General features: G+C 45.5%; 5 protein-coding genes and 1 long non-coding RNA gene across 6 annotated transcripts; 3 read left to right on the top strand and 3 right to left on the bottom strand.

The window, feature by feature from the left end:
* Window positions 1-8,967: 8,967 nt before the first annotated feature.
* Window positions 8,968-11,067, bottom strand: LOC125543651 (scarecrow-like protein 23). The gene has a single exon (XM_048707093.2). The coding sequence runs from the start codon at window positions 10,674-10,676 to the stop codon at window positions 9,201-9,203; it is 1,476 nt and encodes a 491-aa protein (XP_048563050.2). The 5' UTR covers window positions 10,677-11,067; the 3' UTR covers window positions 8,968-9,200.
* A 7,101-nt stretch (window positions 11,068-18,168) lies between these two features.
* Window positions 18,169-20,123, top strand: LOC147991936 (uncharacterized). Its single transcript, XR_015614780.1, has 4 exons — window positions 18,169-18,355; window positions 18,557-18,920; window positions 19,003-19,096; window positions 19,179-20,123. It is a non-coding gene; the product is annotated as an uncharacterized LOC147991936 (long non-coding RNA).
* Window positions 20,124-22,464: 2,341 nt separating this feature from the next.
* Window positions 22,465-25,888, bottom strand: LOC147991935 (uncharacterized). Its single transcript, XM_087538876.1, has 6 exons — window positions 25,022-25,888; window positions 24,758-24,937; window positions 23,392-23,908; window positions 23,126-23,184; window positions 22,838-23,065; window positions 22,465-22,482 (listed from the first exon to the last, which is right to left on the bottom strand). The coding sequence occupies exons 1-6, from the start codon at window positions 25,886-25,888 to the stop codon at window positions 22,465-22,467; spliced, it is 1,869 nt and encodes a 622-aa protein (XP_087395002.1).
* A 13,124-nt stretch (window positions 25,889-39,012) lies between these two features.
* LOC147991934 (uncharacterized) lies at window positions 39,013-40,143 on the top strand. The gene is made up of 5 exons (XM_087538875.1): window positions 39,013-39,156; window positions 39,238-39,432; window positions 39,511-39,591; window positions 39,694-39,850; window positions 40,139-40,143. Exons 1-5 carry the CDS (start codon window positions 39,013-39,015, stop codon window positions 40,141-40,143), a joined length of 582 nt encoding a protein of 193 aa, XP_087395001.1.
* A 336-nt stretch (window positions 40,144-40,479) lies between these two features.
* LOC147991933 (uncharacterized) lies at window positions 40,480-41,541 on the bottom strand. The gene has a single exon (XM_087538874.1). It carries the CDS (start codon window positions 41,539-41,541, stop codon window positions 40,480-40,482), a length of 1,062 nt encoding a protein of 353 aa, XP_087395000.1.
* Window positions 41,542-48,107: 6,566 nt separating this feature from the next.
* On the top strand, window positions 48,108-51,171 carry LOC125536432 (cation/H(+) antiporter 15). Its single transcript, XM_048699660.2, has 4 exons — window positions 48,108-48,519; window positions 48,598-49,596; window positions 49,693-50,089; window positions 50,185-51,171. The coding sequence occupies exons 1-4, from the start codon at window positions 48,244-48,246 to the stop codon at window positions 51,081-51,083; spliced, it is 2,571 nt and encodes an 856-aa protein (XP_048555617.2). The 5' UTR covers window positions 48,108-48,243; the 3' UTR covers window positions 51,084-51,171.
* Window positions 51,172-71,221: the final 20,050 nt, after the last annotated feature.

The following is a 71,221-nucleotide window of genomic DNA, read 5'->3' as shown; positions in this document are numbered from 1 at the left end:
CATGATTACTTTGTTAGTATGCTTGAAGTATTATTATTTTTATGTCAATATTAAACTTTTGTCTTGAATCTTATGGATCTGGATATTCTTGCCACAATAAAGAGTACTACATGGATAAATATGTTAGGTTGCATTCCACATCAAAAATTCTGTTTTTATCATTTACCTACTCGAGGACGAGCAGGAATTAGGCTTGGGGATGCTGATACGTCTCCAACGTATCTATAATTTTTGATTGTTCCATGCTATTATATTATCAACCTTGGATGTTTTATATGCATTTATATGCTATTTTATATGATTTTTGGGACTAACCTATTAACCTAGAGCCTAGTGCCAGTTTATGTTTTTTTTTCCTTGTTTCGGAGTATCGCAGAAAAGGAAAATCAAACGGAGTCCAATTGATGTGAAACTTCACGGAACTTATTTTTTGACCAGAAGAAGCCCATGGAGTATCGGAGTTTGTGACGCCCCAAAATTTTAACCTTGTTTTATTAATTAAAATTTTGCCTGGAAATTTAAACTTTTATTTTCTGGATTTTCTTTTGATTTCAGAGCCATTCCTTTCCTTATTATTATGGAGTTTTTACCTCAAGTGAAAAACTTTCCAATTATGTTATTGGACTTGTTTGCCCTTTCAAGAAAAACATTTCTATTGTCAGTGGATTTATTTGCATAATTATTTCTCTCTGAGCCTTATTCCTTAAAGTGATTTTTCATTAGCTTTGGAGCTCATTGTGAACTACAACCATTTGATGAATTTATTTAAAATTCCAACCAAAATTTGGAGGTGTCATGTTATGTTTCTAAATCACTTTTATGCAAAAATATCTTCTGTTCATTGGAGATTTTGAGCTCTACACCAAATTTTCAAATCTGGTCCAGTTGGCAATATTGCACTACAACCCATTTAAATATTTCTTTAAAACTTCCACCAAAATTTTGGGGGGTTAATAGGAGTGTATTATTCAACTTTATGCAAAAACCCAGTGTTCTTTGAAAAATTTGAGTGAATCAACTTCCTTTTCATTCCGGTCCAGCATGGTGATTTGTATAGCAACCATCATTTAACTTGCCCTTTTAGCTATGATTCCTTTTCCTACTTATAGCCCATGCTACAAAACCCTTAAGTCCAGAAGAGTGGACCCATTGGAGGATTTTAAGTGCATGCAACAGTGCCTTTTACTTTCTGTCCAGAATCAGTTTTCTCACAAACTTGCACTAACAAGTTTTTGCTTTTGACAGACTAACTTCACCACCCTCTTTTTCATCCAAAGAGACTTTGATCTAGAGATTTGGGCCACCCCAAGAGTTGCCTGGCTTCCATTAGCATTTTGTCAAACACCTGTTGTGCATGGCCAGTTTTGACATGATTTTTGTTTTGCACTGTGATCTTGCCCCTCTGGACATACTGGCATGTCCACTAAGCTCCTAGCTAACCCTAACCCAGGCCAGCTAATCCCCAGCCTCTCCTATGCCCTCTAGCACACCCTGGCATTTCGCCAAACGCTTGGCATGCGCGGGCACCGATCCGCCGCGTCCCGTTGCCGCCACCCCGCGGCCGTTCTGGCCCTTCCCCTCTCCCAGTCGTCGCGCCCGACCCCTCCCGCGTCGCAGAGCTGCCCCTGGAGCTCCACAGCTCCGCCGTCAGGTCGGCCACGGCGGCTAGCGGGCGGCCACAGCAACCTCTGTCGTGGACAGCGCCGCCCGAGCCACTAGCGCTCGCCAGCTGCCCCCTGGAGCAGCTCAGGCTCATCCGCAAGCTTGTCCGCAAGCACTCGTCGCCGCCACGTCCCTCTGACGCTACAGAACGGCGGTCGCCGACGATCTTATCCCCGGTCGCCGCGGAACCGCCATTGCTCGCCTATTTAAGAAGCCCCGAGCCTCTCCTAAACCTCAGGCGACCTCAAGCCACCCCACCTAGCACCCCCATAGCAGTCAATCGACCAGGGAAGGTCTTCTTCCCCATCTCCGGCCAGTACAGCCGCCGCCGCCCTCCGGTCCGTTCAGTCGCAACCGAGCCCCTGCCGTCCATCTAGCGCCACTGTCCGACTCCCCATGACCCTGTGGAGCCGCCCAACACCTCAAACCCGCTCAGGAGCCACCGTAGCCCAGAGCCCCAAACCTCCCGAAGCCACCGGCCGCCGCGAAGCTCACTACCGGCGACTCCCTTTGCCCCCACCAACCCCTCGACCACCGGGAGGACCGTCCTAGCATGGTGGATCCATCCCTGCCCTCCGGAGCCCGTGAGGAGCCGCCGTTCGCCGATGTTGATCGTCGGAGCTCCCGCCTCTGTTCGGCCAGAGGAGGAAGGAGGTGGGGCAACCGGTCAAACCTGACCAGTGGGCCCCCTTGCACCCACTGTTAGCGACCCCGAGCCAGTCCACGCTGGCGTAAGTGGAAGCACAAAACCCCCGAGTACGTCTTCTCTGCTTCGAAAACGTATTCCGCCCGAAGCTTTTTCCTTTTTCTGTTTTATTTTAAAAACAGAATTTGACTAAACTTTGACTGGCTATAACATTTTAAATATAAATCTAAATGACTTGATTCTTTTTATGTTGTTTCCCAAATATTGTCTAGTTTATTTTCATATTTATTTCAAAATTTTCCAAACAACTTTTTTGTACTGTTTTTAAAGTATGTGTTATTTGAATATTTTCAAAAATAGGAGTTTGAAGAAGGAGAAAACTTTCAAAAGTTTTGGAATGCACCCTACCTCTCCACAACTTGAAGGCAAGCATTCTGAACCCTGGCATAATACTTTGTGGGTTGTTTCATACGGTTATAACACCACCTTGACATAAAGCATTAGTTATTTTTATGTGACGATATGATCATACGCTTTGAGTGCATACTGAAAATTCTTGCTGTTGGAAATAGATATGCTTGTGATAGCAATCACCCTCATATGCCTCTCGTGCCTACCGGGAAGGATCCGGGAAAGTCTCTGTCTTGGGTAGACACGAGCTTGTGCCTCGTCGAGACAGTTATGACCGGCGGGGCAGGGGGAGGTATGATGAGTGGTGGTTGTGTCTGATGGATGTGAAATATAATTCTTGAGCTAACCATGCAGGAAATACTTAAACCTCCTGAGTCGACCGTAGATCGAGTCTTGTTCCAGTAACCCCCATACTTGTTTCATGCTACCACTTGTCCCTGTCGTAGGTGGGGTACGGTTCAGTAAGTTGTCAACCCCTATCCTAGCACACACCGTACAGAGAGGCCATGGTGGAAGATACCGGCTACATCCGGTAGGCATGCCACCTGGTCCGGGGGCATGGGTGTTTCCGGTTGGGACCGAGAGGGGGCACCCCTTAGAGCGCGCGATAGAAATTTGATCCCATGCTACGCGAGGTTGTAGCCTCCCCACTTAGAGTTTTGCTTAACAGGTGTCGTGGGTGATTCCAGACACGAGTGAAGTTAATCTGGTGTGTGCAAGTCAGGCGTGTTTTCGACTAAAAGACCGTAGACGGAATTAGTTCCGATGGACTAAAGAAATCCGTTACTCGTGGGTAAAGAGTACACCCTCTACAGAGATATTATACCTATTCGAATAGCCGTGTCCATGGTTAAGGACTACAGTCTGGGATGGGTCAAGTGTCAGTCTTCGGAGGAAAAACTACTAAACCAGAACATTGATTATGACCTGTGACGTATGATGATTATGATTATTATTATTATGGACTAACCATTTATGTTATTTGAATTATTGAGTATCCCTAGGACGGTTCTACCTCCCGGATATTCACTGTGATTATTCTTATATAAGCCCTTTATGTGGTGTCGCTCAGACACCCGACTATGGTAGGCTTGTCATTTCATTTACTTATAAGCCCTTTATGTGGTGTCGCTCAGACGCCCGACTGTGGCAGGCTTGTCATTTCATTTACTTATAAGCCCTTTATGTGGTGTCGCACAGACGCCCGACTGTGGCATGCTTGTCATTTCATTTACTTATAAGCCCTTTATGTGGTGTCGCACAGACGCCCGACTGTGGCATGCTTGTTATTCCTCTCATATATAAGCCCTTTATGTGGTGTCGCTCAGACGCCCGACTGAGGCGTGCTTCATATTATTATCCCTTCGAGGCGTCGCTTCAGACACCCGATCGGTGCTTTTCATTTCTACACCATGATTGTTTACTCATGTTTTATTTGAATGATCTGCTTGCGTTGTCATCAATCACCAAAAGGGGGGAGATTGTAAGTGCATCTAGTGCCACCCCTAGTTGGTTTTGGAGTATTGACGACAAACCTAGTTGAGGGACTAATGTGTTTGTGAGAATTGCAGGATAACACAGGTAGAAGTCCCTCATTGATTCGGTTTTCCTACCAGAGATGACCCCTAAAAATGTATGAAGACATTGAAGTCAAAGGTGGTATGTGAATACATTCACATTGAAGACTATGACAAGAGAAGACATCGCATGAAGACTATGGAGCTCGAAGACTTAAAGCTTTCGTAGTTCTTTTTCTTCTTTGTTGAGTCATAGGAACCACCGTACTGTTAAGTGGGGTCCAAGAAAACCAGTGAGAATGACTGAAGTGATGCTTAACCAAAATCCTATGTCTTCGAGTGAAGACTATGAGAGCGAATCTTGTTCAGAGTTGGACAAGTCAGCTTTGCTTGTAGCCCAAGTAAAGTTGCCGTGTGTGTTTGAAATCTGACCATTGGAACATGTGTCAGTTCTTTAGTGACCCAGGGTCATTTCGAACAAATCAGGTCGGGTTGCCTAGTGGCTATAAATAGCCCACCCCCTACAACCATAAACGGTTGGCTGCTCAGAGTTAAAGTGCGGCTGTTGTCGTTTGAGAGCAACCCACCTCGAAGCCTTTGAGAGAGAATTCCTTGCGAGGATAAAGTCCTAACCACCCAGAGCCAAAGAGTGTTAGGCATCACTTAAGTCATCATGTCTGTGTGATCTGAAGACTTATTACACTTGAGGACTGTGAATCCTCCAGCCGGTTAGGCGTCGCGTTCTGAGCATCCAAGAGTCATTGTGGATCGCCGGTGAACGAAGTCTGTGAAGGTTTGGGAGTCTACCTTGAAGACTTACCAGAGTGATTGGGCGAGGTCTGCGTGACCTTAGCTCAAGGGGAATACAGTGAGGACTAAGGGTTCTGAGCTGCGTGTTCAGGATTGTGTGTCCGGGACTGTGTGTCCTCAGGTTTAAATACCTAGCCGCCCTAACCAGACATACAGTTGTCACACCAACTGGAACTGGTCCAACAAATCATTGTCTTCAACGAGTCACTGGTTTCATCCTTCCTTTCCCTTTACTTACTGTTGGTCCTTGTGAAGTCATTACATGATTGCATTATCTTTTGTCTTCACTGAGTGACTGCTTGATCTGATTGGCTTCACATTATCTTCCTACCTGATCCTTACTGCCTAGCTGCTATTAGTCATTGTGTTTTCACTTCTTTGGTTACTTGACTAAGGTTGCCTAGTGTAGTCTACCTTCCGCTGCGTGGTAATAGGTTTACTTCTATTGTTTGTCTTCGAAACTTCCATGTTTTGAAGACTTTCTTAAAAATCGCCTATTCACCTTCCCCCTCTAGTCGATCACTAGCACTTTCACCTGGGCGCGGGCCCAATATGCCTGGGGCCCGAGAGCTCGTCCCTGCATCGTGACGGCTCGTCGCACGCGCCCCGCCTCCATAGGGATGTGCCACGCCCCCATGTACCGCCGGGTCGCTCGTCGCGATCCGGTCTCGAACTCTGGCGAAGTGACACGGGAAATCCACGATCTGTCTGATATCCACGTGTTCCCCCTCACGGAGATAGCGCGCATCCACCGTGGCTCCCCTCTGGTCGGTCAGGACGAGCCGGAGAGCCCCTCGCTGGAGAAGGATCTCCCCGTCGGCGAGGGTGACGGTGCGAGCCGCGACGATATCTGGTGCGAAGGAGACGTGCCAGCGTACGTCGCACGCCATCTCTCATGAACCAACTAAATGTTTAATCAGTAACTCAACAGACTAGCTAGGAAGAGCTACATGCTCTCCAACACTATGTTTTCCCTTTACTGATTTTGATATGAATCTTAAATCTTTATCAACAATTGGATTTGATCTTACTCACTAAATAATTGCTCATTTTACACAAGTAGAAGAGTCTTGTCTGAGTTTGTTTGTACCAAAAAAAAAACTGAATTTCAGCTCTTGTTTCTAGACTAGTTCTAAATCCCATTTGGTGCCCCTCCTTCATGTAAGACACTGCTAATTAAAGTGTTGACAGCCTGATCTCTCGTTGGCGGATGTTTATCCTGTGATACGAGTATTCATATTTGCATAGCCATAGTATATATTTTTGCGGCATGGTATACATAACAATTGGTAGAGGAACTACGTGAAAAGCTAAGCTTGGACCAACAAAGTAATTTTCTGATGATAGTATCGGCTGAAATTGAGAGAAAAATTCAAATTAGTAATTTAACTAGGCCATGTGGACTCTTGATGCAACTTCCACTCTTTCAACCATGATATTTTATTACCCTAAAAAAACCATGATATTTTATTTTACTAAGAGCATTTCTAACCGATCCCCAATAACCGGTTAGAGGAGTAAAAAATCGGTTTTACTCCTCTGACCAAGGTTTTGGATCCCAAATAGGCAAATTTTCTCGTGGGTGGGTGATATTCCCGGTAACCACGGTTACCGAGAAATACCGAATAAATTTCGGACGAAATTTACAATTAAATTTTGAATTCGAACAATTTTAAGTTAGATATAATAATATCTTGAACCGAAGCCATTCAACAAGGAGGTAGTGGCTCAGTGGTAGCTCAACTGCGTGCGCCCTTTGCTGTGTTCAGATCGCGAGTTCGATTCATTGGCCATCATTTTTTCACCTTTTTGGCTGCCTATTTTGAAAAATAACAAAAAGAACAAACAAAAGTGCGGAAGGAGGACTCGAACAAGCTACCTCTCGAGGCGCATAACAGATGCTTATCACTACGCCAGAGTAAGACAATTTTCTCTTATGAGAAACAAAGTTATTTTATTAGACCTTGAGAATTCAAATTATTCAAAAAATCGGTATTTTTTGCTCGGTATAGGTATTTCTCGTGGGGCGGCGAGAAACGCGGTAACCGCCCGGTATCCGTTTTTCTCGGGCAGTACCCAAAACCATGCCTCTGACCGGCACCTAGCCGACCCCCATTCGGCCTTAGAGGAGTAAAAATTATCCTCAACTGCCGTCGTTCTCCCTATATTTACTACACCGCTCGGCGGCTGAGTAAAAAAGTCTCACTCTCTCTTCCCCACCTCTGCCTCTCCTCCTTCCCTCCTGCCCCGCCGCCGGCGCCTACCCCACCGTTCCCCGCCGCCCCCTCTCCCCCCAATGGTCGGACGAGGTGGTCGGAGGTCCCTGCCGCCGATCCGCAGAACCGCATCGCCACTCCCCCGGTTCGTTGTCTAGCGATGCATCCTCGAGCCGCCGCTGCATGCCCGATCCATTGGTCGACACTCGGTTCACTGACTTCCATACATCCCTTCTTCGCGGCCGCCTCAGAGGACATACATCGGCGTTTGGCAACACATGTGAGGGACAAGGGTGGCAGAGATCACCGGCCGGGAGACCCACACGAGAAAGTGGATTTGGTCGTTGCACACGGCAAAGTCTTGCGATGGAATACGACCGGTAGCAATGTACGGTTCCACGGCTCCGCCGCGAGGCTCAACTTCCCGTTTGGGACGGCGCTAGTCCACCTCGTCCTGCCGGCGCCGGGTGTGGTGAGTCCGATGATGGCTCGGGAGGACCGAGAGGCGAGGGAGCGCCTCGAGGCGGAGACCGCCGACGAGGTGTACATGAAGGACCTCCGACGCCAGCACCCCGTGCTCGTGGAGGCGGAGCGGGTGATATTCCCCGATAATGGCGGGGAGGTCATCGTCATCTTCGACGACGAGGTGCAAGGCGGGCGGCGAGAATGGCGGGAAGGTCATCGTCATCTTCGACGACGAGGTGCAAGGCGCGCGGCGAGAATGGCGGCAAGGAGGACGGCGAGGAGGAGCGGGAGTTCAACGTCGAGGAGTGGTGGCGCATCTTCGCCAGCTGCGACGACGACGACAGCGGGCCGGACCCATGTCTCACCGGTGGTGGCCTGTCGAGGAAAGATTGGCTCGACCTCCGCTATGGCCGTTGAGTAGTCTAGTGTAGTTTAAATTTAAAATTTTGTTTAATATTCGGTTGTCAAGACTGTGCTGAACTTACGTTTAAACGTATACAAATTTCGGTTGAAACTAGGTTAAATTTATGCAAATTTATGTTTTACTCGGCTAAGTTTAGGGGTTCGGCTAGAACCGACCAAAATTTAGTGGAGTATAAATACTCCACTAAGTTTACTCTGCCAGATCCTCCTCTATTTATTTTTTAGGAATCGCTTAGAAATGCCCTAATCTTGCTATAAATCTTAAACCTGTAGTGACTACTTGCTTTTATCTTACCTTATGAAATGACTGTTCTTTCCTTTTATCACGTTAATGAGCACCAAATTTGCTAAAGAATAGTAATGAGTGAGTTTTTCTTTTCTTTTCTTTATGTGCAGTCCTTTTCAGCATGAGTTCCTCCTTAACATCCTCTTTGATTACAATTAGCAGCCTTGAACACATGTGAAGAAATAAAAGACAAATCTTATGTACATCAAAGAAATGAATTGGAGCAATTGCCATGGCACATTTAAGTTAGTTTGCGGTTGATGTGGATTTGTGAAATAATACAGTTAGCTGGCAAAATATGTGCTGATTGAAGTAAATCTCCCTGCTGCATTTTAAACACAATAGAAAATTTCAACCATATCCTCGCATCAACTCCTCCGAATAGAACCAAAGACGGTACACCACAGAGAATGTGTGCTCTTTCAAAGATAATTTTGAACTGATCAGTGTCAGTGTGCAGGTTTAGGAGACCAAGATTTTGCTAGACTACCAACATTTCACTAAAGTTGTGCACTTTCAGAGATAATTTTGAACTCATCGGTGTCAGTGTGCAGGTTTAGGCGACTGGGTTTTTGTGCTAGAAAAAATAGCAAGGAACTGAAAATTAGCATGCAGAAACAACCATTATTAATATTTTCGTTTGTATTTGTACTGCCGCAATGCCAAGTGGAGCTAACTCTGTGAGAGCCCGTCTCGCAATGACCTAGCTAAACCTGGCATGGCGACAGGCGCGCGATCGATAGCTAAGCTTCGCACAAACTTGGTTAAGCTCGTGCGTCGGCCGTGGTGCAGCACGTCCACGTCGAGACGGCGTAGAGTGGGGTGCCCTTCCACCCCAGCCGCACCGTGCCGTCATGGTCATCCGCCACCGTGTAGCCCAGCCCCGCCGGGCACGCACCGGCGAGCACCTGCGCGCGTCCAACGGCGCCGGCGCGCAGGAAACCATTTCGGGCGAGCTCCGCCTGCCAGCTTCCGAACATCTCCCGCCCGCTCCGCGTCGGCCCGGCAACGGCTAGAACGTTCCCGATCTCCCTGCCCAGGACGCCGTTCTCTACCAGGTGCCTGCTGGCGTCACCGTCGGCCGGCCGCGCGGCGCCTAGGGCGTCGAACACCGCCGAGTAGTGGTGCAGCGCGGCGACGAAGCGGTCCAGGAATTGGCCGCCGTCACCGCCGGCCGGCCCCCTCTCCTGCTCCACCAGCGTCACCAGCTTGGGCTCGAGCCACCGCAGCAGACGCATCGTGACCACGTCGTCCCCGGCCGCGTCGTAGAGGGCGTGACGGAGCCAGTGCACGGCGACGACCTCCCCAGGCCTCCTGCTCGGCAGGTCGGCCACGGCGTCGATGACATCTCCGGGCCGCTTCGGGACGGCGTAGAACTCGAACGGCATGCCCAGCTTGGTCGCCAGCCCGGCGAGCTGGGTGCCGGCGTCGTGCAGCGCGGACGCCGACACGCCGAATCCCGTCACGCGGAGCACCGGCGGGCCGCCCGGCCGTGCCGCCAGCGCGGAGAGCAGCGGGAGCCACTGCAGCGCGCCGCCCGGCACGACGTCGAGGTCGACGACGTGGACGAGGCGCTTGCCGCGGAACGCCTCCAGGATGGCCTGGTTGCAGGCCAGGTAGGCGCACCTCGCGAACGGCGCGACGCTGTGGAAGGCCCGGAAGGCGGCGTGGACGCCGGACCAGGAGGAGGCGGAGGACGGGTGCACGGGCGCGCAGACGCCGACCCAGGAGCTCATGAGCCGCGCCGCCATGGCCCTGGCGAAGTAGGCGACGAGGCGCTCGCCGCAGGAGGGCGCGTAGGGGGACGCCATCTGCGACAGCTCGAGGAGCGTCCCGTTGGCGTCGGCGAGGTTCCCCACCGACATGGCCACGGCGCACTCCATGAGCAGCGCGATCATCCGCACGCCGTGGGCCTCCTTCTCCTCCTCGCCCTGCTTCGGCGCGTCCTCCTGCTGCTGCCTCTCTTGACCCACCACCGCGACGTCGCCTCCTCCCTCCTTGCACGCGTCGAACTCCACCTCCTCGGCTACCCCGGCCGCGGCCGGCTCGACCAACCCCGGCACGACCTTGCCGGTGCAGCGATCTTCCTCGGCGTGGATGAAGCCGTGGTGTTGAGGCAAGAAAGGGCCGGTGCTGCTGCCGTACATGTACTGGTGGTGATCGTGGAACTGCATCAAGCCTAAGGAAGAATCATGCATGTCGACCGAGGAGCCTCTTCCTGACATGTGGTGATTGATCATGAGCCAAAACTAATCAATGAGGGTTTTGCCTGCTTTGCATAGCTCAGCTCAGGAGAGAAAAGGGAGAAGAGAGATCTACAGTATATATATAGGAGTCAAGCATGGCCTGATATGATACTAGGAGTCAGAGCATTATTACTAGGTCAACCTGGAAGCTAGCTTAGCTACACGGCAGGATGGAATCTACGAAACCGCAGCCTGAAGATTCTGTGAGCTGCATTGAGATTGGCCAGTTGGCTTGGCCGGCAGTACAATGAAGAACATTCAAATATAGTGTAGGTTTCTCTGGAAAATCAAAGGAGCAATTGATTAGCCAGTTAGGCCAAGGCAAATGTTACCAAGAGGTAAGCCGACGCGGACACTAAAAATTTACGTGAAGATCACTGGAACACATCGCTCTGACGTATAGTTTTTGCTAGGAAAATGTTAAGTTTTTCATTTATATATATTATATAACGTTTAGAGTGTTTTGTACGTGCTCGTGATGTGCACGTACGTTTGTATCTATGTGCTACGGCACAGGGAAAACCGAAACCGACTGTATATTCTACGGGCTAGCCAGAGTCCTGAGCCCCAAGGATGGAACAGCTGAACAAGAGAGGACAGGGCCACCAAATCTCAGTTCAACAATGGAGTGCTGCATGCATCTCTGTGCCATCTTGGTGATTTGATATAGAAAATTGACTCTCTCACACATATTTTGCATCACTTTACCTTTGTTACTGTCATTTCTGTGTGCCAACGTATCGACACCGCTTGGTCAATATGTAGCAAAGCATAGGTAGTAACAATATATAAACCGGAGCACAGCACCGTGCTGAGAAGAAACAAACCACGATCGAGCACACAATGTGGTGTGTTTCTTTAGATGATATTATTACAGTCAGCTCCTGCTTCTTCCAGAAGGAGCTAGACTTGAAATTGCCTCCGAGTTTACGCATAATTAAGCATAAGCAGCAGCCATCTGACTAAGAAAACATACATATTGAACACACCTAAGAAGGATATAGAGGAAAGAGTCATGCATCATGCAATATGCATGCACCGGTACTATATCCATCTCCATCCGATGCTGTAACTTAACTAGTTCACGAACATTACGATGTACTAGCAACTTATCCAATACTAATATGTATGCATGCATGTGATTAAGTAGTTTGGTCTGAAAATGTGAAAACAAAACACTGTAAAAGATCAAGTTTTGCTCTCTAACATTTACGTGCATTCTAGAACACCGAACGATCACTTGTATAAAATGACGGAGGGAGAGCATCAAAGTCGCGGTGGACGTGGACCTCAAACAATAATAAGATAGTTTGGTTGATCTATCGCCGGAGGCAAACTCAAGGATGATGGGTGACTGCAAGCCAGTGACAGGTTTGATTTGGGTGGTCTAATTGGCAGCACCTTCAAGCTGTCGCCCTGGCTAGCTCGTCCTTCCCTGCCTCTGCCTGCCTCCACATGTCGAGCTCATGGTTTTCGGTGCGCTAATTAACTTGACCAGGTACTCGCGACGACGACGTGCATGCGCATGGATGCACTGTATATCTTACTAGCACGTAATTGTCAAGTGCTGGAGATCGATCAGATTGACACGGTTTCGGTACAATCATCGGTGACACGGGTGAAGTTGACGCATAGCTTGTCCGCAAGGGCATGGCCATATGAATGCATGCAAGAGAGGAGATATCGGTACAGTATTCCGGAGACAGAGCTGGCGAGCAGCCAATGATGGACAGGGTACCAATGTTTTTTTTTTTTGAGACAATAATGGTCTGTTTGGTTAACTGTATCAAACTCCAACAAGGCCTGTTTTTGAGCTATTTGGTTGTGTGCAAACACTATTAGGCCTGCATGACACAGTGCTTAAAGAATCTTTGGGCTCTCCTCAAAACAAAAACAAAATATATCTTTGGGCCTGACTCTGAGCGAACGTTCAAATCGACCGTTTTCTAGGATGTAAACCCTCTTGAACACTGGTGAACCTTTTTTCTAAAGTGTCTAGCTATAGTTTGCATGCCTGTGAAATGTATGTGAGTAGCATTAGATATACCATGTTGTGCCAACAAAAAATTTACGCTGCTACAACACAAACACAACTTATTGCAGAAAGTAAACAACTAACCAAATAGTAACATATCCATTTTCCCAAGTAAAACAATATTTTGAACCACCCGAACATGAATAATGAAGCAACTATGAATACTCATAGTTAAGTCTGGTATGATATAACAAGTGAAGATGATAATTGATAGAGCAGACATGAAGCATCACCCGAAGCTTATATTCCAATTAGATGTTTTAAAATTCTCTCCATGCGGCACAACTGAGATCCACTAAAGAATGGTAGAGATACTCTAATTAATGTCTTGGACCTCAAATATAGCATATCTGTGATAAGAAAGTGAGTAGAGCAAATACATAGAAAGCATAAGATTTGTATGGATCATCCTGAGGGGAGAGGCCAAAACCGTTGAGGTCATTGCCATATTCAAAAACTAGGTCGTAATTGCCATATCCATCGATATTAAATTGTAGAACATACTTTTGGGGGTGTCCAGATCATCTAGCATCATCTCTATGAGATGGTAGGTTCACTACATGCACAGATCGCAAACACATTAGATAGTCATTGACCGGATGAGCTTGTTTGTCTTGGAAGAAGAGTTAGAAGATACTTATGAAAGTCTGTGGAGGACTACAAACTACTCCATTAGCAAGATGGTATAATCAAACCATGCTGAATCTTATCCTTCTGTCTAGCAAGAAATCCCTCAACTGTAAAGTTATGCAATGAATATGTAACATGAACCTGGGAAGTGTCTATCCATAACACAAGTAAATATCGAAAGTAATTTTAGTCCCAAAAACTCATAATCAACTAATCCTAAAACAATTACCAATATCTTTTTAGGAAGGAATCAATCTCCGTCAAAAAATCACGCAATCAATTGATGCTTATAAGGTTTACCAATTCACGGATAACAGATGACCCTTTACCATTTTAGGAAAGAAGGGGGTGCATTGGGGTGTTGTGGGGATGGAAGTGGGGGAGTTGTTGGAGGTAGAGTAACTTCTTACTTCAATTGAATACTGGAGTTTGAACTTGATTCCATACCTGATAGTGGCAACCTTCTGAGCTCGTTTGATCCTCCATGTATATGAATAAAAAACTCCCCATTTCGTTCCTTAGGTCGTGCTTGGGAGATTGGTTAGATTTTCCACAAGAAAGCCTAGAGGAATCTTTTCCAATTTTAACATTCTTGACAATTTTAAGTTTTTCTATGGTAGTGTAAGAACAGCCTATACATGCAAGTCTAGAAGAGTAATGCACTGAAAGAAATGAAGTTGCATAAGTAAAGAGTAAGGGTTAGAAGAACACAAGCACGGGTAAAGCTTGACGATGTTCCATGTGGTTTGTATAGTTGGAGCTATCCTACTCCACACTGATGGAGGCATCGAGTCACGAAGGTTCTCTAGATTCAAAAGATCTTGGTTGCTAGATCCATGGGGACTATGTCCATGAAGGGCCCACAAAAGGAGTAATCAATCTATACCAATATGACTACAGCCACGAAGGTGTTGCATATTTTTCATCTTTGGTGCTTAATTTTATATAGTAAACTAGCTCATCACCTATTTTGCATTACTTTAACTTTGTTAATTTCTTTTCTATAGCACAAATGCCTATGTGTTTTTAATTGTGCACCACTGAATTAGCCCACATAGGACATCCTCATCCTTCGCTTATTGATTCCCAAGCCAACTTATTGAATTGACCAACAGAACTCCAAGACGTATATAAATTGGTGGTTTTGGTTCTAAGGAGACAAGATGGAGAATGGTGTTTTGGATCTCGACCTCCATGGAGGCCGAATTTTTGAAAAAAGTAAAATTCAAAATTTTTGGTTTCAGAAAAATCTAAAAACCTTTGTACAAGTAAACAAGGAGTGAGGTGTATGTGTGCAAAATTTCAGAATGAAATACGTTGAAATGCGACCTGTACAAAAAAATCCATGTTCTGGGAGGACGAATAGTGTCATGTGTTTTTTTTTGCACAACCCTTGTTTCAGCGTATTTCGTCCTGAAAATTTACACACTTGTACATTATGCCTTCATTTATGTCTGTATTTTTTCAGCATTTTTTTTGAAATGTAAAAGTATGAATTTTTCATTTTTCATTTAAAGGCATCCATGGAGCTCCGCCTCCAATAGCAATTTTCGGACGAGATGGTACTATTTAATGATAATAGGAAGAGCCGACTTATTGAGTTGATGGTTTTTTTTTTTCAGACCCATCGCGGCCCAATGCAGCAATGCGTTACGTAATTGCAGGCCAAATGACGACGTACGATTTTCTAAAGAAAAAAGATGATGACATATGAAGCTGCATTTCGAACAGTTTTCTTCTTTTTGGTCGTGGACGGATCAAAAAATTTAAAAAAACGCACCTCCCCTTATTAGTAGGCATAAATATAGATATATATGTACCAACCTATTGCGTGCTTGGTCAACATATAGCAAAGCATAGGTGGTACCTTTATATAAACCAAATCAGAGCACCATGTTCAAATTCGATAAAACAACTATCGAGCACACAATGTGGTGCTTTTGAATATATCATATGATTACAGTCAGCTCCTGGTTCTTCCAGAACCAGCTAGACTTGAAATTGCCTCCGAGTTTCCACGTAATTAAGCAACATCCATTTGACTGAGAAAATGTATTGGGCACTTCTAATAGTGGACTTCTTTTTATAGAGAAAGATTACGTAAGAACCCTCGATAAAAGAAAAAGAGGAAATAACATAAGGATAATATAACGACATAACATTTGAAAATGCCTTTTGGAGCTCGGCCTCCATGGAGGCCGGTTTTTGAAAAACACAAAATTCATGAAAATTCATATTTTTACAATTCAAAAAAATCTGAAAAAAAATTACAGATATACATGGAGGCATAACACACATGTGTGTAAATTTTTAGGACGAAATACGTTGAAATGAAGGCTGTGCAAAAAAGACAAATCTGAGGCTTTTTAACACATGTTACTATTCATCCTCAAAGTTCAGAAATTTGTCTTTTTTGTGTAGGTCGCATTTCGAAGTATTTCATCTTGAATTTTTACATGCACATACATTTCATCCGTGTATAGTTGCATATTTATTTTCAGAATTTTTTGAAGTCAAAAAGTTTGAATTTTGAATTTTTCAAAAATAAAGGGCTCCATGGTACTCGGTCACCAAAACGCCCTACTCCATAACATTATGGTTCATGTATGCACTGCCGGTATCCATTCCCATCTGATTCAGTAACTGCTCCACGAAGCATTTGGTGGTAAAGATTGGTCATTACAATGTCACAACGTAGGGGCATCTCCAACTTCCCCCCTTAAACCGGAACCGCATCTGTCCACGCATACGAGGACCAGTCCATAGAAACTGACGCACGAGCCGGTCATTCAAAGCTAACCGCATATGTCCGGTTGCTTTTCGGTCAAAGTTTAATGAAATTGAAAAAACTGATGCATATTTATACAACTCGGACGATATTCATTTATACTTGGATAACTTTTACATAAAACCGGATGATTTTGACATGTTTGAACTAGACCGGACTCTAAACCTAGCCTAATTGACCAGCAGCGTCCGTTCCCCATTTTTGGCAGGCCATGAGCCCAAGAACTGAAGCTCCGCCTCCACAACCTGCTAGCGGCTAATTGGCCAATGATGATGAGCCCGCCAAACATGGCTTTAGTGGGAGCGAAAAGTGAAGGCCCGAGCGTCGGCTACCTCCCATGCTCTACTCTTCCTCGCTACCGGCGGCGTCCTTGGACGTGCCAGCTTCGTGGTCGTGGCGGAGCTGGTAACATCATCCTCGTCCTCGCTCTTATCGTAGACTTCATCCGCCGCCTCGTCAGTCTGCTTGAAGGTGGCTTCTAGCTCTGCCTGATGGAGGCGGTACCACCAGCGGTCACGGTGGATGTCGCGGGCGGTGCAATAGGAATCAACCAGCGCCTCCTGCTCGGACACGTCCATGTCCGGTGCAATCTCCATGGAGGCGGGGAGTTGCTCCTCCGTGCGCCGGTGCTCGTCAAGGAGACGGAGGTTGTACTCCTGGTCATCCTGCGCCTGCCGGAACAAGGCCTCCCGCTCGGCCAACACTATTTCAATGTAGTGAGCACGGGCCTCGCCCATGGTGATGCCGGCATGGACTAATGAGGATGTTGGCGTCGGCTCATCATCGGCTGTGTCCTCCATTGGGACGTTCGCAACACTGACCCTCGTCTGCGTGCCGGCCTACCAGTCGGCAGCAATGGCGGCGATCTCAGTCTTCTACTCAGACAAGAGGCTGTCCAACTGGCTTTGGAGCTCGAGGAGGCCATGACGGACATGGTGTGGAGAGGAGAAAGGGAGCTGAGGTGGATGGATGCGATTATGGCTGGGGCTGGAGTTTAAATAGCTGGCGGATGGCAAGGCAAGCGATGGGGTGGTTAATAGTGGACGGCAGACGGGTGGACTGGTGGTGCCAAAGTAGGTTCATCAGCAACCACCCATGTTTAATGTAGGGAGGCGGAATGACGGACCGTCCTTTGAACGCGGAGGAGTCGCGTGCACCGGAAAGCGGTGCGCGCTCTGGAGTGTCAGTGAGAGGTTGCGTCGATTTGAGCCGGCATAAATGCGGCACTGATGCTTTGGAACGGCGTTGGCTGCTCCAGATGGAACGTGCATGGGCAAGGAAGGGTTTTTTGGGTGGGTCAGGGCAGGCAGAAGCGGGGGTAGCAGCAGTTCAGATCGCGCGGTCCGGAGGGTTGGTGTTGGAGATGCTCTAACCGACAGTATATGCATTTGGTTAATTAGTTAGCACGTCTTGAAATGTAAAGAAAAACGCTGTAGAATATCAAAAACGTTGTAAACATCAAATTTGCTGTCTACACTACAACATGGAACGATCATTTAATAACCAAATAAAATGACGGTGGCGGCTATCAAAGTCGCAGTGGACGTGGACCTCCATTCATAATATAGTTTGACTGATCTATCGCGGGTGGCGAACCCAAGTGACAGCCTTAATTTGGCCGCTGTAGTTGGCAACGCGATCAATCTGTCGCCCCAAGCAGCCTAGCTAGCTCGTCCCCGGGCTCCACATGGCAAACTCATGGTGTTCGATGCACTAATTAACTTGACCAGGTACTCGCGACGACGACCACGACGACCACGACGTGCGCATGCGCTGTACTCCTATGTTAATTGTCATATAAGTGGTGGAGATCGATCAGATTGACACGGTTTCGATACGATCATCGGTGACACGAGTGAAGTTGACGCATAGGTTGTCAGCACGTACATGGCCATATGCATGCATGCATGCAAGGGAGAGGATAAAATCGATCGGTACTGTATTACGGAGACAGAGCTGGCAAAGCCGTCGATGGGTAGTCCACAACCAAGTGTTGAGCTGTTAATGACGGATTAAACATCGCCCCCCTCTCCATCCTGAGTTGTAGGATGCGCGCAGGCGACGCAGCAGGCCAGCGAGTCCGCGTCAACATGTCGTTGACAGCCTATAAATGTATGCTTAGTCTGTTAGTCTGCTGCGTGAAGATCATCCCTTGGCTAGTGTGTTGTTGTCACGGGGCGACGGAGCTGGCAAACAGCCAAACAGCCGATGACCGACCGGGTACGTAGTGCCAAAGTGTGAGCTGATAATGGATCAAGCTTGTGCCGTTCGTGAGTGGCAGCCGGTTGGCCAGGGGTTCAGTAATACAGATGGAGGAGGAGCATCACCTTGCAGCTGCAGGATCTATACCGCCAGCCACCTGCAGGTCTATCTCTAGTTAGGTTCAGCTACGTTTGTTAATCATAATGCTTTCTCTTGCAGGAGAGAAAACAACCCGGTGGCCAGGTCAACTTGATGTAGGTGTGGGCACATGGCCATAGGGGAAAGGGGGCGGGCTAGGATTGCAGTGACAAGGGCACAAGGCCAAGGAGAGGATCAATGCCTACAGAGCTGTGTACCGGGAGAAGCACGGGGCCAAGGCTGATCCCCCGCGACATCCTGTTGTTCCGGAGTTTGTCATGAGGGCAAGAGGTGGGAATAAGAAAGAACGCCACTACCTTTCGACGGCGCAATCTCCACATCCTCGCACCCCAAGCTATCTCAGATCCGGGCACAGAACACGAGCTCAAGTCCTTCTACACGGAGTCGCCCGATGGCTAGTGTGTCTATGATTGCACAACTTCAGGTTTTTACCTTTCATTCGTCCTCCCATGTCTTTACACTCTTGTTTTCCAATCTTTATTTGAGATTATGATGACATACTATAGGTCCAATTGGAGGAATAAAAGGGTCGTGCGGGCGGCACAATAGAAGGAAGAAAGGGCAGAACGGCCGACACAAGAACCTCCCGGGGCAGTTACAGTTTAGTTCTTTCCTATAATACCTTGCCAACAGTATTATCCGATAAAATTCTTTGCTAAAACGCTAATAGAAATAATTGCAGATGCTTTGGCAAAATATCGAGGCTATGAAGCATGCCCTCCTCATCCTCATCCACAACCCTAGAGCTTGTGTCCATGGAGTTGATCCCTATCAGCAATTCATGCAGTGGCAACCACAATACCAATTCCCGTATCCACAACAACAACGACCGATTCCTTCTCAATAGTTGCAATAGTACCCAATGCCTCCTCGGGCGATGGAGTTCAACCAGACAGTTCAGTTTCAACTTTCAACCCATTGGGAAGGGACAAAATAAACAAGCTGGATGACCTAAAAATAAGAAAAGGTAGTACAGCAAAGACTGGAGGCAAGGATCAGGGACTGAAGATCTCTGTGAGTCTGCAAAGAGGACTAGTAGTATTCATGGACTAGGCTCGGCTTTGAGAATACTGGGTTTGTACTTGTGGAGGAGGGTGAAGTATTTTTTTAATGTTGGCAAGAGAGCTGCCAAATCCATTGATTAGAAAGCCGTGACAAATACAAACACCTAGACAGGGAGGAGCGAGATGAAACCTCGAAGAGAAAGAGAAGCAGAAAAGAAAACACAAGAGCTAGCAATCGCTAGGGAGAAAGAAACACAACGGGAAAACCTCATCCAGGATCAAAAGGAATGGAAGCCCCAGCCAGGTTCCACACGGTGATTACGTCACTAAGTATTCTCCTAAACCCAACGGTGGTGAGCTGCTGCCGTTCAAATGTACTTCTGTTGCATTTGCGCCATATTTCCCAAGATGTAAGGAGCAGTAGGGACATAGTTACTTCTTTCCTGCTGGAAGCAGGCCCGTACCAGCAAGTGCGCAGCCATTGGCCATCGTTGCAAGTCCCTTTGCCGCGCCATAGCCATGCCCGGCATCGCTTGATGATACGCTGCTGCATAATCCAAGCCGGCAGATGATGGACCGCAATCAGATATACAACCAACGTTGAAAGCACTGATTTTAGCAGGATCAGGCGTCCCCCTTTGGGCATCAACTGGCCCTTCCAAGTTGCTAGTTTACCATCAAATTTATCTAGCCAGAGGCTCGAGGTCGACTTTGCGCAAGGCGCGCAGGGATAGTGGCATTGCCCAAATACGTATATGATAGGGGATGTCTTAATTAGCATACCGAGCGGTTGTAGAATGGTGGCGAGGTCGCGATCCCCGCAACGAATAGGCAGGGTAGCACTTTTCATCAGGTTGGTAACCACACCAGTGATCAATCCGAACGAAGCTAGCAGCAACTACTGCACCATCTCCGCATCTCTCCGATGGGGGTTGATAAATAGGGCAACATTTGTTAGAAAATTAGGCAAGTTCATGATTAATTCCAGTAAATAATTCATAACAAGAAGAGATACTAGTATGCAAAAATCTAGCAAACTAGAAGAACAGCAAGACATGCATAACAGCAGCAAACACGTAACAGTAGCTGTAGAAACAGACATGAACAGAGGATGTTGGACGTACTGATCGTTAGCTATTAAGGGTGCGACAGTGTTGATGACGATGTTGGCGACGATCTGCTGCTGACGGCGATGAATACGACGATGAGTAGCACCGCCCGACTTGGACGGAAGACGACCCGTGATGACGAATTTGAGCAGTCGCGCACAGCGCTTCCCAAAAACCTAATTCGTCCTCTCCCGATGCAGGATCGCAAAGACGAACGGTTTCGGAGACCTGCTCTCCCACGCGCCGATGCACGCCGGCGTTTGGGATGGAGTAGACTACGATGGCGGCGCAAGTTGTGAGATGAGGCAAAACCCTAGGTGTTTTTCGGTGTATCTCTGGCCGCAGCCGGTAGCTGTATATATATTAGGACCAGAGGCGGTATTGTGTGGCGATCACAATCCCAAACCGACTCTGTTTCTAATTCGTATACTTACCGGACAAGAAATCAAAAACTTGTCTGCCAAGACATAAAAATAAAACGGCAAAAGGAAGCTGCGCTCCTGCAAGGAGACGGACCGGATTTCGGCGGACCATTCACGCGCATGTTGCATGTACGCGCCGCCTCGCCTTGCCTCGCCCCGGCCCGGCCCGGCCAGGCGAGGCGAGGCGAGGCGAGCGAGCGCGCGCGTGTGGTTTTCCCTTTCTCTTCTCACACATCACTTAGAGTGGTAGAGAGAACCCACTATATAAAGAGGTCCAACTCTTCTTCAACTTCCAAGGTGGAACTAAACTTAGCACCACCACTTGCCATTTTACACATGGGCTTTGAGATTTCAGAAATTGCTATGGGCCTAGCCCATTAATTCTAACAATCCCCCACCAGATCTCAAATACCCATTTAGAGATTTGCCTTCTCTCACCACTTGTTTAATATACCAGTGTTTCAGCAGAGACTGTTAAGTTGAACTTCTGCCTAGAACTTTAAGTTACATCCATTCACAACTTGACAATGGACTATGCCTTGAATTGCTAGTTTTGTGTGAACAGGTTTCACTCAAAGTCTTAACCAGTACCTGACCGCCAGTAGGCTACCCCGCGGTTTGGAGCTTATACGTCATACTCCCTGGTCTCTTCGTGAGTTTACTAGAGATCACCCAAATCTCATAGACTGCGACGTTTACAGTCAGAACTCATATAGGTGTGTTCTTTCAAGACTGCTCTGTAGGACAGCATCTTTACTAATTATAGCCAATAGAACCACATTAAGGCATGTTGCCAGCCTGCCTTACAGATCTGAGCCTTACAGCTCTGAGAGTTTTGCATCTTCACTTGGAGACGATCATAAGTTATTACTCTCCTCAGTTAACCAATAGCTTGTTCTTCTCAGATCCTAATTCACGGGATCTCCGATCACAAAGGTTGGGTTACTACTATGGTGTAACATCTATGGGTCTCATACCCATCTCCCTCGATGCAATATCTATCACATTTCGTGATAGCCCCTTTGTAAAGGGATCTGCCAGGTTTTTGTCTGTTTGTATATACGTAACAGTTATTACTCCGGAGTTTCTCAACTTCCTGACAGACTTCAAACGTCTTTTCACGTGTCTTGATGACTTTGCATTATCTTTAGAATTGTTCACTTTAGCGATAACCGTTTGGTTATCACAATTCATAAGAATAGCCGGTACAGGTTTTTCAACAACCGGCAAGTCCATCAAGAGCTCACGCAGCCATTCTGCCTCAACAGTAGCTGTGTCCAAAGCAGTTAATTCTGCTTTCATAGTTGACCTCGTCAATATGGTTTGCTTGCAAGACCTCCATGACACTGCGCCACCACCATGAGTAAATACATACCCACTTGTTGCGTAAAGTACATCAACATCGGAGATCCAATTTGAATCACTATATCCTTCTAGCACAGCAGGATGCCCTGAATAAGTAATTCCGTAACTCATAGTACCTCTCAGATAGCGCAGGACCCTTTCTAGTGCATGCCAATGATCATCACCCGGGTTGGACATGAACCTACTCAGTTTGCTCACAGCAAAAGAGATATCTGGTCTTGTAGCGCTAGCTAAGTACATGAGTGAACCGACAATTTGAGAGTATCTTAATTGATCTCTCGTTTCTTTCTTGTTCTTTCTGAGTGTCACGCTGGGATCATAAGGTGTTGGAGAAGGCTTGCTATCCATAAAACCGAATCGGTTCAAGACCTTCTCAACATAGTGAGATTGCGTTAATGTAATCCCACTCTCATCCTTAATAAGTTTGATGTTTAGAATTACATCGGCTTCTCCCAGATCTTTCATGTCAAAACTTTTTGATAGAAAAGACTTGACCTCATTAATTGCATTAATGTTTGTACCAAAAATCAGTATGTCGTCCACATACAAACATAATATGACACTATTGCCCCCACCATGGCGATAGTAAACACACCTATCAGCCTCGTTAATGACAAATCCTGCAGAAGTCAAAGTTCTTTCAAACTTCTCATGCCATTGCTTAGGTGCCTGTTTCAGACCATACAAAGATTTTAACAACTTGCACACCTTTCTCTCTTCACCCTTTACCACAAACCCGTCAGGCTGATCCATATAGATCTCCTCTTTCAACTCTCCATTGAGAAAAGCTGTCTTTACATCCATTTGATGAATGATAAGACCATAAGAGGCAGCCAAGGAAAGTAACACTCGAATGGTGGTCATTCTAGCAATGGCTGAATAGGTGTCAAAGTAATCTTCGCCTTCTTTCTGAGTGTAGCCCTTGGCCACTAGCCGCGCCTTGTATTTATCAATAGTACCATCAGGCTTTAGCTTCTTTTTGAACACCCACTTACAGCCCACAGGTTTACAACCATATGGTCTATCAGTTAGTTCCCAAGTTCCATTAGAAAGAATTGAGTCCATCTCATTATGAACAGCTTCTTTCCAATCATCTACATCCGGAGATGCATATGCTTCTGCAATCGTCTTGGGTGTGTCGTCCACAAGGTATACAATGAAATCATCACCAAAAGATTTTGCAATCCTTTGTCTCTTGTTCCTTCTAGGAACTTCATTGTTATCCTTCTCAAGGACTTCCTCATGTGATTGTTCGAAATATTCATCAGTTGTACTAGATTCAGGAATTATCTCAGAAGAAAATCTAGCAATGCTATGCATATCTTTCATAGGAAATATGTTCTCAAAAAATGTTGCATCACGAGATTCCATTATAGTATCAACATGCATATCAGGTACTTCAGATTTTACCACTAAAAACCTATAAGCAATGCTCCGTTGAGCATACCCTAGAAAGACACAATCCACTGTCTTTGGTCCAAGTTTGCGTTTCTTAGGAATAGGAATATTGACCTTTGCCAAACATCCCCAAGTGCGCAAATAAGAAAGTGATGGTTTTCTCCCAACCCACTCCTCATAAGGGGTTTTCTCTTTATTATTGTTGGGAACTCTATTCAGGACATGACATGAAGTCAATAGAGCCTCCCCCCACCATGCCTTAGATAAACCAGCAGTGTCTAACATGGCATTCACCAAGTCAGTCAATGTGCGGTTTTTCCTCTCGTCCACTCCATTTGATTGAGGTGAATAGGGAGGCGTCTTCTCATGAATAATACCATGTTCCTCACAAAATTCATCAAAAACTTTTGGAAAATACTCTCCACCACGATCGGACCTAAGACGCTTGATCTTTCTCTCTAGTTCATTTTCAACTTCAGCTTTATAGATTTTAAAGTAGTCTAATGCTTCATCTTTAGTTTGCAACAAATAAACATAGCAAAATCTAGTCGCATCATCAATCAAAGTCATGAAATATCTCTTTCCACCTTTTGTCAACACACCATTCATCTCACAAAGATCAGAATGTATGAGTTCTAGAGGTGCCAAGTTTCTCTCCTCGGCAGCCTTATGAGGCTTTCGAGGTTGCTTAGATTGCACACAACTATGGCACTTAGAACCTTTGGCAACTGTGAAGTTTGGAATTAAACTCATGCTGGATAGCCGAGACATTAAACCAAAATTAATATGACATAAACGAGAGTGCCAAATACTTGCATCATCATTAACACTAGCACAAATTTGGTTTACTGACTTATTGCAAAAATCTGAAAGAGAAAAGCGGAACAAGACTCCGCACTCATAGCCTTTTCCTATAAATTGTCCAAATCTTGACACGATTACTTTATTGGACTCTAAAACTACCTTAAATCCATCTCGACATAGAAGGGAGCCGCTAACTAGATTCTTGTTCATAGTAGGGACATGCTGCACGTTCCTTAGTTGCACGATCTTTCCCAAAGTAAACTTCAGATCCATCGTGCCAATGCCACGAACAGAAGCATGTGACCCATTCCCCATTAGGACGGAAGAATCCCTTGCGACCTGATAAGAAGTAAACAGGGAGATGTCAGCACACACATGAACGTTAGCACCCGAATCAATCCACCACGAAGATGATTGAAATACTGAAAGCACAATAGGTAAATTACCATACCCATCAGTATTGCTAGCGGTCACCATGTTGACAGTCTTGGAGCTTGTTTTCCCTCTGCGGTCTGCACGTTCAGGGCATTCCTTGGAAAAGTGTCCAGGCTTCCCACAGGCGTAGCACTCTAGCTCAGCCTTGTTGAACTTCTTCTTCTTGAAGGTAGTAGTCTTGGTAGGCTTGTTGAAAACAGGTTTGTTCTTCCCTTTGTTCTTGTTCTGTGGGTACCTCTGCACCATGTTAGCAGTAGGCTGAACCTCACCTCCTTTTTCAGTGGTATCTTTAGCCCGAGCTTTTTCTTCAACATCAAGAGATGCAATCAGATTTTCAACTGACATCTCCTGTCTCTTATGCTTCAGAGTTGTGGCGAAATTCCTCCATGAAGGAGGCAACTTTGCAATCATGCACCCAGCCACGAATTTGTCGGGTAGAACACATTTAAGGAGTTCAAGTTCCTTCACAATGCACTGTATCTCATGAGCTTGTTCAACCACAGAACGGTTATTCACCATCTTGTAGTCATGAAAACTCTCCATGATGTACAGTTCACTGCCTGCATCTGTTGCACCGAATTTTGCATTCAGTGCATCCCACAGAATTTTTTCGTCGTTTATGTGCATGTACACATCACACAGACGGTCAGCAAGAACACTCAGAATGCATCCCACAAACATAGTATTGGCTTCCTGGAACTTTCTCCGATCTTCGTCGGTCATTCCCTCTGGAGCACCAACACTAGCGTGGAAAACTTTCAGAGCAGTAAGCCAGAGCGTGGTCTTCACCTGCCACCTCTTAAAGTGCACACCGGTAAACTTATCCGGCCTCAGTGCATCAGCGAATCCAGCCATAGTTAACTCAGGAAATTGTCTATATTTAGGTTTTTGGACTGTTAGAAAATTAGGCAAGTTCATGATTAATTCCAGTAAATAATTCATGACTAGAAGAGATACTAGCATGCAAAAACTAGCAAACTAGAAGAACAGCAAGACATGCATAACAGCAGCAAACACGTAACAGTAGCTGTAGAAACAGACATGAACAGAGGATGTTGGACGTACTGATCGTTAGCTATTAAGGGTGCGACAGTGTTGATGACGATGTTGGCGACGATCTGCTGCTGACGGCGATGAATACGACGATGAGTAGCACCGCCCGACTTGGACGGAAGACGACCCGTGATGACGAATTTGAGCAGTCGCGCACGGCGCTTCCCAAAAACCTAATTTGTCCTCTCCCGATGCAGGATCGCAAAGACGAACGGTTTCGGAGACCTGCTCTCCCACGCGCCGATGCACGCCGGCGTTTGGGATGGAGTAGACTACGATGGCGGCGCAAGTTGTGAGATGAGGCAAAATCCTAAGTGTTTTTCGGTGTATCTCTGGCCACAGCCGGTAGCTGTATATATATTAGGACCAGAGGCGGTATTGTGTCGCGATCACAATCCCAAACCGACTCTGTTTCTAATTCGTATACTTACCGGACAAGAAATCAAAAACTTGTCTGCCAAGACATAAAAATAAAACGGCCTCGGCCCGGCCCGGCCCGGCCCGGCGAGGCGAGCGAGCGCGCGCGTGTGGTTTTCCCTTTCTCTTCTCACACATCACTTAGAGTGGTAGAGAGAACCCACTATATAAAGAGGTCCAACTCTTCTTCAACTTTCAAGGTGGGACTAAACTTAGCACCACCACTTGCCATTTTACACATGGGCTTTGAGATTTCAGAAATTGCTATGGGCCTAGCCCATTAATTCTAACAACATTGTCCGCATAGAAGGCGCATCGAAGAATCCCGTTGGCGTCCCGGCAGGCGCGAGAGAACGTTGGCCTCAGTGGCCAAGGAGAACATGCGCTGGAGTGGCTCCATAGCTAGGATTAAACAGGAAGTCCACAATGATGATGGACGAACTCGGGCGTATGGCCATGAACCGTAATCTAGGAGGAAGAGGGCCATAGTAGCATCGCAATCCAGCTTCGCCATCGGTTACCAAAGCCACGGGCAGCAAGCATATCCAGGATATAGACCCATGATACTGAATCAAAGGCCTTGGCCACGTCAAGCTTGAGGAGCACCGTTGCGTTTTTTTTTTTTGAAGAATCTAGCAGTGTTCTGCACATGCAACAATTTCTCTTGGATGCAGCGGCGTTTAATAAACGCACTTTGACATTGATCGACCAGCTCCTCCAGCTTCGGAGCAAGACGTTTGGCAAGCAGTTTCATGAAGATTTTGACAATGATATGCAACAGAGAGATTGGCCTGTACTCCTGCAGTGCATCAACACCTATTTTTTGGGGGATAAGGACAATGAAAGAACTGTTAATCCTGGCCAGACCACGGCTGTCCGGTGATACAACTGATGGATGGCGGCAAGCAAATCAAGCTTTATTGTATGTCCCAGCAGCTCTTGAAGAACCCTCCAGAGAAACCGTCAAGGGGCAAGCTTTTCCAGTTGGAAACTTGGAACAGCCCAGGCGCTCTCCACCACTTCCCCGAAGCCCGAGACAAATTGAGCATGCCATCGTGAAGATTGAGCATGAAGTATCTGTTCAAGACTGAAACAAAACTTCTTGCATGTGCAGAACACTGCTAGGTTATTCTTGACGTCGCCCAGACCAAGGGTGAAGTATCTGTTCAAGAATGAAACAGAACTTCTCTGCTATGTGGTCAGTTCTTGGTCAGATTCCCTCCCAACAAGAAGATTGAGAAATTGGTGGAGTACCCCTCCATAAATCTGAAGAAGGGTGATTATGTTTCCTTTAAAGTTTGAAAAGATGAAGAACCTGAGTTTGACTTCTTACATGGGGCGTGGGTAAATATCAAGCTATGTGATAGCAAATTATATCTGTTTTTTGGTGAGATCACAAGGTAATTCTTGGAATAACAGGCAGAGAAGTATAATGCATTCGCCAATCATCAAACCAGAGATCGATTTTTTTTTATACATCTTCTAAGGAAAGAAGAGCGCAAGCGCCTCGCATTACTGTCTAAACTCTAAAGTATTCTCAGAAAACAGAATGACCCAAGGACTATCATGCATGCCCGGAGTTTAATCAGTAAGCAGCCTGAATGCTTGGTAGGCCCTACAGAAAGGTAATGGACTACTAACACAAAAAACATAGTGATCATGAATTTACAAGAAAAGTATTTTTTTTTCTTTTTGTTTTGTGCACAAGGGAGATGGCAACATGGAAAGTATTTTTGGTTTCTCAAGAGATCATGAATTAACATCAAGCTATGTACTAGCAAACGATATATGTTCTTTTTTCGTGAGAAATGACAGAGTATTCTTGGAGTAACAGGCAGAGAAGTAGAGATGCAGTCAACAAACATAAAAACAGGGTTAAAACTTTTTTCACATCTCAGGACAAGGAAAGAAAAGCATAAGTGATATGCATTACTCGTCCAAAGCATTGTAATAAGAAAACAAAATGCTGAAAGAACAATCATGTCTTGGGGGTTTGAATCCATAAAGCAAACCTGATAACAAAGTCATTCCTGATTACTTAATACAGTCACATGACAAGATAACTGCCTGATAACATAAGTCACAAAGTCCACATACCAGTACACATTGGTAAACAAGAGATCTACTTGATATCAACCATCTAGAAACCATGAACTACCATTGCTAAAATACGGGGCAACACTCGGCTAAGGTGGCGAGGGCATGGCAATCAGCTCGCCTACGACCACGCACTGTCTGACGGAAACTGTGCTCAATGGTCAGAGAAGCGCCCTCCATGAACCCCTCGAGCTGGAAGCGGAGGATGGAAGCGTAGCTCTAGGCCTGGCCGACCTCCGCGAAATGGCGGCTCCAGCGGGTCCAGTCCCAGCTGGATGGGGACGCCGCCGCCACGGAGAAATAGGAGCATGTGGTGCAGCAGAAGACCGCGGATGGCGGGAATGTGCGCGGCGGATGATCGCGGGCAGCGGCGGGAGACCGTGAGGCGCGGCCGCCGGGCTGTGCAGGGGTCTATTTTAGGGGTGGGGTGGGGGGGAGGGGATCGCCGGAGGTTTTCATGAGTGGTGCCGGGCATAGAGGGATGGCTGGGGCGGTGGCCAGCAACAGCGGTGGGGGTGAGGGGGGGTGCTGTAGCGCCGGCCGGCTACGGGTGGTGGAGGCCAGCGGTTAGGGCGGGGTAGGCTGGGGACGTTCGGGAGGAGGAAGAAGATGAGCAGTAGCCCAATTTATTTTGGACCATTGGATCAAGATCTAGTGGCTGCTGATAAAAGTGAATGATGGCAAAAGAAATTTCAGGTACCTGACGGATAGAAGGTCCCAACATAGATATACAAATTATGCACACCAGCTAGGGTCACGTCTGAAAAGTGTAGGTTGCAATGTTGCTTTTCCCTTCCCACCACATGCATAATTGCCTTCTATAACTTCAGTCACTACCGTGTGTTCCTATTGTCATGAATTATCACTTCTTGAACACATTAATATTAACAAGAATAATGAATATGTAAATGAAATCCAATTCGATTCCCAGAAGCACATGCTCCCACGCACGAAAAATGTTTTTTTAAGTGTAGAAAAACTAAAAATAATAGATGTGCTTATGGTCACATCTGAATTTTTAGGGGGGAAGCTTAAGCATTTTGAGGTGTGCCAAATAAAAACAAGTCGAACACCTAATGTATTACATTTATTTATTTTTCATTAATAAGCAGCGCTAGCCCGTTCTGCATGAAAATTGTGAAGCACTCTTATTACACTAACATGAACATGTAAAAAAAGAATTTTGTTTAATTAACTGTTCATTCAGAAGCATATGCTCCCCAAAGCAAAAACAACCATCCCATATGTGACATAGAGCCTTAATGGGATTTATACTGCATATTCAACATCACAATGACAATTAGCATTTTTGTGCCACTTCTGTCGATCTGCCCCGCCCAGGATCGAGTCATGTTCGCTCGCTTTTTTCCATCTCCGGCGCACATCCTCTTGTCAGCTTTGTGTCCGCCCTGTATCAAAGTCGCATTCTTATCTCTCTGTTGCCCAAGAGCGTACGATCCCATATTACATATGTGAAAGACATATATACAAGTGAGTTGATGTATCAAATAAGAAACAACTATGTTGTTGATTATCATCTATGAGCTCAAAATCAACTCCACCGAGATAGCTAATGGATTCCAACAGTATATAGAAGAAAGGCACTATTTGCATGTCATTTTTTATTCCCAATATTGAGAAATGATACAATAGAATCAACGGGTATGGGAAGGGACACAAGAATTAATCCAATAAAGAAATTACCTTTACAGAGCAATCAACCAACTATTGCCTCACTGTGTAACTCATTGTGCCACACACCCTTCACTAACCGCTCTCCTACGCAGTACCTTTTCAGATTTCTGCCATGTTCCTTTGAGATAATATCACTCAAATCTGTAGGGGTAATCTTTTATAGAACCAATTATATAAAATGATGTGATTCAATTTGGGCCGACACGATCATGAATGAGCAGGCATGCATAAAAATAATCAAGTGCATAATCCTGAAACTAAGATCAGTTTTCTCCTACGAATAAACAACTCACTTCTATGACACACCAACAACAGAACCAGCACTGCATTTTTGGTCTGGCGGTGGCCTGTGATGAGGGCCCAAAGTATCATAGAACCATGCTCTAACTACCACCATGCTGGTATGTACAATCTAGAACATGCACATGAACTTGTAACGAGGATGCAAAAAGGAGTAAAATGATTCCTTGTACCTCAAGGTCTACGTACATCTAATTAGAATTCATATATCCTTTAAGTGTGTGAGGCTGAACCAAAATATAGGCCATCAGAACACTACATTGAGAGGTGGATTATGTAGCAGCATTTACACCTTGGCAATGAACAGCCATGGTTAACCTATTTGGAGAGATTGACAAAATACTGAACTCACGTGACTACGAACAAAGTTTACAGTTGACAAATGGCTGAACCAAACGAAAAATACAATATGGCCTACCTCATCTTCGACTAACCATATCACTCACTGAATACATTTGATCCAGCACACTATACTAACAATACTATTGTAAACATGCTTGCCAGAATATGAGAGTCAACAAATACTATTGTAAACATGATTGACACGCACCAGTAAACTGAATCATGTATATTTCATTTATTAAAGAAGTACTTCCTTGCAGGTCCAGTGTTCATGTAAATTAAATAATTGAACTTTGTAAATGGTCTTCATTCAAAGATATATAAACTTTTTAAATGTTCTTCATTCAAATTGCTATTAAAAATGTTCACAAAACAGTAAAAGCTCTATCCTCTGTGTTAGGTTAACACAACCTCGTAAACACCTTCATTCGCCATGTGCAGCTGGACTAAGCAGGACATGCTTCATGTACAGGCTCCAACTCCCTATGCGCCCAGTCCCTAGTTCATGTTAGAAAAAATACGCCGCCAGAGCTTTCTGTAGCTCCAATCATGTGCCCTCTTGGTCTCTGCATCTAGCCTACTGAGTGAAAAATCAGCAGGTGGCAATGGAGGTCGACCATGCCAAAAAGTAGAGATTGGCCAGTAGGTTGCAGGGTTTGATAGTTTTTATTGGCATGTGTTTAAAAGCTGCACAACTCACCATTTCAGTGTAGAACGTGTAGTTCTTTATTCAATCTGCTTAGTTTATCTCATCATCAAAGCTCTTCCTTTCAATTTTCTATTTTTCATAGCTAGCAACCTAATACTACCTTTGTTCCTAAATATAAGACCTTTTAGAGATTCCAATATGGAGTACATATGAAGCAAAACGAGTGAATCTACACTCTAAAATATGTTCATATACATCCGTATGTAGCTCGTATTGAAATATCTAAAACGACTAATATTTAGAAACCGAGGGAGTATAATAGTAACTATTCTAACAAACAGTCGTTCTTGCATGTCATTTCATTTAGCACTATGACAAGAGTACATATAATGACTTTTGTCAAGTTCTGTACAGAGGATAGTCACACCTACTTGATGATGTGAGATGTTGTTAAAGCTGTTCTTGCCAGGTACTGCAAAATTAAGAACAAAGCAATAGATCGCCATAGAAAAACAAAGTGCACTGTGTAATTATGAATCAACAAGTCAAGCAAGACACATACCTAAATGACGCTAGTGGTTCGCGATAGATGAAGAGAAGGCCAAATCTGGAATATCATCACATGAACACGAGTACATGAGGGATTAGAACCAAGAAACGAAGGATTCTCACCAGTGAGCTTCCGATTCGCAACAAGAAGGAACTACACGTAGGATGCCTCCAACCTCATCTTCCTGCTCATTCGTCTTCCTTCCAATGGAACACCAGCTAGTCCAACGCAAACAGCAGCTAGAATAAAAAAAAACTCAGGAGGCCAATACCCAGAGACAAATAGAGGAAGGGAGAGAGATAACAATCGAGTGAATTACCAAGTGCACTTCTTACAGTTTCTTCCTGGAGTGGGCATATAACTTGTCGATCTCGTCTCTCCAACGTCCGCTCGTGCCCTGTCGCCGATCTTGGGTTGTGCCCCCGCTGTCTCTCCTGGATTTGGGGACTGGAAGCAAGGGCGCGGGGAAGATCGAGTCTGGGGGGGCCGTCGGCCCGCACCTGCCCATACGCGACTGGCTGGGGTGGCGGCTAGCCCAGATATCTGCGGTAGGGGATGCGCTTTTGGTGCTATGGCGAGCTGGTGCGGCAGCGCTACAGTTGGGCGACGTCGGGTTGCAGCATATGGAGGCGGCCGGAGCGGATGGCCACATGGTGCTTCTACTGTAGGGGGTGACCTGCGGCGAGTCGAAATCTAGGCTAGCGAGGTGCCGCGTGGGGGCAGGGCGGTGATTTTTTTTTTGCAGAGAGAGGATCGGGAGGGAGGCGGGGGGATACAGGGCGTGGGGCGTGGGACGTGGGACGTGATTTTTTTAGCAAAACGTGTGGGAGCGGTCGGCTGGTTTCCCAGATTTTTTTGATCGTCGAGATCGTGGGTGGCTGGGTGGAAGGACATATCGATAGCGCTGGGAGAGGTCGAACCATCACGACGTTCGATTCTCCTTTAATAGTAGAGACTAATAGTAGAGATACACTTTGGGTTCGTCGGGGGTTTCTACGAGGGAGTTTTTCTACGAGGGGGTTTTCAACAAAATACTCTCTCTAGCGTCTGCCACCCGTGCCCCCACCCCGACTTCCCCATGCCACCACCCATGACTCCACCCTAAGATAGATGGTGGGGCTTGTTCTTCTCCGGCAAGGTCCGGCCAAAGAGGAAAGGAAGAAGGAAAAAGGTGATTGACGTGAAACAAATTTCAGGCACCTGCGAAAATAGCAAATCCGATCTATGTTTAATTAGGTGGCAGCCCAAACCTTGGTTAAGTATAAATTTTGACAGAACTGGCTGATTAAACTACCGCTTCCTAAATTCACCCCACACACACCTTAGTTCATAATTCCTCCAAGTAAATGAACTCCCCATTCGTAAGACATGGGAGATAAAATTACAATTCATCAGAAAAAATGAACATTTGCTGGATTTTCCAACATGACGTGCAAAACAGGGTGCTTTATTGCTCTATCTTGAAGTACTGCCTCCTTTCCAAAATAATTGAAGTTCTGGAAGTCAAGTTTATTTAAGTTTAACCAAGTCTATAAGAAATATATTCTCATGAGATTTTTATAGGACGGATCTGTAGCTTCAATTATTTTGAAACAGAGGGAGTACCAATTATGAAATAATACCAAAATACAGTTGTTGCAGCAACCCTACAATCATGATGGCATAATATGCAACTTCTAAAAATGTGTTCCAGTTTGGAATGAAAGACTCCCATATGAAGGTTTATAGTACCACACACTGGCGAAGCTACCTTAGGGCAAAACCAGGCCATGGCCCGTCCAGCTTAGGAGCATTTCCTCCTACTATTCATCTAGATCGGGATGTGAAACGCCAGCCGAGAGACAATTTGCTTCAGCTTAGCCCGACCTTTCTTTTGTTTCAAGCTCCACCACTAGTACCAGATAGCATGCAAATCAAGCAACTCGAAATTGTCTAGTTTATTTATTTCTCAGAGTAAATGAATTCAAAACCCTACACTTTTCAGACGTGACCCTAGCAGGTTTAAGAAAGTCGTGCACATAACAACTGGTGTGCATAATTTGTATATCTATGTTGGGACCTTCTATCCATCATGTACCTGAAATTTCTTTTGCCATCATTCACTTTTATCAGCAGCCACTAGATCTTAATCCAATGGTCCAAAATAGATTGGGCTACTGTTCATCTTCTTCCTCCTCCCGAACATCCCCAGCCTACCCCGCCCTAACCGCTGGCCTCCACCACTCGCGGCCGGTGGGTGCTACAGCACACCGCCCCGCCCTCCCCTCACCCCCCACCGCTATTGCTGGCCACCGCCTCGGCCATCCCTCTATGCCCGGAACCACCCATGAAAACCTCCGGAGATCCCCTGCAAACCCCCCTCCCACCCCAACCCCTAAAATAGATAATGGGGTTGTGGCGATCCCCTAGACCATCCATGACTTCACCCTAAGATAGATGGTGGGGCTAGTTCTTCTCTTGCGAGAGATTGTTTCTTCTCCGGCAAGGTCCAGCCAAAGAGGGAAGGAAGAAGGAAAAAGGTGATTGGCGTGAAACAAATTTCAGGCACCTGAGAAATAGCAAATCTGATCTATGTTTAATTAGGTGGCAGCCCAAACCTTGGTTAAGTATAATTTTTGACAGAACTGCCTGATTAAACTACCGCTTCCTAAATTCCTAATCCGTTGCAAGTGTCTGCAACATGAAAAAAAGAAGTGATGCGCGTTGTTGAATATACAAGGTTGTAAGTCAGTGGAATAAGATATTGAATGCTATATCTGAATATATCACTCTAGATTAACATCCAAATAAGATGGACCATAACTGTACATAAACATAATTTGGGATGTTTATGTATGAAAACCGAATGCTGGTATGGTACAACTATGCAGTACGTAGAAGATTTAATCTAGAGAGAAAGAGCATCAGATTCTTACATGGACAGGGGTGCAACCACAGGCATGCCTGGAAGCCATCGAGCTCGGCCTTTGATTTTGTCTGTCCGATCATGTTGTTTCACTTGTACTGCAACTTGCAAATCCTGAGCCTCACCGCGCTCTGTCTGACAGGAAGCCAAGATAGCCTCGATGTCGTCCACGTGGAAGGTACTCAAGATAATCGGCATATCCACAACGCACTTGGATTCTCTGCCGTAGTATTCACAAAAAATGCCCTTCCTGATGGAGCAGAAGCTGCCCTTACCCAGGGGGCAGAAGAACAGCCGGGGAATCTCCCATGATAATTCTCTGGCCAACTCTTGGATTGATAGCAAGCTGGCAGTGAGCTCGGGTGGCGCCGACGTGGTAGAAGAGGACTTGATGGACATGTGGAACACCGAGGCGGCGGGGGACACCGGCGAATCTCCCGGTAGGGGGCCATTCTTGGATATGACGCTGCAGCCGGCGAAGAGGTTGCCGCCGAGGGGCACGACCTGGCGAACAAAAGGAAGGCTCTTGTCGGAGACCTTCTCCCACGTTTGAGTAAATAGCACTGGCGGTCTAAGAACTTGCACTGCGGGTGCACTTTAGTCACACAACTTGCAAACCGGAAAAACCCGTCACATAACTTGCATTGCGGGTGCAATCAAGTCACACAAGCCAGCTGAACCGCGCCGATGCCCGTTTTTCTCTGATTTCAGGTCACGCGCGGTGCACGTGATGGCTGTGGATGGCCGCTTTTTTTGCAGATAGCCCCTGAAGTCTCAAGCAATGCCGCATTGAAACACTCCTCTGTTTTCTCTCACTGCCTCTGTTCGTTGCCGATGGGAGAGGAGACAGGCGGCGCTGCGCCGTCATGGAGCTCGTCGGCAGCCAGGGTGCCGGCCTAGATGGTGTTCCATCCGACGGTGGAGTTGCCAGTTCTTCGCACTGAATGGCATGGGGGTCCAACTTACGGTGAGTTTCCCCCTCCCCCTATCCCATCCCCCGATTTTAGTTAGGGTTTTCTCCTTCATGCAATAGATGAAATACTGGTGGTGCATCTAATTAGTTTTAGGTCTGAGATGTGCAGTACTAGGTACTTTACATGGTCGGTACCTCTTTTTGTATGTTGGGCTACATCCTAGGGTTAGTTCATATTGCCTCCGCTCACAATCAGTCCACTTTGCAAAATGTAGGGTATCATTCGGTGAAATTCAGTGTGGAGGTGCATCATGGTGGGTTTTTTGCGGGAAAAGAAGTGAATCTGACATATTTGGATGAGAAGATAACATGGTTTGATAACCTGGACAGGAATACACTATGTACTGATGTGATCTACTATATGATAGCACAACTTAATTATCCTGACGAGGAGAAAATTATGTTATGGTGCCCACCTGGTAAAACTCTTGCGGATGTGGTGGAAATTAACTTGAAAAATGACTGTTTCAAGATGGCCAGAGCATCTGTTTACTCCAAGGTACTCGTTCTGTTTGTTAAACATATCAGAGAACAGAATCAAGAGGAGGAAGATGACATTGCAATTAAAGGTTCCCCTGCACTACCTACAGTTATAATGAGCCCTTTTAGCACTGAGAAGATTAGGAAGATGAAATCAGAGACAGTGGCAGGTAGTTCAGACAATGCAACTACTGTAGAGCAACAAAAGCAGATGCAGCTGGTTTAGAGGACCAAGAAAAATCAGATGTGTCAAAGAATTCAGAAGTTTCAAAAGAAGAGTATGATTGTGATTCAGACATTGATCCTACTTGGTACGACAGTGATTATGTAATGGAGGAGGAGGATGATAAGGATTATGATAAGAATGTAGATGATGTTGTGCATGATGCTATGGTTGAGAAGGGCAAAAACATAGGAGCTGAATATAGGCATGTTCCTGGGTCAGATGATGTTCATGAGGATGATCTGCAACTGCCAGAAGAGGACGACTGGGAGAAAATACATAAAAGTGACTCTGATGATGAGGAGTACAAGGCTAAGAAAAAGAAGGAGAAACCTATATAGAGGTTTAAAACATTTAACCCTGCTGTTGACATGGAAAACCCTCAGTTCAAGCTAGAAATTGTATTTGATTTAGTGGATCTACTTAGGAAAGTTGTAGCACAATATGCAGTAAAGAACAGGGTGCAAATTAAGAAGAAAAGAAATAACAAGCAAAGGTTTGAGGCTGTGTGTCCAGAGGGTTGCCCTTGGAAGCTTGTGGCTGTCAATGACAACAGGACACAGTCTTTCCTTGTAAAGACTTATGTTGGAGAGCATACATGTGAAAAAGTTTGGGATGTGAAGGAACTAACGGCCCCTTTTCTTGCCAATAAATATGTAGAGAAGTTCAGAGACAATGACAAGATTTCACTATCTACCTTTTCAAGAAAAGTTAGAAAGAAATTCAACATGGAAGTTAGCAGGCACAAGCTAGGGAGATCTAGGAAAGAAGCATTGGAAGTTGTGCGTGGGGATGAGGTGAAGCAGTACTCATTGCTTTGGAGATATGCAGAGGAAGTAAGACATAGCAATCCAGGGTCATCTTTCTATCTGAACCTAGAGAATGGCCTATTTAGTACTTGCTAATTAAGTTTGGCAGCTTGTAAAATAGGTTGGCTGAAGGGCTGCAGGCCAATCATTTGTATTGATGGCACGTTCATAAAGACAAAGTATGGTGGCCAATTACTCACTGCAGTTGGTATTGATGGCAATGACTCAATTTATCCTATTGCAATGGCAGTGGTGGAGACAGAATGTTATGCATCTTGGAACTGGTTCCTTTGTACACTGAAGCAAGACCTCAACATAATTAACACAAGCACAATCACTATCATGAGTGACAAATAGAAGGTAAATCACTGTTAATGTTCAGTTACTGCTTATATTCAGAGAAAGTAGTGTTGCAATTCAATTACTGTTCATGTTCAGTTACTAGTGTTATATTTAGAGTAACTACTGTTAAAGTTCAGTTCATACAAACTAAGATATAACTTTTTTTCTCTATTAGGGGCTAATCAAGGCTGTCAATGAGCAGTTCTGTGACTCAGAGCATAGATTTTGTGTGAGACACTTATACCAAAACTTGCATCCAGTGCACAAAGGTGAGACAATAAGACAACAAGTGTGGGCTTGTGCCAAATCCACAACACCAACCATGTTTGAACTAAACATGGAGAAACTGAAGCAAGATAACCCAGAATCTTATGCTTGGTTGGAAGATAAAGCACCAAATCAAGGGTCAAGGGCTTTTTTCGTGAGCTTCCTAAATGTGACATTATATTGAACAACACATGTGAAGTTTTCAACAGGTAAATGAATGTTGTTCTTACCGAATTGCCTGTCTTACTTAATTTCCTATCTTACTTAATTGTCTATCTATAACAACAATAACTGACTATTGTTCTTACTGAATTCCACTAGGTACATACTAGAAGTTAGAGAACTACCTGTGTTGTCCATGTTGGAGAGGATAAAATCACATTTAATGCACAGTCATATGTCAAAGAAAAAAGAAGCTACTCAAAAATGGACAGGCAATCTAACTCCCAAAATCAGAGACAAATTAAGAAAAAATGTAGAGTTGTCTGCCAATTGTCATCCTGAGGAGTCAGGCATGGGTGTCTTTGGTGTTTTGTCCAATGACAAGCAATACATAGTCGAGTTAAATATGCATACATGTACTTGCAGAAGGTGGCAACTCACAGGTGTTCCTTGCAGCCATGCATGTGCATGTTGCAGACATGAAAGGATTAAACCTGAAACCATGGTTTCTTCTTGTTACACTATGGAAACATACTTTCTAGCTTATGGGGTACAGATATATCCAAGTAGAGATAAAGATGAGTGGGTTGTTGTATCTGCAACACCTATTTTACCACCACTATATGAGAGAAGAGATGGAAGGAGAATGAAGAACAGAAGGTAGCAACCTGAGGAGAGTGAAGATGGCACCAAGCTAAGCAGACATGGTGCTATTATGCACTGTGGTTACTGCAAAGAAGCTGGTCATAACAGAAGTGGCTGCTCAAAGTTGAAAGCTGCTGTAATAAGAGAAGTGGGTGGGGATGATGAGGAACATGTTGTAACTGGCCAAACTGAGCAAACCGAGCAAATTGAGCAAGTTCCAGAGCAAACTGCGCATGTTCCAAAGCAGCATGAGCAAGTTCCAGAGCAAACTGGGCATGTTGCAGAGCAGCCTGAGCAAGTTCCAGAGCAAACTGAGCATGTTGCAGAGCCAAATGAGCAAGTTAGAGCAAAAAGTTCTAGAGGAAGGAAGAGAAAGCCCACTGACAAAATGAATGAACTAGTACAACAGCTGATGGAAAAGGCAAAGAAAAAGAAGTCCAAAATGGTTATTGATGAGAATGGAGATGTTGACTTTCCAGTAATATTAATTGTGAGTTCTACTTTTTCTACTTACTAAAAGCAAATTAATTAAATCATTTGCTTACATAGTGTTTGTTGATGTTGTCAGCATATTCAACATAGAACTATGAGGCCACAGTTGGACCCAATACAAGTACAAGACAGCATGGTACATATTTTATCACATGAGGTACTTATAAAACAATTGACATATTTTATTATTCATTTCACAAATGACATGAACTGACATATGGTGAAATTGACTCTGTCCTCATCTTATTTATGTTTTTAGGGGCCAGCACAAGGAGTACCTGTTTCTAGGATGCACCGAATTCTAGATGAAAGTGCACTTGTTGCTGAGCTTAGGGCCAACATTCCAGATGAACCAGCACACACAACACAAGGAGCAAGAGGAGCAAGAGGGGCAAGAGGAAGAAGAGGAGCAAGAGGTTGGCCAGTGGCAGCAGGAAGAGGACCAGCACATGAACATGAACCAGACCAACCAAGAAGAAGGGGAAGAACAAATTCTAGAAGAACAAGAGGGAAAAGGAAAAGAAAAACTAGGGGAATAGAGTGGCTCTTACTTGGGGAAGGAACAAGTAGAACTGGACATGTGTAAGAGGAATCCCAAGATGAGTTCAAGGTCACCCAGAAGATTGAGATGCCTTATGTTCTCATGAACTAGTAGTACTAAGTAGTATGAAGTGGACATGTGCTACACTTTCATTTTGTTGTAGTATGAAGTGGCAACTAATTGAACTTTTGTAGTGGTATGTACTGGTCTTTTGGTGGATACGAAACTCTGGTGAACTACTACTTAAACTATGGCTGAAATTATGGGCCGATCTTCTACATATTTGCAATCATATATGTAGAGCATACTTTTGCACACATGAAACAAAATCAGCAAATTCACATAAGCGACAACAGTTGTAACAGACAACATTCAGGATTACAACATCAAACTGACAGTAACAAACTTACATCACAACACGACAAGTTCACATTCAACATTACAGACCGACAAATTCAAATGAAAACACCAAACTCTATTGATCATCGCTTAAGCTTTGCCATATTATCTAGGGCCAATGCCATCTATCTTGCTGTGCCAGGTGGTGAAAGTATGCTTCCGGGTAAGGTCTTCATCTTCATCGGGGAGAAGTTCTACAACCAAGCCTTTAGTTAGCAATGGGCCACGATCGACGACCTCTTTGACATGCATAATCACTGGAAAATCTACGGTTGCATGCTCTGTGGGAGAATTTGGAGCCGACGGTGAATGTGCGTTCTTGTCGTCGGAGTCTGGCTTCCATGGCCCCGTAGGAGGTGCAGGAACAGATACGGTGAGCACCTTTGGCACACCAGAAGGGTTGCGCAGCCACGCGGTGACCGGCAACACCCACTTGTCGGTGGCCGGGAGCATGTCAATGAGCTCGCCGTCGACACCGGCGAGCACCAGGTTGACGGTGTGTGCATCCCAAGCCTCCTCCGGCAGCCCCTCCAAACTCACCAACGTCTTGTGCTTGAGCTTCTCCGGCTTGCCACGCGAGAAGCTTGACCAGTGCTGAAAAGAAATCCTACTGCCACAACAACGAAGCTGCTCCGACGCGTGCACCACACAAGTGCAATCATCCATCGACTCGAAGAGAACGAAAAAATGGAATGGTGGGCAAGTGACCTCCACCTTGGTTGTTGTCCGTCGGACAGCACAGTGAGACTCCATCGCCGCCGCTAGTGCCTCCGATGTCATCACGCTCCGCGGCTGTCCAATGATGGTGGCATACAGGACACGGCCATAGAAATCTCGCTCGAGCGCCGCCATGCCAGCAGTGCGAGCGATGACAACCCGCCCGCACTCCGGCCGCATCTCCGGCTCGCCCCGCTGCCACACCTCTTGAGGAAACATACGCGAGTCCCGGATGCGAGGCCATGCCGCAGCGGGCGCCGGAGACCTGCCATCGCCGACGCCGGCGGCGGCGCGGCTGGCCAGTGCCACGCTCTCCTCGCTGTCGCCTGCCATACAGTCCGCCACGATGATGGCGGCACCATGGCTACTTCCAGCGAGGGAGGAGGAACAACTCCAGCCAGGAAAGCCACCACCGCTCGAGCTCTCGCTGCCGTCACCGCCGCCGCCCATCTATCAGCTTAGTCGGTAGGTGTGAAAGGAGAGACGAGAGCTAGGGATTTGGTTTCGATTTGGGAACTAGGGTTCGATTCGGTTATAAATCTGCCGAGATTGCAATACAGCCCTCAAACAATATCGAGAAGGACTTTTCTGCAAAAGTACTAAGAAAACCGGGCGTCGGCGCAGTTCAGTTGGCGTGTGTGACTTGATTGCACCTGCAATGCAAGTTCTGTGACGGGTTTTTCCGGTTTGCAAATTGTGTGACTAAAGTGCACCCATAGTGCAAGTTCTTAGACCACCAGTGCTATTTACTCCCCACGTTTTCTCCACCACGTGGAACGCACAAGTGCCCTGGTCTTGCTGCTCCAAGGAGATCAAGATGTAGGGGCCGACGGCGGCGTAGGATGAGACGGTGATGTTCGGCGGGCTGCGGAATTCCTCCGGTCGCAAGGAGCAAGGGAAGAAGGGCGACGGCGGCAAGGCTGTCCAGAAGGAGCAACACCAGCAGCCATCGTCGTCATCGTCGCATGGGTTTCCCCGTCGTTGAGGCCGAGGGACTCGAACCACATCTCAAAGTCACGCGTTGCGTCTCGGCCCACCCTGGGGTGGCGTGAGAGGGCGTACACCTTGCCTCCGTGGGAGATGAGGATGGGCTCGTGCTTCGGGCAGCGGAGGTCCGGGCCACTGAGCAACGCCTGCGTGCTCGGGTCATAGATGGCCGTGTACCCTCTCCGCCCGCCGACGCCAACGATCCAGGAGTCGTGCTTCGAGTGCGCGGTGACGAAGGACATGTCGCGCTTGGCACCTGGAAACACGCCGAGGTTGCGGGCGGGCGGCGCCTTGTGGCCGCCGTCTGCCGCGGCGTCGACCATGAGGAGGGAGTACAGCGTCCTATGGAACAGTCGATCCGCCACGAGGTAGACCGGCTTGGCGAACTCCGGTGATGACTCCGCCGTGTCGTCGGCCGGATTTGCTGGCTTGCTCAATGAGTCCACTGTGCCGTCGCGATCGCGATGCCTCTTGCACGCCATCTTCGTCTCCTAGAGGAAAGGGTCGAGCTAGGGTAGGGTTTGGTAACTTTGGTTTGATACATATAGGAGGGGCGCGGCTTTATTTTGACTGCTGCGAGATGCACCAATCTTTTTTTAACAGCTCGCCTAAAGAGAGGGCAGCGAGTACTGGGCCAACCAATTACAGGCTTTTTTTCATTTTTCTTTTCTTTTTGTCAGTGTCAGGCTTTTTATTTTTATTTTTTCTTACTTATGTTTATATTTTGATATGCTAAAAAATGTTTATATTTAGTGGTAAAACATAGATATGTGGAAAAATTACTGTAATTAGTTTAAAAGATATTTACCATGTATTATAAAATGTTCGGAGAATGTAAATTTTTATCCTCACGGTTCTAAAAAAATGTCTATGCATTTCAAAAAAAATGTTTGTGCCATTCAAAACAGGTTCACGCGTTTAAAAAATGTTCCGCAAGTGTAAAACATTTATTCGCGCAACATTTTAAAAATATTCACAGCACTCAAAAAATATTTGCGTCATTTAAAAATGCTCACATCTTTAAACAAATTATGTTCATAATATTTGAAAAGATGTCCATCATGTATATAAAAAATGTTCAACGTGTATCAAAAACAAATTCGTGTGTATATGAAAAATGACAACCTGTATTTTTAAAATGTTCATCATATGTATTTATAAAAATGCTCAAGGTATATCTGAAAATTGTTTCCGTGTATTCAAAAGATGTTCAATGTGTGATAAATGTTCAACGTGTATTTGAAAAATGTTAAACATTATTCATAACATGTATGTGAATAAGATGTTCATCATGCATTTAAAAAATGTTCAACGTGTATCAAAAAATGTTCGACATGTATAAGGAAAATGTACAACATGTATTCAAAAAGTCGACATGTATATGAAAAAAAAGAAACAAATAGAAAATGAATTGGAAAAAGAAAACCAAAAATAAAATGGCGAAAACAGTGAATAGAAACATAGAAAACAAAAAGAATTGTATGAAACCTTCCAAAACCGGTGGAAGGTCCCATGAACTAGTGCATAACCTTCGGAACACCGCTTGTGAATGTGTTAATTGGGCCGGCCCATCTTACCGCTCACCTATTGTGAGACGAAACTCGCTCTCGCGGTAAGCGATATGTAGCTCTGGCAACACAAGAGCGCCAGAGTTGGTCGTAATAGTAGGTGCGCACTCGCACTGAACTCGGCCCAGGTTTACGTGCTCGAATGGGCCATGCTCTTGTGGAAGTGGCACACATATTGACATGCTATCAGTATGATCCATAGCACATTGCGGTGTATGTTATAATTGCATACAAAGTGGTACTAACAAAAGAGAGAGGTCACTGATGGTCGTACAGGATGCCGAAAGACAACACATGGCCAACTCCGAGCAGGGACACACAAAGAGGGCTCTAGTTGAAGCAACACCGAAACCACAGGTAGGACTGCAAATTATCATCAACAAAGTAGTTGCACCATCTTTGGCTCGTAGGTAGCGCACGAGAAGAACACACAATTCTTTGCTAGAATGATGGTCATAGCCCACATGAGGTGGGAAGAATGAGCGGTGGAGGAGTTACATGACCTCAAAGAATGCCGCCAACGGAAGCATCTCCACCTGATGGGGGTTAGTTTCCCAGCATGGAGTGTGAAAGAAGGGCGCACACATCCACGAGTTGACGAAGTCAAAGGCCCCGAGCTACGGTGACAAGGAGGCTTTGGGGAGCATTACTGGGTATGCAAATGGTCAACCAACATAGAAGCGTTGGTTCCCGGTACTCGGCAATGGGTTTGATGCACCGTTACTCCACCACATGACCTCCAATAAGGGAAACGACACTTGGGGAGCCTCGTCATTGTTGTCGCCAGCAGGAGTTGGCGATGGGATTTCTCCCGAAATCTTGGAGCACAAAACCTAGCATCCCCAAACCAGAGATCCAACGAGTGTTGGACAAGGCCACAGTAGCACACACCCAGACATATTTGACACTTGTGCGCTACGACTGCGAGTTGGATGATCGGACACGATGCAGCGACATGGTGTTGTAGGGATGATATCCTCCAAGGGCACAAATTCTAGTTGAAGCACAATTCGCAAGAAGTATTGAAACTTGGCTTTATATGTCGAACCCACTTGACCTAAAGGAAGAAACCACCAGCTACATAGGTACGTTCGCACCAAAACCATAGTACGGAAATACTCTATTCCACCGGTTGCTAGGAAGACAATAATAAATGGAATTAACTGAACTATAAACTAGAACATAAAGTGAAGTAGACGATAACCAAAAGTAAAAATGGTGTTATAAATGCAGGATTGAATAGAATGACAGACGGTGTCTAGGCTTCGGTCTCACCAGTACTAGAGGGGCAATTACGTGGTAGAGGTCTATAATATAATAGGCGGTCTACCAAACATCGTTACCTCCCAACTGCCGCTGCAAAGGTAACTCAATGTCCCATTCCTAACATTGTACTGATGTGTCAGTCAGAAGTGATAAAGACCACAAGGACAAGAACAAGGCATTGCCCTCTATGGTTAACCATTGCTCCTTAGATAAATAAATGATCCGCTATGGCTACCCACGCTCATCTGTGCACTACATATAACCTCTTGTTGTGGTTACACATGAGATGTCAATAATACACAAAAAATCAAACGATCATTAAACTCATCTATCTACTTAGTATATGTGCAAGTGCTCACAAGATTGTATGAAAAAACGTCTCCCAACATAGCCTTACTTACAACAGGAAAAGAGTAAATACTAGATGGTGGCATGTGCCACAAAGTTTAATATTGCATACTAGACTATACTTAAACCTAGAACTGGATCAATCCCTCAAACATAGATGAATAACTACACAAAAAGGAATGGTTCATGGATGTCATCACCATGTACAGTCTTACAAAATACATGAGAAAGGAGGAAGATATAGGTGGTGGCCGGCACGCATGACCTAGGGCCAGTGCCTAGTGACAGTGGCGGTGCCTCCTTATCCTCCTCTTGTGTGGATGTTGTTGTGATGATGAGGCTATGGAGGGAGAGGCCTCCCGACAAGAAGGGAGATCCCTCTGGCGGTTGCGTAGGATGTGTCTTGATGATTAATTGATGGTCGTCAACTAGGGTTGGAGTCAAATATGTAGTTGGTTGCCGCTTGCCGGTGTCCCGGCCAAGGGGCTCCTCGCCATGTCGGTTCCCGACCTGGTGGTTTGGGCTATGACCCCCATGCTCCTGGGCCACTTTGGGTGACCGATAGCAAATTACATGAAGATCCAAGACTTAGAGCACAATCCATAGATATCGGAGCCACGGAGGGATATGTCTGCATCGATCAGGCGACCCAGGCCCCGGTATGTTATATAAATCGGGGTCAGGCTTATCGTAGAACATATTCAATCCCTTGTACTTCACATGTACTTTGTATTATCTTCTCTAAAGAGCCGGGCATTTTACAGAGTTTTACCGGCTGTTTCCATACGAGGTAAATACACGGGCAGTCATAGAACTTGCACGCGACGGTCAGTTTGGTGCATAAACTTGTAAAATACATGTTTCTAGTCATCAAACTTGCGTGGGCGTGCAAATACGGTACTTTCTACCGTAGCGCGGCGTGCCAACATTACATGGGCCCGCTGTCAGTGGCTGAGGAGGTGGGTAATCCGCATGTGTTTTTTTTCAGAAAGCACCCTTGCATTTCATTTATTTACACAAAAAATTCTGAAGTAAAACGGAAAAAAAGGATGGATCAGTATGGATGGGATTCGACCACACCCGCAATTCGCACGCATATTGCCCGCCAATCGGCTAACTGACGTTTGACGTCTAACGTGCACAATTAGCTTTATATATGAGGACCGTCCTAATTAAAATAGAAATCAAAACCAGAAAAGGATTGGTGAAAAGGTGGAAGCCCCGGTTCGAACCATCCGGTCACAATGACACATAAAAAGATAAATGCAATTTATCTTATGTATTTTGCTTTCGTTTTTTCTATGTAAGAAAACAACTTATATCCTAGATAATTTTTTTGGACAGATTGACTAGATTTCTCTTTTGAATTTGAGTATTTTTCGGAATGAATGCATGTATTTTTTACGGACAAATCAACCAATTTCCGTTAGAGTATCTGTAGCAGACCCCTTATATGCGGACCTTTATGGTGTGTTTACCGTGTCTATTTAGACAACTTTTTGGCGCAAAATCGTAAACTGACGATTATTTTATGGGTCGGCGTGATACGAGGGGTTTGCTACAAATGCGCTTAGAATTCAATTTTTTTTAGAAAATCTAGATAAAACAAAATATAGTGCAGAATGAATGTATGTTTGCGGGCAAATCAACTAATTTTTTGTTTGAAATCGAATACTTTTAAATTAAAAAACCTAGATAAAGTAAAGTGTACTTTAGATTGAATGTAAATAATTTCCTTTGGACAAATCAAAAGAAATTTCTGTTTGAATTTGAATAACTTTAAATTTAAAAATCTTGATTAAAGAAAATATAGGTCAGAATGAATGTACATTTTTTTTAACAAAACAACCTTTTTAAGAATTTGAATAACCCAAACAAAAGATAATATAGTCCATAATGAATGTACATAAATTTCTTTCAAACATATCAACAGAATTTTGTTTGAATTTGAATAATTTTAAATTGGAAAACTAGATTGAAAAATATAGGCCAGAATGAATGTACGTAAATTTTCCAGACAAGTCAACTAAAAATTTGCTTGAATTCTAATAATTTTAAGTTACAAAATCTAAAAAGCAAAATATAGTGCAGAATGAATGTCCGTAATTTCCTTTCAGACAAATCAGCGGAAAATATGTTTGAATTTTAATAATTTAAATTTGAAAATGTTGACAAAAGAAAATATAATTCTAAATGTGTACCTTTATTTAGCCTAAAGGATCTACACATTGGTAGTCCGTGTAAACAACAACGGTGGTGTGGTTACTACTCTAGCGCTATTACAGCTAGTCGATGGTTCGAACTCCCTCAGACCTATTTTCTAGTCCAAATTATTCACAACGCACACTGACGGGCAGGACCCAGCGGAATACTATTTAACATTACCTGTGTTGGAGGGCTTTTGTACGAAGTTTAAAAAAAACTTGAAGGTGCTTCTACAAAAAATATTACATGCACAACGCTTCAGCCACTGACAATGGGCCCCGGTCATGCTGGCATGCCATATAAGCAGTGAATACATCCGTGTACGGAAAATGTGACCGTATTTGCATGTCCACGCAAGTTTGATGACTAGAAACACGTATTTTGCAAGTTTATGCACCAAACTGACCATTACGTGCAAGTTCTATGACTCCTGATGTATTTTACTTTTTCTATACTAATCTCTCCCCACCCCCTTGATTTTCAGTGGGATGTGTGCCAATCCGTTGATTCCCTAAAAATCAGTCCGTGTGTGTAGCATTGCTCCGGCCGAAATTAGCAGCTCCTCTCCCACTCACCGCCGCGCGCGCCCATACGCTCCCCCTCTCTCTCTCTCTCTCTCTCTCTCTCTCTCTTCACTTTGACCGTTTCCACCGTTCGTGAACCAGCCACACTCCTCTCTGTCGCGAAATCCAGCGAACCCGCGGCCCGCGCGCGCGCGCCCAAGGGAGCAGAGCGCGGCGCCCACGCACGAGAGCTCGGCGTCGTCCCATGCGCCGAGATGACCGACACGTTACCCGGCGGTGGCGACGTCACGGCGCCGATGGAGCAGGCCGCCGCCGCCGCCGGGATGACCGGCTCCGGCGCGGCGGCGGCGGCGGTGGTGTGCTACTCGCCCATGAAGGTCACCACGTACGGCATCTGGGAGGGCGTCAACCCGCTGGAGTTCTCCCTCCCCATCTTCATCCTCCAGACGGCCGTCATCGTCGGCACCACCCGCCTCCTCGTCCTCCTCCTCAAGCCCTTCCGCCAGCCCCGCGTCATCGCTGAGATCCTCGTACGTGCCCTGCCTCCATTAATTGAGAACAGGATTCTGCTTGCTTGCTTGCTCAACGGACGTACGTATGTGCTGCAGGCCGGCGTCATCCTGGGCCCGTCGGTGATGGGGCAGGTCGGGACGTGGGCGGGCACCGTGTTCCCGGGCCGGAGCCTGCTCACCCTGGAGACGGTGGCGCACCTGGGCCTTCTCTACTTCCTCTTCCTGGTCGGCCTCGAGATGGACGTCAACGTCATCAAGCGCTCCGGGAAGAAGGCCGTCATCATCGCCGTGGCCGGCATGGCGCTGCCCTTCTGCATCGGCACCGCCACCTCCTTCATCTTCCGGCACCAGGTGTCCAAGAACGTGCACCAGGCCTCCTTCCTGCTCTTCCTCGGCGTCGCGCTCTCCGTCACGGCCTTCCCGGTGCTCGCCCGGATCCTCGCCGAGATCAAGCTGCTCAACTCGGACCTCGGCAAGATCGCCATGTCCGCGGCCATCGTCAACGACATGTGCGCCTGGATCCTGCTCGCGCTCGCCATCGCCATCTCCGACGTGAACAGCACCCCGTTCTCCTCCCTCTACGTGCTCCTCTCCGGCGTGGCGTTCGTGCTGGCGTGCTTCTACGTCGTGCGCCCGGTCATGTGGTGGATCGTCCGCCGCATCCCCGAGGGCGAGACCATCAGCGACGTGCAGGTCACGCTCATACTCACCGGCGTCATGATCTCCGGCGTGTGCACCGACGCCATCGGCATCCACTCCGTGTTCGGCGCCTTCGTCTACGGGCTGGTGATACCCAGCGGGGAGCTCGGCGTGGTGCTGATCGAGAAGCTGGAGGACTTCGTGATGGGGCTGCTGCTCCCGCTCTTCTTCGCCATCAGTGGCCTCCGCACCAACGTGACCCGGGTGCGCGACCCGGTCACCGCGGGGCTCCTGGTGCTGGTGTTCGTCATGGCCAGCTTCGCCAAGATCATGGGCACCATCCTCATCGCCATCTCCTACACCATGACCTTCCGCGACGGCGTCGCCCTCGGCTTCCTCATGAACACCAGGGGGCTCGTCGAGATGATCGTCCTCAACATCGGAAGGGACAAGCAGGTGACCATCTTCATCTCTCGCGCGGATTTGAACAATTTCAATTTGCAACTAGCTAGCGGGCGAACGTGACATGGGTCGGTGTTGTTGTGGTTGCAGGTGCTGGACGATGAGTCGTTCGCGGTGATGGTGCTGGTGTCGGTGGCGATGACGGCGCTGGTGACGCCGGTGGTGACCACGGTGTACCGTCCGGCGCGGCGGCTGGTCGGGTACAAGCGGCGCAACCTGCAGCGGTCGAAGCACGACGCGGAGCTGCGCATGCTGGCGTGCGTGCACACCACCCGCAACGTGCCGTCCATCATCTCCCTCCTCGAGCTCTCCAACCCGAGCAAGCGCTCCCCCCTATTCATCTACGCGCTCCACCTAGTGGAGCTCACCGGGCGCGCGTCAAACATGCTCGCCGCCCACCACACCGCCGCCAACCAGAACCGCAGCGCCAGCACCAGCGCCAGCGAGCACATCTTCAACGCCTTCGAGAACTACGAGGAGAGCGTCGGTCAGTAGTCCTCGTATGCCTTCCGTTGAGATCGATCGATGCAATGCAACGACGTGTGACCTGACGTGAATCATGAATGCATTGTCCACGAGCAGCCGGCGTGTCGGTCCAGGCGCTGACGGCGGTGTCGCCGTACCAGACGATGCACGAGGACGTGTCGGTGCTGGCGGAGGACAAGCACGTGTCGCTCATCGTGCTCCCGTTCCACAAGCAGCAGACGGTGGACGGCGGCATGGAGCCCATCCACCCCGCCCTCAAGGGCTTCAACGAGAGCATCCTCAACTCGGCGCCCTGCTCCGTCGGCATCCTCGTCGACCGCGGCCTCAGCGCCCCCGCGGCGCGCCTGTCCAGCGTGCACCGCATGGCGCTCCTCTTCTTCGGCGGGCCGGACGACCGCGAGGGGCTCGCCTACGCGTGGCGGATGGTGGAGAACCCCGGCGTCTGCCTCGCCATCGTCCGCTTCATCCCGCCAGGCTACACGGCGCCGCCGCCGGCGGTGGCGCCGCCGTCGTCCGTGCCGTCCGGCTCGCGCGCCATCACCATCGTGCCCGACGTGCCCAAGACGGAGCGGCAGATGGACGAGGAGTACCTCAACGAGTTCCGGTCGCGCAACGTGGGCAACGAGGCCATCGTGTACGTGGAGCAGGTGGTGGCCAACAGCGAGGAGACCATGGCGGCCATCCGGAACCTGGGCAACGCGCACGAGCTGTACATCGTCGGCAGGCACCCCGGCGAGGAGAGCTCGCCGCTCACGTCGGCGCTGTCCGACTGGATGGAGTCGCCGGAGCTGGGGCCGATCGGGGACCTGCTGGTGTCGTCCGAGTTCTCCAAGATGGTGTCCGTGCTGGTGATGCAGCAGTACCAGCTCACCGCGGCGGGGCTGCCGGCGGTGCCCGTGGCGGAGGACCCCGTGCGGCAGTACGTGACCAATGCCAACCAGCGGCCGGCGACGGGGGTCGGCGGATACCAGTTGGTGGGCCGAGGTGGCTACTGACACGATAGCTCTTGATTAATTGGACCTTGGTTGATTAACCAGTAGTGTAAACAGTTTGTCTAATTCACATCTAGATGTTTTTTAAGGATATCACATCTAAGCTCCTACAAGTATATAATGTAGCAATAAAAAATAAAAAAATTAGGATAAAAAAAAATAGACCACAAACAGAGTGGACATCAGCTTAGATGTGACATAGTTATGTCACATCTAGATGTGTCCTAGACAGACCCGTAAAGTGTAAAACACGCGGTTTTTTAGGGAGTTCGTTGGATCGATGGTCGTGTTGTGTGTACAATTCTAGCTGATTAACTCTTGTGTTTTCTGCTATGTAGACCTTGTGCGATTGTACCGTTTGGTTTTTGTAATGAGAAGAAGGTTGTAGTTGAACGTCCCTAGTGTAAATTCACCTTTTGTTTAGCCAAAAGTTTTGTTTGTGTTGGTGTTCTGCATAGAAATTTATCTCTCTTTTTTTCTTTTATGTACTGGTCCCTTCCTTTTTTTGCGGGTGAGAAAATTGTATTACTCAGGAGTAGCAAGGTTACAATCATCCAGAGCAGCTCGACGGCAACAGGAGGGCGAGAACCAAGGCAAGTCATGGTTCTGCCTTCAGTTCTAGTAAAATTTGCTAGACTATCGCTAACTTTATTTTGGTTCCGACTTACATGAGTAATACGACAATCATGAAGAGACACCGGGTACTTAATCTCCTTAACTACAGAGGCATAGATTGATCTGTCCAGGTCACGAGCTTGGATCAACTTCACAACAACAATGAAATTCATCTCAATGATATTTGGGGCATCGCTCGGTTGGATAGCAAAAGATAAACCTTCCAAACACGCATAGAGTTCCACCTCCAAAGCATCACAACAAGAGAATAACTGTCTGCATAAGGAGAATGTGCTTTTCCCACTATCATTCCGAAGAATCATACCAGCCTCTGCTGCGCCATCAGGAGACGAGGACCCATATGTATTCAGTTTAGTCCATCCTTGATCTGGAGGTGTGCAGGACGTGGAGCTAGGTGTCATCAATCCATGTGAGCTGCTTGCTGCAACATTATGGAGCTGTTTGGTTCTATGCCTAACCATGCCACACTTTACCATACAATGTTCCCACACTTGCCTAAGGTTAGTTCTTCAAAATGAAAGTCACAAGTTGGCAAGCCTAAGGGAATCTTGCCACACTTTTTGAGTATATGTGATGTGGGGCCCTAGTGTGGCTTGCCTAAGGTGTGGCTTGAACCAAACACCCGTCCAAGTTGGTCAAACTTGCCTAACCTTAGGTGTGGCAACCTTAGGCAAACTTAGTCTCAAACCAAACAACCCCTATATATCACTACTGACTTGCCCTTCCGAGGATCATCACATAGATCAAATTTCAGGCCAACCAAAGGTTCCAAGTAGCTAACAAGAAATCTCTTAGATGCTTCCATTGGAGGTGGTGGCTTGTGATGCACAACCTCTTTACGAATATGCCAGCAGGACCACAAAGTCATAAGAACCATACTTCGCTCAATATCAGATAGTGAATCCAACACATGAAATAACCACTCTTTCTCGTTGTTCTCAATCTCTTCCAAAACCGGCAAATGTCCAAACTTCTGATATTGTTCTCCATAATTCTCGGCCTAAAGGACAATGGAAAAAATAGATGTAAATTGTCCGCTCTGTGGCTGCCTCATGTAAAGTGAGAACTTCTTTAACGTTCACACCTTGGTCATGTGACACTTCAAAAAATTACATTATGTCATCCCCAAACAAAAGATGTGATACGCCCAGAGCTATTCAGCAGATTTTCAAAGAGTAATATTACCACTTGAGACCGGATGCTTCAGAATTAGATAATTGCCTTCCTTGGGATGAGAAGCGACGGCTGTGTTCCATTTTCCGAATTAGATAATTGCCCATATGCGTTTCAATGTTGCATAAATGTGATAGTACTTCCTCCGTACCATAATATAAGATTTTATTACAAAGGAACTCAGTGATTACTCCTTTGTAGGGCCTTTACGCGAGTAAATATTTATTTCTTTGTCTTATATATTTTTTGACACTACAAAATATGTACTGTCAAAAAACATCTTACACTAATGTCAAAAAATATCTTACGTTATGGAACGGAGAGAGTAAAAATCAAATAAAACCGGCAAAGGAAACACCCAAAATAAACAACACAAAAACCCGCTCCCAAGTACTACCGTCTCGCAGTAAGCAAGATATGGCACTGGAGGTAAAGACACTCCCATCAAGAGATAAGAGACGAATGTGACCACAGGCTCTCTCAGAGCTCAGGCACTCTCGGCCGTCGGATCGGTTCGCTTGATGGAATTCCGGCCGTCGGATCGAGCCGCTGGATGACCTCGGCCGTCGGATCTAGGATGAGCACTGTAGAAATGAATAGTTACTCCCGTTTCGTGCCACCGCGCGTAAATAGCCTGCCCCGCCGGGGGCATTTTTGTCATTTCACTCAAGGGGGGTATAAAAGGGCTGGCTCCCGTGGAGACAACCCTAGCCGCCGCTCTCCTCCTCCTTCCACCCCCCCGACGCGCCTCCTCTCCTCCTTCCCCGCCGCCACTCGACCTCCTCCTTCCACCCGCTGCCGCCCTGAAGGAAATATGTCCTAGAGGCAATAATAAAGTTATTATTTATTTTCTTATATCATGATAAATGTTTATTATTCATGCTAAAATTGTATTAACCGGAAACATAATACATGTGTGAATACATAGACAAACTTAGTGTCACTAGTATGCCTCTACTTGACTAGCTCGTTAATCAAAGATGGTTATGTTTCCTAACCATGAACAAAGTGTTGTTATTTGATTAACGATGTCACATCATTAGTTGAATGATCTGATTGACATGACCCATTCCATTAGCTTAGCACCCGATCGTTTAGTATGTTGCTATTGCTTTCTTCATGACTTATACATGTTCCTATGACTATGAGATTATGCAACTCCCGTTTGCCGGAGGAACACTTTGTGTGCTACCAAACGTCACAACGTAACTGGGTGATTATAAAGGAGCTCTACAGGTGTCTCCAATGGTAAATGTTGGGTTGGCGTATTTCGAGAATAGGATTTGTCACTCCGATTGTCGGAGAGGTATCTCTGGGCCCTCTCGGTAATGCACATCACATAAGCCTTGCAAGCATTGCAACTAATGAGTTAGTTGCGGGATGATATATTACGGAACGAGTAAAGAGACTTGCCGGTAACGAGATTGAACTAGGTATTGGATACCGACGATCGAATCTCGGGCAAGTAACATACCGATGACAAAGGGAACAACGTATGTTGTTATGCTGTCTGACCGATAAAGATCTTCGTAGAATATGTAGGAGCCAATATGGGCATCCAGGTCCCGCTATTGGTTATTGACCGGAGACGTGTCTCGGTCATGTCTACATTGTTCTCGAACCGTAGGGTCCGCACGCTTAACGTTACGATGACAGTTATTATGAGTTTATGCATTTTGATGTACCGAAGATTGTTTGGAGTCCCGGATGTGATCATGGACATGACGAGGAGTCTCAAAATGGTCGAGACATAAAGATTGATATATTGGAAGCCTATGTTTGGATATCGGAAGTGTTCCGGGTGAAATCGGGATTTTACTGGAGTACCGGGAGGTTACCGGAACCCCCCGGGAGCTATATGGGCCTTAGTGGGCTTTAGTGGAAAGGAGAAAGGGGCAGCCCAAGGTGGGCCGCGCGCCTCCCCCCTCCCCTAGTCCTATTAGGACAAGGAGAGGTGGCCGGCCCCCTCTCTCTCTTTCCCCCCTCGAGGAATCCTATTCCAACTAGGATTGGGGGGGGGGGGAATCCTACTCCCAGAGGGAGTAGGACTCCCTTGGCGCGCCCTCCTTGGCCGGCCGCCCCCTCCCCCTTGGCTCCTTTATATACGGAGGCAGGGGCATCCTAGGACACACAAGTTGATCCTTGAGATCGTTCCTTAGCCGTGTGCGGTGCCCCCTGCCACCATATTCCACCTCGATCATATTGTAGCGGTGCTTAGGCGAAGCCCTGCGACGGTAGAACATCAAGATCGTCACCACGCCGTCGTGCTGACGGAACTCCTCCCCGACGCTTTGCTGGATCGGAGCCCGGGGATTGTCATCGAGCTGTACGTGTGCTAAGAACTCGGAGGTGCTGGAGTAACGGTGCTTGGATCGGTCGGATCGGGAAGACGTACGACTACTTCCTCTACGTTGTGTCAACGCTTCCGCAGTCGGTCTGCGTGGGTACGTAGACAATACTCTCCCGTCTCGTTGCTGTGCATCATCATGATCTTGCGTGTGCGTAGGAAAATTTTGAAATTACTACGTTCCCCAACACGCCCGGCCTCCTCCCGCCCACGCCTCCCTCTCCTCCTTCCTCGCCGCCGCCTGTGCGCCTCCTCTCCCCCTCTCTCTCGTTCCCCTACCTCCCGCACGTGCCTCCTCTCCTCCCGCCCATACCGCCGCCGCCGCCGCCACCGCCACCCACCGCCTCGAACCACGCCGTCGGCATCCATCTACTGCTCCGGCGCCGTCCAGATGCGCCGCAACAGAGCCCCCCCCCCCCCAGTCCTCCCTCTCGTCTGCTCCACGTACGCCGCTTGATTCCGGCGAGCCCCGACATCTCCGCCACCGTGCAGCACAGCGCCGAGCTCGCCTCGCTCCATTGCGTCCTCTCCTCCTGCCGGATTCGCCGCTCACGGCCCCCTACTCGTGACCCTGCCCCGTGGTTAGGGTTTCGGGTGTTGGTTCCAACACCGACGGCTATGTCAGGTGATTTCATCCCCTCCCCTCCCTCCTCCTCCTCATCTCCCTCTTCCTCTCTCTAATCTCTTGTTTTGTAGCAGCAGAGGACGAGTTGGGTGAGGGGATGATCATGGTGGCGGCCAGATCCACCATGGCTGCAAGTCCTTTTTGTTCGTTTGTGGATCTTTGGGTCATCTGAAGGTCAACCCCTCTTCTCCACATACTTTTCAATCTTCCGTTAGGGCTAGGTGTATGCTGGTATGGCCATGTGGTTTTTTAGGTTTGTTATATTCTGTTGTTGTGCATGATGGTGTGTAGGCTGGGAAGTGAGAGTCTTATTTTGTTTTTTATTGTCTTTGGTAAAAGCCAAAAGTGCTACGACTTGTTATTGGCGGAGCACAGATTTATGTATTCTGTTATTTGTCTGGATCCTTGTAGGGCGTGTGATCCTCTGTTGGTGGAGTGTTGGTGTTTTTGTTGCTTTCAGTCTAGCTAGGCTCCAAGGAAGGGCCTTTTTGGATCTGTCTTATTCTCTTTCTAGCTTCTTGTCCAGGGGAGCATTGGATCTAGGTATGTTCTTAGTGAAACATGCCTTTGTTGTTGTGGAGAGGTTTAGGCCAGCAAGTTTGTTGGGATTGTATGATAATGAGGAGTACGCCATGAGATGCTTTACTGTTTTGGTGTGCCTTTTGTTTGGTGCTTATGGATAAATAAATGGACCTGTTGAGAGACTAAGGCAAAGATAGAGGAATGGAGGTTTGGATCTGTCTTGTTTTGTTGGTACCATGTTGTCTAGGGGGGCATTGGATCTAGCTACATTTTTTTAATAAAGTATGTCTTTGTTGTTGAGGTGGGGTTCAGGCCTCACAGGTGGGTCATACAATAATTAGATGGCTTCATATTTTTTGGATGAATAGATGGATCTTGTGGGAGATGACGGCATCAACTGTCTTGCGGTTTTGCTACATGGATCAGATGACAGCCAGGGCTAGAATATATTCAATTGTCTTGGAGATGTTTCTGTCATATGATAGTTAGGAGATTCTTTGCCGCTTCAGTTGTGCCCCTTTTGATTGGTATTTTTGGGTGAATAAATGGATATTCTGAGGGATGAAGGCTAAAATATATTCAGTTTTATTAGAGTTGTAGTGTATGAATTTGGTGAGAGATAAGGGCTGAAATACATTAGTTTGTCTTGGAGTTTCAGGTTTTTTGTGCATTTGGTTCTGGTTGTTTTGACCTGACTAAGTGACACCTAGGTTTCATTGATTTCTTGGGATTCTTCATTATCTTGATCCATGCCTGGTACTGAATCTGAATGTTTTCATCTCCGGTACCATGGCATGGCATTGGAGGCGGCATCTTGGTGAAGAAGAGGACGGCAGTAGCTTAGGGAGGAAGATGACACTGGCAACCTGCAGTGTAAGAGGCTGACAATGCCGCCGTTGATGTTCTCCGGCAGTAGCTATTCAGGTATATTTATCTTTTGCATGTTCTGGTTGTTGACAAGCAGGCAATGTGTGCCATGATGAGAGCAACACAAGTAATGGTTGTTTTAGTGTTGCATATACATCACTGATTGTGTGTATCTACTTCTCAGTTGGCTGAATAATTAGTGGCTCACTAATTAAACAAGCATGGATGCTAGAGCTAATTTGTGGCCCCCTAATTTAACAACCCAGGGTGCTAAAACTTTCTACAATGGAGCTAATTAAACAAACCAGGATGCTAGAATTAATTAGTGGTTCACTACTTAAACAAACCTTAATTGGTCGGCCCGCGATTGGCGAGGCGAACGGGGCAGCAACCAAACAGCCTCATAATATAGATAACAATCACATGACTGGTTATAGATAATTGTAGGGACTATGCATGGGATGGTACTTAGACCGCCATTCTTACGTGTTTGGTTGGCGCTTGTGATGGAGAGGGGAGGACAGGTTGATCATGGGCATGTGTTGTTGGATTGTGTCTCCCTAAATTTATTAGATAGTTCAAGTGTTGGTTTGTTTTAATTAATCCCTGCTTGGTCATTTATCTTAGGGATCATACATGTCTTCAACCCCTGATTCCTCGATGCTATCGGAGCGCCCTTCGGCGGGAAGAAGGCCGAGGGCGACGCCGTCCCCCAATCCCACGCCTCCAGCCCCTGCTTCTACTAGGTTTGCTAGCGGGTGCAGAGGGTGACTTGCAATGGTTTCCTGCCCCCAGGGACCGGGACATGGTTACCCTCCTCTTAGAATTGCCTTGCTAGGTCTCTTTCATGTCCATATCTTATGTTAGCAAATCACCTGCTAGCTGCTGATTTGCTCTTTATTGTTATTTGGTTAGAAAAAATACTACATGATCATTGTTCTGATTGTGCACCTGCTAGCTCCCTTTTCTCATATTTTCTCAAAGGGAATGGTCAGATGGATCTGTTAGTTTTTTTCTAATCCAGTACAAACTCCTGCAGTGGACTTATATATAGCAAAATGAGTATGGTTGTGTTGTTTTTTAGTTCTTTTCTACTCGAGTAGAAATTCGGGCAGTCAGGTTGTAGTGACCTGTAAGCCCCCCCATGATAATTGCTTGCCAAGTTCAATTCTTGTGGAGCATTGGAATTTGTGCATAGGAATACTCTGTTCATGTCAAGTTCTATGGACATGGGAAATGGAAACAACCTTTCTGTAGCAAGTTTTCTGTTGGTTATTTGCCTCATGGTTCATTGGTTTGCAGGCGACAGGGGAGTTGACTGATTGTACATGTGTGCTAATGAGTGTTTTATGGGTTTTATGGTTGTGTTGTAGGCTACATTTGAGATGGAGAGGACTAGCCTTTGGAGCAGGCTAGATATGCTATTGGATATTGAAGGATTTGTAGCAGGCTGCGTTTTCTATGACAGACTGGTTATGCATGGATTTGAATGTAATGCTTCTACTATGATTTCAGCTCCATTCCATCCTCTGATTTGCCCTGCTGCACCGTGGGTGCCTCGCCTTCTCAACACTCAGATTCCTCCCTCCCTCTCTCAGGTTGCTCGACAGGAGGAGTGCAGGAACCGCTGGCCACCCCTTCTCCCTCGTCCTCAAGCCTCAACGCCGTTGTTGATGCCTCCAGGAGCTTGGAAGGTATCGGCGACGACGCCCACAAGTCTGTGGTGAGCGCCCTCTCCACTTTACCCCTTTTCCTTTGCCTTTTGCGCTGGCTCTAGATGCCCTCGGGAGCCACCTACATAATTAATCTATGGGTTACATAGTCCAGTAGGCTTCCTGCTTATTATTTATATATGCAAAAAATAACACAGGATCATGTTTTTGGTTCTTAAAGAAAGAGAGAGACAGAGGATCATGTTTTTGTTGCGGTCCAATACTAAAGTTGGTAATGTTGATCGGAGATGGTTAAATTTCATAGCAAAAATATCTACCTCATACCTTAGGAATGACTGTCAATTGCTTCTCTTTTTTTGTTTACAATAATGCTATTTTTGCACCTTTATGTTGTGCATGGACACACATTTTTTAAACAACTGCATGAGAGAAAAGTTACAGATCTGCCATGAATTTTAACAGTATTTGTTCTTTCAAGTTTCGATGTGCTTGTTGCTGGTGCTTGTTGATGAGGTTGTTGCTTTGCTTTCTGTGTAGGAGCGCAGGGTCAGGGTGTGTAGTTGTTCAATTGCTCGGCAACCACTGCTCCCGGCGGCAGCCACCATGCATCGGCTGCTCCATCAAAGGCAAGCCTATCTCTTCTGTCTATTATAATATTTTTTTCCTATGAATTTTGTGTACGAATATAATTGTATGATGCCATTGCTAATGGAATTTGGTGTAAGAGTAGGACTAGGATATGTTTTGTTTAGAATATTTGAGATGGACTATGTCCTAAACCTGGTTCTGTGCCAGTTACATAATCTATATTATGCCTGATTACTGATTGTTTGGTTATCTGCATGTATATGTGATATTCGATGCCTAATTGTATGTTTATTTTTTATACTTTTTATGGATTTATGATGAAACGCTAAATGGGGCTTAGCACGCTATAGTTGCGCTATAGTGTTTCATAGCTTTTGGCTGAGCCGCCGCTAGAGGCTTAGCGCGCTATTTTAGAAACTTTGCTTAATACGTATGTTTAGTGTCTATGCCAATACCTGTGGGTGCTGAAGCGTATTTCAGACGCATTTTCCTTCTGAAAAGGTCACACTATTCCTTCCAAGCATATCCACAGTAAATGATAATGCCTGTCTTTCCTGTATGCAATAGTGTGACAGACGCTCATATTCTCTTTAGTTTTCCACCTCATTCTTTTAACACTTAATCTTGTGTGTTCTTACATATATTCATTGTTTCTTCTCTTTATATGTTCAAATTGTAAAGGAGATGAAATGCACATGTATATCCTTGATAAAGATCTCTGTAATTTTTATATGTGCTCATGAGGATAGTGCTATTGCCTCTAACCGACAAGTTGTTGAATAAGATGATCTCTTTGTGCTTGCTTGTAAATCTGTTGCATCTTATATTTGTTGGATAAGGACTGATGGTTGAGAGGTTGATTCTCAACCATCAGTTGAGCACATAGAGATTTTCAGTTTACAAGTTCAGGGGTTTGGCTGGTCCATGTGCTTTCTTTGTTCCTTTGTGCATGTGTTTAGCCTTTTTTTTGGTGCATGCGGTGGTTCTGCCCGACTGCTGTGACTGTTCTTTCTGCATTGGACTGAATCCATATTGTGATATCTATTTTCCAGGTGCTGCTATGTTCGATGTCGAGTACATCAGGCGCATGATTGAGCTCCGGAGAGGCCTGCACGTGCACTTGCCGGATGGTGACCTCAGGGCTAGTGCTATAAGAACACCTGGAGCACCTATTCTGTCATAGATCCACAACCACAAATTGTTGTTGTTGATGGTGGCATGGTGGCGCACAATATCTTTCAGAAAAAGAAGAAACTTCTCAGAATTCAAGGTTCATTCTTGCTTGAGATATTTGTTTCCCTCTAGATGACATGTTTTATTTTCACCTTTCTATCTAAACTAGATTAACACAAGAAGCAAAATTACTGAAAGCGAATATTTTCGCAGTTTTCTGGACTTGGTGCTTGAAGTCAGGGTGCTGGCATATGATTTTTTTTACTTAATGTAGGAGTAAAGAATTTCAGTTAATACGTTCCTTTAGTACTTAGTTAGCTGCTGCTTTGTAAAGTTCCTTGCCCACTTTACGTTTACACTTTCGGGAGGCATAGTCAAATGGCAGCATTAGAGAAACTAATTACATTTGTTCATACGGTATGATTTGGACTCGTTTCACCTTTAGCATGCTGGCAGGATTTTTAAGCCATTAACTAATTTGTGTTAACCTTCATCTAAGTTCGTTCCGAGAGTAAATTGATAGAACTCTTCAGCCAGACATGCATGGCTTTAAGCTTCTTGAGCTTGTAGGGCTTGAAATGGACCTCCCTGTCATCAGTAAGTTCCAAAATTTTATCCATCTCATAGCCGCACGATTTTGTTACTGGTCTTGGTAAAACCTGCCTCGAATAGATAGATGGTGCATTGCTGATTTGAATGCTGAAATATCTTTCTGACCCTATACAAAAAATATTGTTTTATGTAAATAATGCATTGCATATTTTTTTACTGTTGGCGAATGAATTATTTATGTATAGTTACTACCAAATTATCAGAATAATAAATCTATCACTCGCTCCAATTATTTGTAATTCTGGGTTAGGCTTTTCTTATCTAAACTACTTGATGTGACAAAATATCTTAAACAAGCTCTGTGATTTGTATGCTCTCTTACATTATCAAAGATGATTGCACTTATATGATATGTTTGATACTTCCTATATAATCCGAAAGAAAAAATAGCTGATGTTCCGCTCCCTGCAGGCCTGCACTCGCGTCGTGCCCTTTCCTCTCCATGCCGCCTCGCCTTTCTCCCTGCCTGCTCGTTGCCCCGGTCGTCTCTGATGGTGCTCCTAGATGTGCTATACATCACCTCCTCACCTCCTTGGCCACTTCGGTGCCCATGGCTTTCGTGCTCGTCGGCGGGATGGTGCAAGGCGCAACTCCGACGTGGTTCCTCACTGGTTGGATGGCGTTCAGGCGCAACCCCGGTGCCCTCTGAGTACTGCCTCGGCTACAACCTCCCTCTGTGAGCTCCATCTTCCCCTGCTCTGCTTTGGCTACTATATGGGATATGGCCAGGGCTATGATGATCAGTTATGGCTGATATAGGCATGCTCTCAAGCAGTCGAGGCACTTGTGGGTATTAATTTGGATCCTCCCTTGTTTCTTTGAGTTGTTTTGATCACGTTCTTATTTTAGTGGCTCTGTCCTTGAATGGTCATTTCTAATGAGTGATAACCAGGGCAGTTAAACCCTCGTAAGAACATATTGATCCGGTGATCCATCCAGAAATCCAGAAATAAGTCCATCCAGAAATAAGAATAGAAGCTCCTCAGGCCGCTCCTCAGCGATTTGGGATTCCTGGCCGTCGGATCTGGTTGCTTGATGGATCTTGGGCCGTCGGATCGACCCCTGTAACGACCTCGTCCGTCGGATAAAAAAAAGTTACTGCTGGAATGAATAGTTACTCCCAAAATGAGATATCTCGTGCCACCACGTTTGAATCACATGCCCCATCGGTCGAAAGCCATTCTTGCTAGGGCGATGATGATTAGCCGTGGGTATCAAGTTCGGTCCTCCCTCTTGTCTCTAGAATCCTTTTTGATCCTGTGATACTTATTGTTTTGTCCTTTGGATGGTCATTTTTATTGAGTGATAACTAGGGCAGCTCCACTGTATAAACAGATTGATCTGGTGATAAGAGATGATGGGGGTAGATTATATGATCGAGGAAAGGCAAATCTGAGCCCATATGCATTGAACCCTGAACCCTTTTTATTCGCACGTGCCCCACCTATCGGAAGCCATCCTTGCTAGGGCGATGATGATTCGTTGTGGCTGAAATAAGTGTGCCTTTGAGCAATCAAGGCACCTGTGGGTATCAAGTTGGGTCCTCCCTCTTGTCTCTAGAATCCTTTTTGATCATGTGATGTCCTTGGATGGTCATTCTTGTTGAGTGATAACCAGGGCAGCTCCACTGTATAAACAGATTAATCTGGTGACAAGAGATGGTGGGGGTAGATTATATGATCGAGGAAAGGCAAATCTGAGCCCACTATGCATTGAACCCTGAACCCTTTTTTTATTTAAAGGTGTTGCTTATTTATGCTCCAGTGTTTATAGCCATCTTATGTGAATATTTCTTCTCTCTCATACCTTTATTGCATATAAGTTGTTCTTGACTTTTATTGTTTGTTGTTGGTCCTTCATTTCATCTGGTTAAGAGTAAGCAAGTTGTCGGTTCAATGGCTTGTTTTAATTTGTTGATAAACCAGCAGAAACCACGGTGTCTTGTTTCTAATAACATCGTCTTTAGGCTGGTTAATGTTTGTATTGGAGCTGAGTATTTTTTTTATATTTGCTGTTTATATCCAATATTGCTCCGTTTCATTTAGGACATGCCTGATGAACACATCTATCTATATGCCCCTGATGAACCATGTATTTAATATTTAATACTATAAGGCATGCACAGGAAGCAAATAATCAAGGCTGGGAAAGAAGTGTCATGTCTAATTGCTCTTTATTGCTTGTGTAAACCAAAACAAAAACCGCCATAGACAACTATTTTGCATATATTCATCTGGGGCGAGCAGGGAGCACAATTAGTATCACTATAAACACAAAACTAAATGAGAAGCAAAGTGGAATATTTTATAGTGTAAGACATAGGATTGCACATTTCCAGTTGCAACTTGCAATTGAATTGTAAACTAAGTATTGTAATAACACTCTTTTATTGGCCCTCACTACCCTTGACCAATATATCCAAATCATTATGTCATTTGTGCCTCCCACCATTGTCAAGAACCATGTTAACAAAAGGAAACTCCGAGCAGGAACCGTTCTTCAGGTGGCTTTCCTTTCGCTCATCATTCCTATATTTTATTTCGCTTGTTTTTACCATCTTCCTTCTCTGTCTGTTTCACGGTTGGGACGGTGGTGTGGCGTTGGGGCTGTCTTGCGGGTCGACCAGAGAGGGAGCACACCGAGTGGGCTTATGAGATCGCTGAGGTGATTATTTGCTCCCTTGTTTGTCTTTCCCTTTGTGATGTGTATGTGCTCATCAAGGGCTTTGTTGTTTTTTAGGGATCTGTTTAGGGTTTCCTGGTTAATCCATTCTGATTTTGGTCTGCTCATGCTCTTGGCTTCTGGACCGTGGTGCTCGAGGTGGTCTGGCTATCGTCGCCGCCCCTGCTCGATGCCGCGCCACCCGTTTTCCCCGCCGTCGACGAGCTTCTCGGGCTCTTCAATGATTCTTGCAAGGAGGTCATATGCAAGAGAGTAAGAGGTGTGTTCTTCTTCTTCTTCTTCATCATCATCATCACCATCATGGAGAGAAACATAAGAAAACCATTAGTCTCATCATCTTATGGAGCTGAGTGTCGTCCCATAACTATTGTTGCATGATTTATCATATTATAAATGTTAATCAGGCCATTAAATTTGCATTGCATTGTTCCCCTAAACGAATTGCATTTTTGTTGTTATTGCTTATTGTTGTTGGCAGGACAAATATGTGTACTTTATAACACTGTTGCAGGATAAATGCAAATTTGATTTGCTTTTTTCTTGCACCGGCAACATCATCTCTGCATGTGCTGTTTAGGTTGTGTTAGTAATGACTAATGAGAAAGTGTGGCAAATAATCGCTGAACAGAGTCGGATGATTCATTCATGTGCCAGTGTCTCGCTATATGCCAATAGTTAGTCATGATTCATTTTCACTTCTGCATACGCTATTTTTAGAAAGTGATCGCAATACTGTAGTTTTTACAAATTGTAAGGACGAAAAAATCTTCAGTTCTATTTTAAAAGTAAAACCAGATGACCAGCGCCGTCAGCCACGTAGACTAATTTTGTAGGTTGATACTAGAGGCTAATTATATGTGAATTGCTGATGAGTAGAAAGCAAATGTATAGAGGGCATACCAACTACTGTAAGGTCGAGAATTCATATACATCATTTATGCATGGGTTTGTTGTATTTCTAATTTCCAAATGTTTACTATGTGTGTAGTTGCATAGTATTTCTTGATAATTCAGACACAGTAATTATGCATGTGTGTGCCATGTATCTTATTTCCAAATGCTTACTGTTTTTGTCGTTGCATAGTGTTTCTTTATACACAATTGTATGGTGATCGTGATGCATACTTCTTTGGAATATAGAACCATGTTACACTGCTATTCTTACTTTTTATATTGGTGCAGTTTTGATGAATTGCAGAGGCTGCTAAAAGACAGAGGCATACAGTGTTTTTTTTATTCACTCAATCAAGTTAAAACACAGAACAATGTAAGTTTATGTTGCTTCCTGTATGGGTTAAATGTTTTTTACATGATTTTTCTCTGGTATACACACCTCATCTTTAATAACAGGTCATGTGACAATCTAGGAGTAGGAGTATTTGTTTGATATGTATTCATCATGCAACTTTGTCCAAACTGATAATCAGGTGGTAACTTTGTAAATAATAATTAGAGGCTTAGAACTTTCAGTAAATCCATAGTATTTACAGACTGGAATCACATTACTAGAAGTAGGTTTATATTCAAGCGAGAATCATGTTTTTGCAGATTTCCTCAACTCTTTATTCCACAATTATGGTGATTTTGTTTCTGGATGTGGTCCTTTTCTTTTAACTTCTAATGTCAATGACAAAATTCTACACTCACCGTTTCTATAAGTGAGGCACACTGGTTATATTTGCAGCTGCATGTGGATCGACCGCAGCCTCACTATTGTTGCCTACAAGTATATCATGGTTTTGGATAGACTTCATACATTGTTGGTGCTAAATTTGTTTTTGGTGATTAATGCTACATTTACATTGATCCTTGCAACCCCAACTTGGTGGCATGTGTTTATTGTAAAAGTAGTGCGTCCGTGCATATCTATTTTGAAGCCCTTCACTTGCTAACACGAGTGACATCTAAGAATCAGAGTCCACTAATGAACAATTAATTATAATTGCACTGTATATCCTTTCTCCTGGGGGTTATTTGTTAGTCTTCTCTGACATTTAACTGGAAAATGCGTATTTTCATCATTTCACTGATAGTATAATACTGAACTTAAACATGTATTCTTGGATGATAAGTGTGAGTTGTGGACTTCCTGCCCTTTATCACAAATTGACAGTACGTACTTCAGAATTTAGTTGACATAAGATTAATCATATTCCTATTTTGAGCAGGAAAGAGTACCTTATTGAACCAACTCTTTGGGACTAATTTCAGGGAGATGGATACCTTCAGGGGAAGGTATACTCAATTTTCTTTACATATATTTCCTTCATTTTTTCACTTCTCTTATCATGAAACTATGCTTTCAAATGTAGTACACCCTTAGATTTGATAGTATATTTCTATCGCTAGGAGAGGTATGTTTACTTGCAGTTTGATTCCCTTGTTCTTTTGACCTTTCGAGTAGCAAAGTGCAACATTAGAGAGATACTGGAAGGTTATGTACTTGGTAAGTAGAATAGTTACTGGTACGGTTTGGCAACAATCATTGAACTGTCAATTAGACCTAGAAGATAAGAAATAAAGACACCATGCATTTTCTCTTCTTTCTGTCATTCTGTGAGCATTCAGTGCTCCAACCAGAAAAACTTGGACCTTAAAGCATCTAATGTACATCTATTCATCATAACTGCCCAGAGTTATATAACTGTAAACCTCTTGTGTTCTATTACAAATGAAGCAATTGAGGAAAATTGCTATATCTGTGACATCTTATGTGTAGATTCTTGCCTACTTGGTTGAAATTTGTAGTTGCTGGTACCGATGCCATTTAGCTTTCCCCCAAATTCTTGATTGATTGATCTTGAACTGTGGGAGCTGCTCACAAGCTTAACAAATGCCAGGGCCTTTAGTTTAATATAGAACCAGATGCAGTCATGAATGCAGAGCAGCTGGTGACTCCACTATATAAATATCTCTGAAGAAATGAATTACATACAGCTTTACAGCAATCTCTATAGAATGGAAGCAGTCTCTCGCTGGAAGGGGAAGGAGGAGAGCTCGACCGGAGCTCAGCAGATGAGGGGCGCCTTGATCCATCCGTTGGCGAAGGCGATCGCCTTCAAGATTAGAAGGGGAAACCATCACTCACTATACATACGTTTTAGAGGGAAATCACAAGTGCATTTTCTATACAAAACCATTATGTGGTCATCATAATGGAATAGCACTCATGGAGGCAGTTGAACCAAGCTATCTATGCCTAACTATGACTTCATAGTTTTATCGCCTCCATTGCCGTTGTGGTAGCTTTTGCTCTCTTATGTTCCTACTCGTATAACTGAACTTAATGTGAGCTAATTTGTTTTTGTAATCTCATGACTGCATTGAACTTGATGTTGCGCTACTTCTGGGGTGGATTAATTTTTACAATCTCATGATTTTGTTGAACTCGATGATGTTACTCTTCTGGAATGTTTATTCTTTCCCATGAACCAAAAAATCAGTTGTTGACGTTTTACATGTGCTAAACTTGCTTCCTACTAATGCATCATGCGGTTTGATCTTCCATCGCTTGGCATATCGGTTGGACCGGCACCCTTGCGCCAAGGCGCGTTGCCGATCTAGTAACCACGGTACCTAGTACACTTATGAGTGCAAATGTTATTCTTGCCTGTTGCAAGTCGTAATAGGTCTCGCCTCAAGCACAACACTACTTGGTTGATCCAATACTATAATTGCATAGGAGTTTTTTTGTGTGGTTTTTGTATTAGTTTTTTTTGCTATTTTGCATCAGTTTTCTCCAGGGTTTCACCAATTTTCTAAAGTTTTTCTTTTTAATTTTTCATCACTTTTCTTTCTTCCTTTCTTCAATATTCGCCAGTTTTCCTTTTTCTTTTGTTTTTCATTTTCCTTCCCTAATTTCGGACAAATGCATATTTTTCATACACATTGTAAATTGTTTTATATCCAGAAACATTTTTTCTACACATTTAAGACGTTCCAAAAAGATGACTATCATTTTTTCAAATATACGTTATGAAATCTACTTTTTATATACAGACTGTAGATTTTCTGTATAGATCAAAAACTATTTTATATATGCTTAACATTTTTAATATACATGATTAACGTCTATCTTCAAATACATATTTTGAAATTTATAAAAAATATGTTAAATGTTTTAGAAATGTGCGTCGAAGCATTATTTTAAATGATAAAAAAATATTTTTAAACTATACAAACATTTATTGGAAATATCACAAACATATTTCTCAAATGCATGAACATTTTGTAAATGCAACATAAATTTTCGTGAACGGTATTTTTTGAATTAAAGGAACATTTTTAACATTATTTAAAAATGCCATGTATATTTTTTGGAATGTGTGAACCTTTTTAAAATGTTACATACATATTTTTTGAATTGTATAATGATTTTCTAGAATATGAGAAAACATTCTTGAATAGGTGATGAGCATTTAAATAGTTAACTAAATAATTTTTCGTAGTATATGTATTAAGTATTTTTCTCAGAATATAAACAAAAGTACAAAATGTGGCGTGACAAAACTGTGGTGGTGGTCCTGTTGGAAATATGCCCTAGAGGCAATAATAAAATGGTTATTATTATATTTCTTTGTTCATGATAATTGTCTATTGTTCATGCTATAATTGTGTTATCCGGAAATCGTAATACCTGTGTGAATACATAGACCACAACACGTCCCTAGTGAGCCTCTAGTTGACTAGCTCGTTGATCAAAAGATAGTCATGGTTTCCTGACTATGGACATTGGATGTCATTGATAACGGGATCACATCATTAGGAGAATGATGTGATGGACAAGACCCAATCCTAAGCATAGCTCTAAGATCGTGTAGTTCGTTTGCTATAGCTTTTCCGAATGTCAAGTATCATTTCCTTAGACCATGAGATTGTGCAACTCCCGGATACCGTAGGAGTGCTTTGGGTGTGCCAAACGTCACAACGTAACTGGGTGACTATAAAGGTACACTATAGGTATCTCCGAAAGTGTCTGTTGGGTTGGTACAAATCGAGACTTGCACAAATCTCCGAAAGTGCTCAATGTGACCAAGTGGTTGATCACGGGATCATGCATTACGGTACGAGTAAAGTGACTTGCCGGTAACGAGATTGAACGAGGTATTGGGGTACCGACGATCGAGTCTTGGGCAAGTAACGTACCGATTGACAAAGGGAATTGTATACGGGATTGATTGAATCCTCGACATCGTGGTTCATCTGATGAGATCATCGACGAGCATGTGGGAGCCAACATGGGTATCCAGATCCCGTTGTTGGTTATTGACCGGAGAGTCGTCTCGGTCATGTCTGAGTGTCTCCCGAACCCATAGGGTCTACACACTTAAGGTTAGGTGACGCTAGGGTTGTTGAGATATTAGCATACGGTAACCCGAAAGTTGTTCGGAGTCCCGGATGAGATCCCGGACGTCACGAGGAGTTTCGGAATGGTCCGGAGGTGAAGATTTATATATAGGAAGTCAAGTTTCGGCCATAGGGAAGGTTTCGGGGGTAATCGGTATTGTACCGGGACCACCGGAAGGGTCCCGGGGGTCCACCGGGTGGGGCCACCTATCCCGGAGGGCCCCATGGTCTGAAGTGGGAGGGGAACCAACCCCTAGTGGGATGGTGCACCCCCCCCATGGGCCTCCCCTGCGCCTAGGGTTGGAAACCCTAGGGGTGGGGGCGCCCCACTTGGCTTGGGGGGCACTCCACCCCCCTTGGTCGCCGCCCCCCCTTGGAGATTCAATCTCCTAGGGCCGGCGCCCCCCCTAGGGGTCCTATATATAGTGGGGGGAGGGAGGGCAGCCGCACCCTAGCCCCTGGCCTCTCCCTCTCCCTCCCGTGACACTCCTCCCTCTCCCTGAGCTTGGCGAAGCCCTGCCGAGATCACCGTTGCTTCCACCACCACGCCGACGTGCTGCTGAATCTTCATCAACCTCTCCTTCCCCCTTGCTGGATCAAGTTGGAGGAGACGTCTTCCCAACCGTACGTGTGTTGAACGCGGAGGTGCCGTCCGTTCGGCGCTAGGTCATCGGTGATTTGGATCACGATGAGTACGACTCCATCAACCCTGTTCTCTTGAACGCTTCCGCGCGCGATCTACAAGGGTATGTAGATGCACTCCTCTCTCCCTCGTTGCTAGATGACTCCATAGATTGATCTTGGTGATGCATAGAAAATTTTAAAATTCTACTACATCCCCAACTGTGGCATCATGAGCCAGGTTTATGCGTAGTTTCTATGCACGAGTAGAACACAAAGCAGTTGTGGGCGTGGATATTGTCAATTTGCTTGCCGTTACTAGTCTTATCTTGATTCGGCGGCATCGTGGGATGAAGCGGCCCGGACCGACCTTACACGTATGCTTACGTGAGACTGGTTCCGCCGATTGACATGCACTAGTTGCATAAGGTGGCTGGCGGGTGTCTGTCTCTCCCACTTTAGTCAGATCGGATTCGATGAAAAGGGTCCTTATGAAGGGTAAATAGAAATTGGCATATCACGTTGTGGTTTTGGCGTAGGTAAGAAACGTTCTTGCTAGAAACCTATAGCAGCCACGTAAAAACTTGCAACAACAATTAGAGGACGTCTAACTTGTTTTTGCAGCATGTGCCGTGTGATGTGATATGGCCAAAAGGATGTGATGAATGATATATGTGATGTATGAGATTGATCATGTTCTTGTAATAGGAATCACGACTTGCATGTCGATGAGTATGACAACCGGCAGGAGCCATAGGAGTTGTCTTTATTTATTTATGACCTGCGTGTCAACATAAACGTCATGTAATTAGTTTACTTTATTGCTAAAGCGTTAGCCATAGTAGTAGAAGTAATAGATGACGAGACAACTTCAAAAAGACACGATGATGGAGATCATGGTGTCATGCCGGTGACAACGATGATCATGAAGCCCCGAAGATGGAGATCAAAAGGAGCAACTGATATTGTCCATATCATGTCACTATTTGATTGCATGTGATGTTTATCATGTTTTACATCTTTTTTGCTTAGAATGACGGTAGCTTAAATAAGATGATCCCTCGTAATAATTTCAAGAAAGTGTTCCCCCTAACTGAGCACCGTTGCGAAGGTTCGTTGTTTCGAAGCACCACGTGATGATCAGGTGTAATAGATTCTAACGTTCGAATACAACGGATGTAAGCCAGATTTACACACGCAATACACTTAGGTTGACTTGACGAGCCTAGTATGTACATACATGGCCTCGGAACACGGAAGACCGAAAGGTCGAGCA

This window comes from Triticum urartu, chromosome 1A (assembly GCF_056163025.1).
Source record: "Triticum urartu cultivar PI428250 chromosome 1A, HENAU_Tu73, whole genome shotgun sequence".
Classification (NCBI taxonomy): domain Eukaryota; kingdom Viridiplantae; phylum Streptophyta; class Magnoliopsida; order Poales; family Poaceae; genus Triticum; species Triticum urartu.
Note: the sequence above shows the minus strand (reverse complement) of the source record. Positions and strands in the feature narration are given on the sequence as shown.

Bases quoted from the DNA above. Each gene is read 5' to 3' on its own strand.
- LOC125543651 (XM_048707093.2), bottom strand. From the start codon at position 10,676: ATGATCAATCACCACATGTCAGGAAGAGGCTCCTCGGTCGACATGCAT.
- LOC147991935 (XM_087538876.1), bottom strand. From the start codon at position 25,888: ATGGCTGGATTCGCTGATGCACTGAGGCCGGATAAGTTTACCGGTGTG. The intron at 23,909-24,757 runs GTAGTTTTAGAG...TGTTTGGCAAAG, and splicing joins TATGTCGAGATGGATTTAAG to GTCAATATTCCTATTCCTAA. The intron at 23,185-23,391 runs GTAAGTGGGTGT...ATGTAAAGACAG, and splicing joins TGGTTGTAAACCTGTGGGCT to CTTTTCTCAATGGAGAGTTG.
- LOC147991934 (XM_087538875.1), top strand. From the start codon at position 39,013: ATGCACTGTGGTTACTGCAAAGAAGCTGGTCATAACAGAAGTGGCTGC. The intron at 39,157-39,237 runs GTTCCAGAGCAA...GAGCAGCCTGAG, and splicing joins AAACCGAGCAAATTGAGCAA to CAAGTTCCAGAGCAAACTGA. The intron at 39,592-39,693 runs GTACTTATAAAA...TTATGTTTTTAG, and splicing joins TACATATTTTATCACATGAG to GGGCCAGCACAAGGAGTACC.
- LOC147991933 (XM_087538874.1), bottom strand. From the start codon at position 41,541: ATGGGCGGCGGCGGTGACGGCAGCGAGAGCTCGAGCGGTGGTGGCTTT.
- LOC125536432 (XM_048699660.2), top strand. From the start codon at position 48,244: ATGACCGACACGTTACCCGGCGGTGGCGACGTCACGGCGCCGATGGAG. The intron at 48,520-48,597 runs GTACGTGCCCTG...TATGTGCTGCAG, and splicing joins GCGTCATCGCTGAGATCCTC to GCCGGCGTCATCCTGGGCCC. The intron at 50,090-50,184 runs GTCAGTAGTCCT...GTCCACGAGCAG, and splicing joins GAACTACGAGGAGAGCGTCG to CCGGCGTGTCGGTCCAGGCG.